Below are 70,344 nucleotides of genomic sequence, written 5' to 3'. Positions count from 1 at the left end.
ACTATGGGGCAACAGGTCTGTCTCTGCTTTTCCACTCCAGCTTGGTGGCTGTTGGAATAATGCAAATATCCTGTGTTTCTGCTTATAGCCAGCAAAAACCAGGTCACAGGCTTCTGTCCATGTCTGAGTCTGGGGAGTGAATTCATCCCTCTCTTCTGCAGTTCCTTTTTGTCATCTAACTTGCCTGAGTTGGGCTGATGGGACATGTATTGTCAAACTCAGATAAAGGAAGGTCTTCAAAAGCACATTGAGGTTAAAAGCAGATCTCAAGTCTGAAAAGGTTGAATGCTATTTATTGTAAGTTCTTTACTGTGGGCAGTTCCACCTGTACAAATTGGGTGTGCAGGTGTTTTTGTACTTTTAGAATGAAGATGCAGCCTCAAGCTGTCTAGTTAAGGGGAAAGAAAGTGAGTATTTGCCACAAATCACAGAAACTTGTAATTAAAAAGCCAATGTATGAAAAACTGGCTTGGAGTATTTTTTGACCATCCGATGGAAAAGTTTGCTTCTAGCCTGAGTGGAAAAAGCACTGTAAACTGGACTTGCTGATGCCAAAGAACTTGAGTTGTTTGAATTTGATTGCTTCACTTCAGGAGTCTATTGCAGTGCTCAAAAATTTAAAAATGGGTTCCAGCTTCATTAAGTAAACCTCTAAAAATGGCATCATTGTTATTTAAAAAAAAATATTTTCTCTGCAAATCTAACACTAAAACAACAATTATTCAAGACATTGGACATACTCACTTGACATCTTATTCTTTTTTACAATCAAACCATATTCAATTCTACACATAATCCTGTTTCTCTAACAATAGAAAGAGTTCCAAGTTTGATAGAAGCATGTATCTTCCTTCTCCTTCAAACACAAGGTCAACCTGTCCATCTCTGTGCAATCCAAAATCTTTTTTAAAATCAACTCTTTGGTAGGTGGCTCTTTGCTCTTCCAATATTGGGAAAATGCAATCCTCGCCACGGTAATTACATGTAAAATCAAATATATAGCCTGTTTATCAAAATCATCAGGAAAAACTTCAGGTTTAAATGTTAAAGATTTTTGTAGCATTTCCTCAAGCCATTTGTGTATTTTAACCCAATATTTTTTTCCTTAACACAAGTCCACCACAAATGATAAAAAGTACCAGGTTTGTGTTTACATTTCCAACATCTATTTGACATATTTGGAAACATTTTTGCTAATCTGTTTGGCGATAAATTTTGTGCCCATGTTATCATAGTTGCCTTAACTTGTTCATCTTCCACTTTCATGTCCAAAAGAAAATTATACAATCTTTTAATCATTTTTTCATCTGGTTTTAAAATCCTTTGATCAAATATGCTGTTAGTTCCTTATAAAAACCATATATTCTATAATCTTTAATATATCTCGACTGTATTTGAACCTTGTGCCACCAAGAAAGATCAATACTACAGGAGCATCATTGTTATTTATGGGATAAAAATAAAAAGCAAAGAGAGATTTGCTTTAGCATGATTATCTCTGAGCAGCTTTTCTCTTTTTGGAGGCATCTGCTTTTTTTCTCTTCTTACCTCTCCACTCCACTACTATGTCACTAATAATACATGCTCGCATATTACGATAGGCGACAGAGGCCCCTTATGACCCAAAGCCTTGTTTGACTGGGATCAGAGAGAAGGTTCTTTTTTTTTTTTTTTTTGCTGTCATGCCTAGCCTCTGGTACTCCCTGCCAAGGAAAATCTGCCTTGCTCCTCTCCTTGATGGTCTTCCGCTGCAGCACAAAGAAGACTTTCCTATTCAGGAAAGGGTTTTGGCCTCTCTCCCCTTCATTAAAACCTGCCTTGTCTTTCTCTGATTCCTGAGGCAGTCATTGCGTTCCATTCCTGGGTGAACCTCCCTAGTTTCTTCTGATGTTTTAAACTGCTCTTTCTAGTTATTTTAATCTGCTGGTTTTGTCTTTTGCTTTTTCCTAAATGATACTTTGTTTTAATGACTTTTAATTGTATTTTTAATATACTTTGACATTGGCTGTCTTGAAATTTTAAAGACAAAATTGACATGGATCAAAATTCCACTTCCTTAAACCCAGGGCTGACTTTAGAGTATTTCCCTCTTGTCTTGGCAGTTAGGCAGGCTTCTTTCACTATGCCATAATGTGTGACACTGTAGACTTTGTCACCATAGGGGCAAAACAATGCAAGATTCCCAAGAGCTATCCTTGCACAAGAAGGAAATACATACGTTAGACTTATTAGGCATTGGATAGGTTTGCACAACATGCTAAACCACCCTGGGAATAAGAATGGTGTGGCTTGTTCAGGAACAATCCAAAGTGCTCCCAACAGATGATTGAGTTTGCCTGGACTTGTTCTCCCACTACTTCCATATCTCCCAGGCAGTACCTCAGAGTGCTCCTTACTCTAAAAAAATTTCTACAGCAACATGTCTGAGTGAAATGCAGATTTATATGCCAATGGAATGACTGAACAGTAAATGGAAAGGAAATATGTACAGTTGTTCAGGTTCCACTGCGATTGCAGCAGTAAGTGCTCTGAAAAGGAATTGTGAAAAATATGTTGCAGGGAACCACTTTCCCCCCTTTCTTGGGTAGCTGGAAGTGTGGAAGAATTGGTACAGTGTAGGGCCACAAGAATGGCAGCTGGGTTGGGAACCAGACTTCAGGTTGGATGTCAGGAAGTACTTCCTGTTAGGATCCCTAGGATATGGAATGGCCTTCCAAGGCAGGTGGTTGAGGCCCCATTGAGGGTGTTCAAGGGAAGATTGGTCAACCATGTGTTGGGGATTACATAAGTGGAGTGGCTGGAGCTGGGGACTAGATGGCCCAAGAGGCCCCTTCTGACTCACTTTACTTCTATGTTTCTATAAAAAGGTGAAGGGCACTGAGAACTGTTCACTACTTAAGACAGGGGATTACACTGCTAAGTGGGTGATCTTGTCATCTCCTCTCCCCGTTTGATGCACCTACTTGTGCTGCATTCATCTCTTTCCACTGCATTGACAGCTCAGCAATATGACCCTGCCGACTGCGTGCAAATTAGACTCTATGAAGTACGGTCTTGTCAATACGCTACTCAACTTTGTAGCCCACTTTGAAATCTGAAACCAACAAGAAAATTGACTAGATGAGATTTAGAATTATTAGGCAGCCATAAAAGTACACTTGCAAAAGGCCAAGAAAATACTTTTCTTGGTTGCAGTTTTCTGATACTGAAGAAAAGGGTGATGGACCAGTGAGAGTTGCTCCAAGGTGCTACTTGGCCATTGGTGGTAGGGCAGTAACTGCTGGCAGCGCAGGCAAGATCATAAAGAGTAGCAGGGGGGTGAGCCAACCTTGCCAACAATCTTGCTAGCTGATCCAGTTACCCCACAATGAAACTCATCTCCTAAGATGATGCAACAGTCCATTAAAGTATGAACATCCCTTAGGAACAGGTCATAAGTTATCAGGATGGCTTGTTCCAGATAAATAAGCTATCCTTTGAGAAGCAGTCTAGATTTGGATGGCACAGTAACCCACCAAGGCGATTTATCATGATGGGTTGTTGTGCCATGTGAAACAGAACATTGCCAAGAAGTGTAGCTTCTCATACAAGCTAATAAAGAAGCTCCTTTTATGCACCTGGCACCATCTTACAATGTGATGGTTTCAGTACTTTTTCTATTAATATGCATGTTAAAATATAGTATTTTTCCTTTTCACTCTTTAATAGTGACCCCTTTCTGTACCTTCTTCAATGTGCTTCTTTTGTGTTTTGCCCCCTAAATGAAAGAGTCAGTGTTGCTAGTTCTTGATTCTGCTGCTGTTTAAGCCATTAACATTGCTACTCATGTTGTCTTCATTGCAGCAGTAAAAGTCATGATGGAGACAAATTTGTTCCTGCACCACCATCTTCTCCGCTGAGGAAGCAGGAATTAGAAAATTTAAGGTAGGTTCTGGGGCTGCAGAATTTGGCTATCAAATATAGTTGGTTCAGATGAATCATTGCGGTAGTCTCGGGACTTTCTTTCAGAATAAGCCAATTCACATATGGGAGAAATTTTAGCCTGTTCTAAAGACATGATACAACTGTATGTGAAAGATTATATTTTAATACAGACTGCGAGTTCAGTAGTTGATCCCTTAGTTACATGACTGCACAAAAAAGACATCAGTAAACTTGGCTCAGAAAGATACATGGAGCAGCAAGATAAGACAACTGCTGGAAATAGAAAAGCACTGTCTCAAACTTACTGTAATTAAATAGATATTTTGGCTTGTCTTGCTAATTGGCTCCAGAAGAAAGTGCCCTTTACCTAGTTTATTCATTCACTGCAATCCCTGTATTAAAGCAGCTGCAAATATTTGCCTTCGCATTTTGTAATACAGACTTGAGAAATACTCTTAAAAGACTTAAACCTGAAGCTTTTCCTAATGCTGGGGATGTTCTCTTGAGTTTTTTTTTTTCAAAATACTTTGATTATGCTGTATGATTGTGTTGATGGCATTCAGATAGGACCTAGTTCTGATGAATTCTGTTTAGTGATACTGAATCCAGAAGCAAAATGTGTGACTGCCTGTAACTTCCAAATTTGGAAGTTTATGGTCATCCAATCAAGCGCAGGAGGAATGAGGAAGCAAGGACAGCCTCCATGGTTTTTCCATCCTGCAAAAAATAGGTGTTTTGCCCTAGTCTCTGAAGAGGAGAAACTGAAGCATCACTGAGATTCTTTATATTGCAGTGAACCTCACACTTCCCCTCGTCATCCCTTGGAATGCTTCCTCAGTGCAAGCTCCAGTTTGGATCCTGAGGTGGCATGGAAAGAACCATGCCAGCTGTGCCGGTAAGGGAGGCTGCCCCGCAGTCAGAGTCCCGGCTGCAGCCTCAGAATACATTTTCAGAGTTAGAGCTGGGATTCTGACCTATCCTGTGGCTCTCTAGACAGCATCTAGTGGACACAGGATTGTGCTCCAAGTTGCATACATATAAAACCTAAAATAAAACATTAGGTTTTCATAGGGAGCCACAGTGCAGTTATATCTCTGGCTAGAGAATGTCATTACCTGAGTGGAAATAAAAACATCTGAATTGTGTAATATGCACTCATTTCCCACTGAGGTTCCCCATTGAGACCCACAGAGGTTCACCATCTGGCTCGCAGAGGCTTTTTCCAAGCCCTGCCTCCTGAAAGACTCCCTGCTGTTATCCCTGGCCACTGATTGGAAATAACAGTGGGGATTTGGCTTTGCATGCTGCTTGTTCCAATCGGGACAATGAGCGGTGCATGAAGCCAGCAACTTCGGATGCTAGCCAGGATCTTTTCTCCATGCAGAGAGGCATGGAGCTCCGTTTAAATTTAAACAGTCATCATAAAAATGGTAATTCACCAAATAAAGGGTTTTGATGAAATGTGGATATGTAATACTAAGTGAGAATAATCTCACATCTGACATGTCATGTGCTATAAAGAAAGGTACATAATCTTTCACAATCGGCTGTTGTTTTCTGTTGATGAAACATGACAACCTGTCAAAAAAATCTTGTCATTGCAACATAATAATTGTACACTTACTAGGGGGAAAAAAAACAGCATGACAGGAGGGAAGAAAAACATTGATTTTAGTTCTTCTAAGATTTGCTCAGAATGGTTAGAATTGTGGGAGCTGAACTTGATTGCATTCTGTCTTTAATACTCTGCACAAGATGACTAAAAATAGAAATTTGTTAATAACGTCATGGAAATGAATAATCTTGAATTGTCACCATTTGTTACTTTCAAGCATCTAATTAAATTGTATGTTGCCACTGCACTCACAAAGAAGTTACCTTTGCTGTCCAAAAGCAGTATGTTGTTCTTGTTGTATAAGCTATCTGTACATTTTTCTTCGGAGGGATATGAATTTTACAGGTGCCTTCCTGATGTGTTGGATTTATGAATGCATAGTATTTGTATGCTGTTCCATAGCTACACAGATTTCAGAGTGGTGAACAGTATAAAGCTAAAACAAAATGCTAAAAACAATGCATTAAAAACAGCTCCTTCCACCCTCAACAACCTGGCTAGCTGCCTTAAACTTGACACTGGTCCCATCAGCAATATGCTTTATATACAGAATGGTTCGAGCAACCTGTGATGGTGCATGGCTGTGGTTTCTCTTCCATCATATCTCTTTTCCTTCAGCTCAGCCAAACCCATATGTAATCTCTGCCTGGTTTCCATCCTCTGCAGGTGTGATGGCAAATAGCCTTCTGTGAGCCACCTGGTTTTTGACCTGTCTGAAATATATTTATTTCTTGTATTTATATCCCACTTTTTTCAAGGAACTCTAGGTGGCTTACATAATTCTCTTCCTCCTCTCAATCTTAGATTTAGATCATAAAGGGTCATCCTTTAGTTGTGCAAGTGCCCATCAAGAAATGAACAATGCATATGTCATATGTTTGGGAAGTATCATTTTCTTCTTTGTGGGTGGAGGTTATATGAGCCATGAGAACTGTTTTAGAACTATAATCCAACTTTTTGGTAAAAGGTTAAGGGCATGATCCTATCACGTTTAGACAGAAAAAAGACTGGGGCATGCTGGGAGGTATAGGCTTTCTGTCTAAACTTGCATAGGATTGCCTTTTAATTGTATTAGCATTTTGTCTTGACAGCTGTCTGGCATGTAATTGCTTAAATATTTTTAAATATGGTATGTAATAGCTAAAGCTATCACATTAATAGAAGTAGGAATATGGTAGCAGTTCAAGGTATAGTTTCTAGCTGTAAAAGTTGTTTCTAGCTGTAAAAGTTGTTAATCCCAATATATGGCATTTCCTTTTTTATGGTAGCTGTTCCTTCTGGTGAGCTGGTCTGCTTCCAAAGTTCCCCAGGTCTGAGGTGATTTGTCCAGCAAAACATGGGGCTGTTTCTAGATATGGGACGAGACTCAACCACTCCCATCCTCTAGTAGGAGTAAAAAAGAAAATGATATAGAATTGCAAACAAATTCTGAAAAGTCACTGCATAACCTAAATGATTTTAATAGAAAATGGGGAAGAAACATTAATATGTCAAAGAAAGAACCCTCTCATCACTTTGGTTTTGCTTCTGGTAAGAGGTGGAAAGAAATGCTCCTGAAGAAAATGATAGGCTGATTTCAAAGCCTCCCAATCAAACAGTGAATTTTTAGTTCATTCATATATACTATTAAACAGCTTAGTACTTAATACTTCTTTGCTCTCTTGGAAAACATGTTTAGCCACCTACAGATGCCATTTATTTGGTTTATGTATGTGAATTAAGGTGTCACATTAATGTTAATGATACACAATACTGAAGTCTAACCAGGATAATTTTGTAAGTTTAATTCACTGTCTAGTTGAATAAACTTTGTTCAGTTGTTTCTACAGACCCATTGATAAAGCATGGCAGTTTTAAAAAACTTTGTTTTCTGAGCAAAATCATCCTGAGGAGAAAAAAGAAACTCAAGAACATTCAGGATCTCAATATATATTAAAGCCATTTACCATTTCCATTGGCATACAGTTACTTTGGACTTGGCTGCCAGGCCTTTTGAGTCAATGGGCTAGGCAGATTTGACAAAGTTAGGAGCAGTATTGCCAGTTAGAGACAAGTTGTCTATCTCTTTAGCCATTACTCAGTTTTTCAGAAGCTGACATAAACAGCCATCAACTTTTAATAAACTTTAAAAAAGGAAAACTAACTTGCAAGTCACCCTACTACATAGCAAAGGACTTGCTGTCACAAATTCTGTAAAGATTCTTCCTATGCGAACAACTTTGAGCTTCATGAAGACTAGGTACCTAAGCAAAGGTTGTTGCTTATCTTTTTTGGAAAGGGGATGTTTCGGTTTTTGGGAACATGTTTGCATTCCTGTCATTCTCCATGTGCCCCTAGTTCCTGTTGTCTATTTAACACACTTTGTCCATGTGTATCCAGTGTCCACTTACAGTCAGGGAGGAAGGAGAATTGGGAAATCTGTTTTTTCCTGATATGCACTTTCTGTTCTTACAGAGTATGTGGTAGCAGCTGTAGTGGGAAGATTCCTCTCAATAGTGTTAAAGATTTGCAGAGTGTTTACTGATGTAATGCCTTGCATAATTGAGAGCCAGTGTGGTATAGTGCTTAAGAGTGCAAGCCTGGGACTCAGGAGATCTGGGTTCTAGTCCCCACTTGGTCAGGGAGCTTACTGGTGGACTTTGGGCCAGTCATGGACTCTCAGCTCAGCCTACCTCACAGATTGGTTGTTGTGAGGATAAGATTCAGAGGAGGAGGAGAATTAGGAAGGCTGCCTTGGGTTGCTTGAAAGCAACGAAGGCAGCAAACAAATACATGCCATTATATTTGCTCTCAAATATGGTTCAATATATGTGCACTCAGTGTGGGCATGCTTGCGTTTGCAAGCGTTAGTGGTCATTCCTTAGCAGCTAGTGTGTTAAACAGTGTTTGCTTGCTCCAGAGCCACAGCCTAACCCCTTGATACACAGTAAGACACTATTCTTCTTGGCAACTGCAGCCCGGACGCCTGCTTTCCTTGGCAAGCATTTGTATGTGTAGAAATTTGATGTGACATCTGGGCATGGTAGAGAGGAAATGGGGAGGGAGCAGTGGAGAGGTTTCTGATCCTGCTTGTGTATAATTAAAGGGTATGCCTCCTGGGACACAGGAATAAAGGAACTCCAGGCCCTGCCATGAATTAACATGGCTTACTGCTGAACCAAAAGTGAGCTTGACAGTTGCCAGAAGGCTGGAGCAGTAATAGCCCACCTACTGGTTAGAGAGTTTAATGTACTTCTCTCGCAGCTCCCCCAACACCAGATCTGTCCAAAAGGATCCACATACTCTCCTCTCCCTCGATGCAAAAGAACGGAATCTTTGGCTGTGGCAAGGCAGGCAAAGGCGTATGCCCCGAAGTCAAGGCAGCCTGCCTTGAACTCTGCCTTGTGAAGTGGAAAATATCCCAAAGTGCTGCTTTAAAAAAGGAGGGGAGGGCAGAATTACAAGCTGTAAAAGCCTGACCTAATACTGACATCCTGATGGGGGCCTTTTGTTTGAAGCTGTGGAATGTGTGGCTCAAATTTCAGGGCAAGCATTTCAGGACCAACTTGTGCTTTATTGAGAGGCTGAATGATAGTAATGTCCAAAAAAGTAGTTTTGCTGAGATGCCATAAGTGCAAGTTGAGCAGAATGTACCGAGGCGCACTCACCATTTTTCTTTAAATTAAGGAGCAGTGCTGGAAATGCTTAGTTTTAGTGTTAGTTGCCTTTGTGTTGCTCAGAATAAATACTGGGTTCATTGTCAGTTTAAATAAATAAACCACTTTTGATTCAAACAGTTGAAGAGAAATGTACATTGTTTGCACAGTGCATTAATGATGCACTGACCTTGCAATGTACCTTTTTCTTTTACCAGTTTTTAAAGTGGGTCAAAATACGTTTATGTGGCTTTTCTGTATGTTTCACTATAAGGTATCATTGTGTTTTCTAGGTGCTCCATACTTGCTTGCAGCGCTTATGTGGCCCTGGCACTAGGGGACAACCTTATGGCTTTGAACCATGCAGATAAACTCCTTCAGCAACCCAAACTGTCAGGTTCCCTTAAGTAAGTTTGACCCAGTCTTGTTTTTAGGACATTTCTGCGATATTTCACTTTTGTCTACTGCATGCCTTGTGACCTCCACTTAGCCATCAAGCAGTAGTGGATGCTTTTTCCATAAAATGAGAAATTGGTTCTGTTCTTCTCCCCTCCTTTCCTCTTATTGATAATTTATATGTTCCCCATGGTTTGAAATGCCACCTAAGGGCTTTTCAGTCCTTCTGTTTTAAACATCGTGCAGTGTGCTTTTCAGTCTTTGCACTGCTGCTGGCTTTTTCTTTGGTTCCTAGATTTATTCTATATGAAAGCTATGTTTTACTATGTTGTTCTTAGTTTGTAGTTTTAAGATTTGTTTGTGAACTACCAAGATAGCTTTGGCTAATCGGTAGTTACATATAAGCAGATAACAAGACACCTAGCATTCTGTTTAATGAACCAGCTGGAGCTCTTCAGCATGCGGTCTTGCTTTCCACTGCAGGAGCAGGTAGCGAAGTGGGTTAGCAGCCTCCACTTCTGCATCACCCAGGCAATAGCTGTTTTATGGCACTAGTTTCTTCTAGTGAATTTTTAATATAGGGGTTAACTGTAGCGAGGCAGTCTCTCAGATAAGGGCATCCCTATTCTCTGCTTTCCAGCAATAGCTTGCTTGATGTAACTTGTAGCGAGGATGACCTTTGTAACGGTGTGCTCTTGCTGTTGTAGATTCCTTGGCCATTTATACGCCGCAGAGGCGCTCATCTCTCTAGACAGAATCTCTGATGCCATTACTCACTTGAACCCGGAGAATGTCACTGATGTGTCCCTGGGGATTTCTTCAAACGAGCAGGATCAAGGTTAATGAGTGCATACTTGATTAGAACCGGTCATGCTTTCAACTGCCTTCCTGCTGTAACTTGCAACAGCTCTACCTTTTTAAAGCATTGTTATAAAAGGCAGGACTGAGGTTTGCATGTTTCCTAGAAACTACACATTTCATAACACTTAACTGTCCTAGAATCATTTTATGTAAAATATTGCCATCTTTTAGCTGTTTATTTCAATCATTGGAATCTACAACTGTGCCTTAATTGTGTTATTTCTTTAAATCTTTCTTGGTTTCACAGATGTTAACTTTCTGTTACTTTGCAATGGTTTAAATATGGTCCCGAACAAGAAAAAATATATACTTCTATAAAGAACAGATAAATTGATTTCCAAATGTCTGTTTGAAGTTCATATGATCAAAAGCACAATCATAGGTTTTGGTAGTATTTTATCCAGCTAGTCATCTTTATGCTACGAATTAATGCCACATTATACTTGGCATATATTATAACTAAAGACTTTGACAACAGGGGACATGCATATCTGAAATATTTGTGACATGGCATGTTTGCATACATTTAGCTTTATCCTTGTTGATTTGTCAGTGAAAATACAATGAGTTTTAATTGTTGCTTGTTAAAATGGTTAAAATTTTGTGATTTGTTCATGAAATGTTCTGACTTGTTTTTTTCCTGTAGGGTCTGATAAAGGAGAAAATGAAGCAATGGAATCTTGTAAGTATCTCTTTGCATACAAGCACATATGGGATTATTCTGTAGAATGATAGAATGAAGAAACTGAGAAGCAACTTCCTGCCCACTTCTGTTTCAGTTATTGCAAAATGAAATACTAAGGCTAAACTACAGCTTTGCTTAGAGAAGGCCATGCACCAACTCAATGATCAGGGAAGCAACCAAGAAGCTAGTGGTAACTGGTGAAGGAGCTGCAGATACCTGCAGCTGGGTTGGGAAAAGCATCCATATGAGAGCTGATGCTTCACAGAGCTGGGCTTTATGGAAGAATGGCAAGAAGAAAGCCATTGCTGAAGCAAATTCAGAACCGAGCCCATGTCCAAAAGACATATTGGAGACAGAGCAAATGTGGGAAAGAGGTCTTTGGTCTGATGAGTTCAAAGCTGAACTTTTTGGCCTTACTGTTAAATCCTATGTGCCGTGCAAAGCTAACAGTGCGCCTTTCCCTCAGAGCGCTGCCCCGATAGCGAAGCATGTTAGTCACAGCTTCATGTTGTGAGAATAGTGATGTGAAGCTCAGGCCAGAATTTGGCTCTCTGACACTCTCCAGATGTCTTTCCTGTGCATGATCCTGGCCAAGAAATGAGCCGAGCCAAGATCAGATCCATGGGCAATCAGGAACCCTACCAGCTGCTTTGCACAAGTACACTCAGCCCACAAGTCATGTCTGTGGGAGCAGAACGCTGCTTGCACAGCGGGTGCATGTGCAGAAGCCAGCCTTGCGGACATGCTGGGACTTGTTTCCTGCTTGATGCCCATGCAAACACTCGCCACATGGTGGACTTAGGGCAGAGGGAAAAATGGTCAGAGCCCAGAGAGATAAAGCTGAGGAATTCTGACAGTTTCCCACCCCCAAACCAGATTCCTCATACATCACTGTGTGGGAATGCTTTTCCTTAGCAGCAGCTGAGAAACTGTTGAGAATTCTGGGAGTGATAGTTGAAGCCAAATACAGGGCAATTCTAGAGGAAAATCTGTTTCAGTCTGCAAGGGATCTGGGATTGAAGATCTGCCTACCAGTGGGACATTGACCCTAAATGCACAGCCAGAGAATCACTAGAGAGGTTTGAAAACCCTAGCATCTTACAAGCCTAGTCAGAGCCCAGGATGCAAGACTAGTAGCTGGTCACCAACAGGCTCTGCTGAACCCAGCAGGACTAGAGCAGTTTTGCCTGGAAAAATGGGCAAACATTGCAGGATCCAGATGCACAAAGCTGATAGAGGCTTACTCAAGAAGATTTGCAACTTCAACCACCTATTGGCTTGGGGGTGGACACTATGCAACCAACAAGTGCCGGTTTGCTTTTATTTCCATGCCACGATTTTGCACCTTCCCATTGTTAAGCTTCTTGAATCTATCATGCGGCAACAATGCGAATTAATTGAGCTCAATTCCAGGTTGTAACAGTGAAAAAGGCAAAGGGGGTAAGGACTTCTGTAAAGCACTTCATGTTCTGTGCTTTAGCTGGGTTCGGCAGTGTTCATGAGAAAGATGCACTGGGAGGTTGCAGCTAGCTGAGGCAGGTAGCCCCAGGTAACCACAAATACTTGGGGATGTGTCTCTTCTTCACATTTTGTATCAACTGTGGTGAATGCTGGCTGCCATCTTACATATAAAACTGTTCTTGATGCTGGTGTGTACATTCCTGCAAAAACATTGGCTACATTGGCTGCTAGTAATCGCTGTGGCTGATATTTAGCTTTATAACTAACAAGTGTTCAAATAAATATGTCTCACTTTGGTATGTTCTTCCAGCGGGCAAGCAGACCCCCCAGTGTTACCCCAGTTCTGTCACATCTGCGAGAACCATGATGCTGTTCAACCTTGGAAGTGCCTACTGCTTGAGAAGCGAGTATGACAAAGCTCGGAAGTGTCTGCACCAGGTTGGAAAAAAAACCTTTGCATTTTTAGTAGGAGAAACAGAAACAGTACGTTGCAATACTAAACCCATGTCCTTGAGTGCAAGTGTTTTCACATCAGTTTTTTGCCCCAAGCTTGACATGATGTTGAGTTACGGAGTGGTTTCTTAAGCTGGGGAACCTGAGTACACTGTGGGGGTTGTTGGTCACTCCTTTCCCTCATCTAATTTTAATTGGAAAAGAGCATATTGCAGGATGAGGTTTTGGGGATCCATAGTCTTGGCCTCCCAATTAGGACACAAATTCCTAATTCAGGAGATGAGCCCTCACTGCTTCTGATCAAGTTATTGCTCTTGATCATGCAGCATAGCAGAGAAGCGTAGTACTTTCATTCAGCATTTTGTGAGATTTTTGCTGTTTTTTTGAGACAATGCTTGACATGGCACAATGCCTTCTGACTAGGCACAACTAATCACTTTGCCCCGCTAGGCTAACAAGTTTGAATAATGTTTGAATAATGTATCTGAGAATTCTCATTACAATGGTTGAATTACTTGCTTATATTTTGTATTCTTTTCTGTATTAGAGCATACATATTACAAGCATTCAACTTGAGTTTCCTCTTTTTATTTTGGTGTAAGGCTGCCTCATTGATTCACCCAAAAGAGATCCCACCAGAGGCTATCTTACTGGCTGTATACCTTGAACTTCAGAATGGTAAATATTAGCATACTTGCAAATTCCGATCCTACTGAAATATGCATTGCAAATCTTTGATGCAGCTTCAGATGTCAAAGCAGCTACATTGAACACAGGGTTTAGGTGCCTTTCCATATACCTGTTTGGACATAGGCTCTGGTGCTGGAAGGCACTGCCCGTACTAAGTGAAGCAGTTACTCCATGAAGCTCATGCCTTCATAGCAGTCTCTCCCATGCTTCTCTGTTACTTCAGCAGCACAGCTGCCGAAAAGTGAGGAATTTTAGGAGAGAGAAAGTAGAATATATTAAACAGAAGTGTGTAGAAAGGATATCCTGTTACTATAGCTTGGAACTTTCCAGGACTGCTCCTCCCATCTTTCCTTACTATGGCCATACTGGGTGGGAACAATGAGACTTAAAAGTCCAAAACATCTGCAGGTGCCAGATTGGAGAATGCCATGCCATATAGGATGTGAGGAGACATGCATTGACTAAGTGTTGTTGGAACAGTTACTTGCTTGGTAACTGTAGTATAGTCATGGAGCTACTGAAATGGGCAAACTTACATAACTGAACTTTTCCTATCAGGAAATGAAGTTTTAAACATTTTATATGTTATTTGTGCTTAGTGAAGTAGTAATGGGAATCTGTTTAGTTCCAGCAGACAGCTTCTAAAGAGCCACTATGGGCATAGCTGATTTTTCATCAGGTATTTCATCTTTGCAAATTCTTTTGTAGGCAATACTCAGCTGGCACTGCAAATCATCAAAAGAAACCAGCTTCTTCCCTCAGTGAAAATGCTCTCTGAGATGCGGAAAAAACCTGTATTCCAAGCTGCACACTTGGTCCAGCCTATTCAGATGCCAGCATTCACCACTGTTCAGAGAAAGTGAAATTGTGCTGGCTTTGGTTCTCGGAGGAATCACTTAGGATTTTTTTTTGTAATTTTTAAAAATATTCTGGTATCTGCCTATATGATGCATTGGCTGTGTTGGCTTGAATTTTTCATTAAAAAGAAACTACAAAATGATTCAAGGTTCACTAATCTCTTGTACAGTATCCCCTATAAGGTAGTAAGGGTGCTGGGGTTATTGCTTGTGATAACATTACTTAACTGTTTTCCCTGTGGATCAAAGGAATGCATACCAAGTCTACTTGATTCTCCATGATTATTTGGCTGAATTGCATCTAAATATAAAGCACCTTCTAGGAGTTAGCAGACAGACCTGTACACATGTATTCCCTCTATTTTGCAAAAAGTTTCAGTCCTCCTTGCCTAGTGTTCCTCTGCATAGTTTTGCTGTAGTTCAGTCAGAAAATGCACCTTTTAGTTGTGGGACAAAAATGTTCCAGGAGTACCTATTTCTTGTCTCTGTACCAGAGCAGAAAATACTTTGGAACATTAGGGTCACTTTTGATAAAAACACACTCCAAGCACAAGAGTGTTTAAGTAATAGCCGCCTGTCATTTCATTGTACAGAATTAAAAATTCTCAGTTCCAGAGAAGTGATGATTTGAAATTCATATAAATTTGTTGTTTATTTAAGCAAGGAGCCCTTTTGCAAGCAGGACATGAGTCGTACATGACATTTAAAGTGTGCGTGCTTGCATGTTTGCTCTATTTGCTCCCCCAGCTTTGGGTAAGTTGTCTTCCACTTTTTGAAGCCATACTTCAGACAGCAACCCACTGTGGCTAGTTACCTACAATGCTTTTTTGTTGTGTAAACCAGCTCAGCATATATCTTGGGCTGTTACAGACCATGGGAAGAGTTATAGAGCAATATTCCTAGATTAGTGAAAATGATGTACAGAAGCTGCTGGGGGGGAAAGGGTAACGGTGGACTAAATCAATTTATTTTACATTAAGGTTTAAGTGACAGATTTATTTAAACCTTTGCTAACTTCCAAGGTACCCCAATAGGTATGTTTGCATTAACATACTTTCCCCTAAGGGATGTATGACCTGGTTTCTTCAAGGCAGCTATACTAATTTGAAGATGATGGTTAATTTGTCCCCACAAGTGTGTTGACAAAAATATGACACTGTTAAACCTGTAAGGCTTAAAGGTGCTAAGCCACCTTCTACCTGGTTTCCCTTTCTTCCCACCCCACCTTCATTCGCAACTGGAAAGGAAAAAGAGTGAATGTTGGAAACTGCACAGGAGGGAAAGGTTTAACCTTGTCCTCACCTCATGCTACTTTCCTGATCATGTTACCAGCTTCCCAAGGGGTGAAGAAAATCAAAACACCCCTACTCTAGACCTCCTTTTACAGTCAGCCCCACAGGGTTACATGGCGCTCACAGCAAAGTTGATAATGCAGTGCTGTATATAGTATTTAGTACAACCCAAAATTAAGGAACAGTAGTAGCCTTAAATAAAATGTCACTGTGCCAAGAAGTCAAGTCAGCTCAATTAGAATGTTAACATTTCACTTGAAAAGTAAAGTGCTCTCCATAACCTCCTTGCATGTAGCCTGCAGAGTCACACAATACACATAAATCCTTCAAATTAGAGAAGCCCATAAATGTGTCAAGCAGTATCAGTATAAAGATTACACATAAAACTGATAAGATCTTTAAAAGGAAAAGCAGTTTCTCCTGCGGGGATGGGGAGAGCCTGCAATATAGTGTCTCCACCCACAATGTACTTGTTGGCAGGGTTACCTTTCATTAACATTTCTCATTCAGAGGTTTCTACCTCTCCCTCCTAGCTTGGAGATGTCCTTCCTCACAGTCTTAATCTCTATCTAAATCTTTATCTACTTTATAAAGCACCTGGAGGTGCTTGTTCTATAATATGCAGGGTGACAGAATTCCTTTTCCAAATCCATTCAGAGACGGAACTCCAACATCTTGTGCTTGCTACAAGAACATAAGAAAAGGCATGCTGGATCAGAGCAAAGGTCCATCCAGCTTGGCACATCATGCACAATGGCAAACCAGCTGCCCAGAGGATCCCTAAAGCAGCATGAGTGCTACACTGCCTGACAAAGTTCCTCAGCATCTGGCGTATGCAGACATGCCACCTCTGCTAAAGGAGACAGCAGACAGCACATAGAGCACAGCTAGTAGTCACTAATAGCCGCCTTCCTCACAAATCTTTCCAATTCCTTTTTAAAACCGGCCAGATAAACAGTTATAATTTCCCATGGCAGCAAATTTCATAATTTAACTATACATTGTGTGACAATGTACTTTTAATCCACCTAAAGCTTTCTCAAATCAGCTTCATGGATGACCCCGGATTCAAGTGTTATGGGAGAGGGAGAAAAATGTCTCCCTCTCCACACCATGCATTATTCTAACACCGCCCCCCCCGCCCAATCATGTTTAGCCTTACTTACCTTTTTTCTAAGCTAAACGATCCTGGTTGTTGTAGCCATTCTTCACAGGGGAGTTGCTCCAGCCAACCCCCACCCCTGTGCACCTGCTCATTTTTATTGCCTTTCGCTGAACTCCAGCGGAATCTCTCCAAGGTGGGAGAACAGACGTCAAATTGGCAAATGCAGTTCAGTGTAAGCAAATGACATGTAACACAAGTTGGAGCAAAAAAAAATCGCAACTTCAAGTATGTACTGATGGGATCTGAGCTAGCAGTGATTGGACAAGAAAGGGATCTTGGGGAAGGGGGTGGACAAGCTGGATGAAAAAGTTGGCCCAGTGCACAGCAGCTGTGTAAAAGAGTCTCATTGTTATGCACCCATTAGGAATGGAACAGAAAATAGAACAGCCAAGATCATACTGCCCTTATACAAATCTTTGGTGTGACCACACTTGTGTTCAGTTCTGGCCACTGTACCTGGAAAAAAAGACATTACTGAGTTGGACAAAGAACATTTGCTTGGTTTGATCCACATTTGGGCACTGCAACAAGGCTGGTGGAAGCAGACCTCCCTGCCCCAGTTCCCTGAAAGTGTTATTGGGAAGCTGTAACATGGCAGGGGATGTGGATCCCCAAAAACTGGATCCCTGTTTACAGCAAGCTGATCCTGGATCCAGGTCATTATGTTCTTATCTCAGCTTCCCCTAACCTGGCGCTCTCTGGCTGTTTGGGAGTATAACTCCAGCACTGGCAGTGGTGAGGAAGGATGGCAGTTGTAGGCCAAACAGGCAAAAGGCACAAGCTGCCCTCTGTTTTTCAGAATATGGAAGACCATTTGAAGAGACGCACCACAGATGAAGTGAAACTCACATTTATTTGATTAAACAAAAATAAAATAAACTGCATAGAAACATTTTAAAGTCCAGAGAGACCATGACTTTGTTTTAAGGCTGCCAGTAGCTGATACATCGTCTCCTTGCTACATCCTTCAGCCTTCTCCATGGACCACAAAGATACATTCAGAAGCCTCCATTAAAAACACACGTTCTAACATTTTTAGCCCGTTTAAACAAAACTTGTGCCTCACCTGTCTTACTTAATTCTGCAAAGTTTGGAGTTCAGAACACCAGCAGACCCAATTTTACATGTTCAAATCATCTGTTGAAGAGGAAAAACAATACACCTGGCTGAACCCAACAGCGGTATGCAAATACCTGTTCTGTGAAAGTTTTACTATGCTTGTTCTGATAAACAAGACAACAAATTTTGTACAACAACAAAAATTTACTAAAAAGCAAGCAGCTCAGGAGAAGTCTGGTTTTTCACAGCACAGGCAGAATCTCCCTCAGGGAGGTGTAGAATTATTTAAAGGAGTTAAATCTTGGTTTAAAAAAAACACTGAATTTTTCAGGATGTCATGGAGGAAAAGAGTCTGCAGTTTCCTCAAGCTGTTTGGTTTTATTTATTAATTTATTGTCCCAGATCAAATGCTGTGTGTTTAGGCACAGAAAAATACTGGAAACCAAGACATGTTGCATGGGTATTTTGTTGCTATGAAGAGTACCACCAACTAAACAGATGCATAACAGGTGAGGCACAGCGCAAGCATTATCACATACAGTAAGAAAAGTCACCACCAATCTGGGTGTCTGAGCACACATTACATTAACTACTTAAAAATTTTTATAAGGAGGAAGGGCTAAAAACAAGGTCTCTCCCTGGGAAAGAAGCTACAAAGATTGAGAAGTATTCAATAATGCTACAAAAGAACTTATTGGTTTGGTGGCTTAAAGGACACCATCTACTCTACTTCAAACACTTAACATTCAGTCACCAAAGCTCTGATAAAGGAGCTTCAAACAAAATAAAAGGCAACCTGAGTTTGTAAGTTGATACAATCATTGAAGAGGTCTAAGACCAGGCAGGTAACACAAAGTTTTTTTTTTAATTATTTCCTGAAGAAGCATTACAGTTTAAACAATGGTGGGGAAGAAACCAATGCCATCCAATCTTGGCTTGTTAACCCGTAAGACACAAAAGGTACATCTTCCGCTGTAACATTTACCAAAACATAAAATAGCGTGATCAACAGTGGTTTTCTGAACCTGTTTCTCCAATCTCACTTATAAGCAAGATGGAGGAAGAGGCAGTAATTCCTAGTGTGCTTCTAGCTTGGCTGCAATATGGGAAACAGGTGAATGGTTGGGGGTCTATGCTGCCTTTGGTACAAACATCTTAGCACTACCTAAACATCCCATTGTGTCAAAACTTGCAAAATTATCAGAATAAGTCACAATCTCATTCCTGCCACTCTATGCAATGGTTTCTTTTAAACATGAAAGAACATTATTCCATCCTTTCATGGAATCTCAACTCCAGGCATATCAGGTCTCCACACATTCCTTTCTCAGAATCTGCCTGTAGATAGGAGCAAACTTGCTATTTCTCTCCACAAAGAAAAGGCCTGTAGTTGCACAAATTCAGTAAATAAGCATTAGTTCACTATGCCAGCCAGTTGTGTCATAATATTGAAAGACGGAGATGGGAGGAAACGTGTAATCCCTAGAGAAAATCCATTCGTGAAGGTTTATGTGTTGGATATCTTAGGTTTGTCTGAGATATCCAAAATCTCTTTTATTTACACTTTAAGTAAAGCCAGCCAAACATTTCTAGGGAAAGACAGCCACATACAAGTTCTCAATCCGGTTTGTATAATCAAAATAGCTCACTGCATCTTATTTAAATAAGCCATGGTGCTTGTTTGATCATGCAAAGCGGCCCATCGTGTTTGAATATTATTAAAATGTATATCTAAGGGGGTGGGAAGCAACCTTTATGCTACTTATAGTCAGCCTCCTTTCCCCTCAAGTTGAAAAGCCCTCTTTTGATGACCTTTTGATCCTAAATCTGAGGTAGATGAACTTTTTTTCCAAATGGAGGTAGGATTTTAAATATATATATTTATTCAGGCATCCTGTAGCACAGCAAACTGGATTTTTCTGGTTTCCTGAGGACTCATAGACCAGAAACAGTGTTTGTCTAACGCAAGTACCAGTGTTTACTTTTTACACAGCTCAAAACTGTGCGTGTGTGTGCGTGTGTGTGTATCTAAAAAAAAAAAAAATTCAAAATACCCTATTACCTTTTGGCACCATTTGGATATACTCAAGTTAAAACACCACACAAAATGCTTTGGCACTTCTTAATTTAAGCCAGAATTGAACATAGGAATCTCCCAATCTTCAAAAGAAATCAGAGATATGGCTAAAATCAAGTAGAAAACTGTGTTCAATAAATTATGTTTGGCTTAACCCAATGAAACAGCACCAGTCTCACAGAATCCCAATGTAATGCCATAAGGAAGTACCTTACTTGTTCCAAGATCTCATTAGGTTTGGCAGAGTGATAGTTATAGGTTATCTCAGAATCCTACTAGATCCTACATTTGATGGGCTTTTGAAGGTTCCCCCAAATAAGTTACATGTAACATTACAGAGCTTACCATCTGAAGTACTGCTATTTAGCACTATGAACTTTCAGCAAAAGGAGTCATACCAGGTTGATGATAGTGGTGATCACATGACAGAGCATATTTGGGGGAAGACCCCCCCCCAATCTACAGTTTATAACACAACTCAAATCCAAGCATTTAGTGCATGACTGTGTTCCCAAATTTATAAAGTTTTAAATTACTCCAGCTTTTTCTTTAAAACCGTATTTCCTAGCTTAAAAGACTAAATTGAACAGTTTAAGATCCGACACACATTTGTAGACTATTTTTAAACTATGCCTGAACACTTTTTGTTAGTACTGTTTCGTAGTCAATCTCTGTGTATCTGCATTGTCGAGTAAAGCCCACAATAGGCAAACAGGTGGACTTGAAATTCTGTCAGTTATATAACCAATACAACTCAGCCCTAAGGATCATTTTCTGTCAGCATTAAAGGTTCCTTGTACTATTACATTACTTAGCTTCATAGCATTATAAACACTCCTATGTCAGAAGCTGCACTAATACTTTAAATGGGATAATGTGCTTTGCACTACCTACTGTGGTAACTGTATAGAAGTCACTCTAGGTGGCCAAACACCAACTTAAAAATAACAAAGTTTTTTACATGCAAACTGAAAACACTGATGGAGATGCCTTTTTGCTTTCAGCTTTGTGCCAAAACAGCTGGTATGTGGATCCACCAGCCAAAGTAAACAGCATAATTACGGGAAGAGGGAAAACAAGGAAAAATGATTTCTGGCTTCTCCAAGCTTGTGTATCAAATACAAAAGTCATGATGTACAAAACAGAACTCCACTAGCCAGAAGCTTTCCATAGCAGGAAGATATGGAATGGAACAAAGATAATTTTTATTTGACAAAACATACTAGAAGTAGCTTATTTTAAGAAAAGCCCATCAGACAACAAGGGTGACATCAACAGATTAAAGAAACACTTGCCACACACACACACACACACACACACGGGATTCTCTCAACTCTAAAATTAAAGCTTTTTAACCAATTATCTTTGGTAGCTATATAGGAAAAGCTAACCTTATTTCTCAACTTGAGTCTCACAGTAAAATTGCTCTAACTTCATCTGTCGTGCGGACCACACATCAAGCATGGGATCGAGATGGAAACACACACTTCTCTCCAATGATGTGTGGGCACTGCATGCTGCTCAAGCCGTAACCCCTTTGCCAATTCCAATGCCAACTTCAGACCAGCAAGATTAGATGGCAAGTCTTTTTGCTAAAAGCAGACCAACTTCCTTTATTGGAAGGGGGAAGGCTATTTGGTGTTCAGAAATGAGCAGGGGAAAGCGACGCCTTCCAAATACATTATAATACACTCTAAAAAGAATTACACTGTTGGTCTCACAAAGCGTTTGGGTTTATAGCTAATGTTATAGAGAAAATACTCAGCTCAGGCCAACTAGCTTTTCCCTGTCCTCTCACCAGGGAAGCTTCTTTGCAATTTATCAACTACAGAGAGCCTGAACTTCCGCTAACAGAACTACATCTGATTTACTACCAAAAGTAGCCGTCTGGCTGTACAGAAATATTGCCCAATTTATTTATTTTTCTTTAAAAATGGCTTGTGTTCGATAAGTCCTACAATGACCCTCTTAGAATATGTCTGCTCGGATATGTTGGTACTGGCCAAAATGGCTCTGAACAACCTAATCAAAGGCAAGTTAGAAAGGGAAGAGTTCACCAATTCTGCATTTTTCCTGTACCCCAAGGGTTAAAAGTTCTCTGCTTTCTATATGCTGTAGTCCAACTGAGGCAAAGACCTTGGTCTCCTTTCAGCTAAATGTTAGTTCTCAGGAAAGTATCTTTATTAGTAACACAGATCCCTTCACTATTCCTGGCCAGTAATGAGTACATAAGTGGGAAACGAGTACTTCTTTACATTCAGGAGATCTTGCCAGCATTTTGGATCTCCAGTCAGGAACCTAGAGGACACCTGTGTCTCCTGAGATCACCTTGGCAACGGGGCCAACCACCATAGCCACAGTTCTCCACACACTTGCTCAGGAGCAAGTCCCTGTATGAGATCAATGGGACACTCCCAACTATCTGTAGAGAAATGTCATTAAAGGTGGTAGGATGCATACTGGAGAGTTTAATGACACAACATGAAAGGAATCACATTCCTATGATTTGGTACAAAACTTGAAATCTGAAGCTTCTTGGAGAAGTATAACAATCTTCAACCTTTTCATTGCTAAATTTTGTGGCTGATTACATGCAATAAACTCAATAGTTTTGGTTTCAAAAACTGCACCCCCATTTTACATGGCATTCTTTGGCGCTGGAGCAAATGAGGTAGGATTTAGGGTGGTTTTCTTTCCACAATCTCTGCCCCAAAACAGGCAGCTACACGGGTATCCTGGCAGGAGGAATTCCCATATAGATGTTCCACTCAAATGGGATGAGGGTGGCGAAAACAGCCTGAAAGAGGCAGGAAACAGTCACTTCAGAAGATTAGCTACTATAATCTGTTTTCCTTCATCTGGGAAAAACACCAGGAATTTCCAAATTTCGCTTCCTCTTATTTCTAGCTGAAAAAAAAAAACACAAACTGCTCTTGACAGAGTTACACCTTTAAAAAGTCAATTCTTCAGCACAAGTCTTTCCAAACAGAAGAAATGGAACATTAAACCTCTCGCTGGAAAGACCACCGCTGGCCACGACGGCCCCACATGGACAAGAAGGGAAATGAAAACTAAAAAGAAAAAAAACTGGAACAAAGGGTTTGGAAAAGATGTAAGCTCACATGGAAGTCCTCGTTTACCCCTGACAACTAAGGACTCCAACGCTACAATCCAAAGTTTTCCTTTAGACACCAGGAAGAGCTTCCATTTGTGCATCAGAGTTTCTTCAGGCTTCCTACCCAGACACACTTATCCGGGCAGCACCCCCACGCTGCATCAGAGGTCACTTCTGAAGTTCCCAAACTTGGAAAGCGGCTTTGCCCAGCAGTGACGAGGGCTGCAACTTGAGGTGGGGCAGGTTCTCAAGCGCCCTCATGTATGGGTGACATTTACCATGCAAAGCTTCAGAACAGGGTCCAAAGCCACCCATTATTAAATTAATCACATAACATTTTGTGCATTCTTCAACAGTTGCCTTTGCATTATGGAGCTACTGCATTTTTTCAAAATATACATGCAAACAACCAAAATTAGAAAGAATTTTCTCCCTGGTGAATCCCATCCCACTTCAAAAAGACAAAAGCCTTCTGAAAACAAGACACTATGTTGAACAGTATGTCAAATGCACTGAGGTATAAAAAAAGGAGAACAAGGAAAGAGTTCTCTGCTGCAGCAGCATCTAAAACACAACCCCCTTCACCACCCTCCAAGCCTCCCCCCGCAGTATGATCAGAACACAACATTTTTTAAAAGTATCTAAAACTACTGATTTTTTTTTTCTTCTTTTTAAAGATGAGAGTGTGCCTTTTTGGCAGAGTCTACAGAATTTACCACACAAATCAGCTAATGTGCACAGAAACATATTTTGTGCATGAATGTCCCATCCAGGGAAAAAGAGGTCTCATTTTTTACTGCACTGTGTATACTGTGGAGGTAAAGGAACACAAAGATAATGAGGTAGATAACTGTTTACAACATCACAGGCTTCCTCCCTGCAGATAAAAAGGGAAAGTACATTCGTCTATAAAAATTAAAGATGAGGTAGGTTTGAACTAACATTGTAGTATTTTTGTGTGTGTGTTCATTCTCTTAAAAGGATTTTCCCTGAGACAGTTTCTTCCTAGAACAGATCAACACAGATTAGAAGACGAGGATTCGATTGTTTCCAAAGTCAACCACAACAATCATGCCATCTGGGGTGACAGTAATACCTGAAGGACGGTCCATCTGACCAAAGCCACTTCCCTGAGTGCCAAATTTGCATAAAAAACTACCATTTGGCTCAAATATCTGCACCCGGTGGTTCCTGGAATCTGCCACAATGATACGACCTTCCTGGTCTACCGCCACACCTTGTGGGCGCAGAAACTGGCCATTGCTTGTGCCTTCGGACCCAAGGAAGCGTGCCGACTGGCAGTCGGGATGTATGACCAGGAGACGGTGATTGTTGAAATCGGTCACGACGAGATGGCCCTCGTGATTGAACGTCACGCCTCTTGGGGAATCAAAGTGCTTCCAGAGCGCCCCTTCAAAGCCATACTTGTTCAGAAACACTCCATCTGGTCCAAACAGCTGAACCCGATGATTCCTTGTGTCGGACACCAGGATTTTTCCCTCGGAGTTTACTGCTACATCCCATGGGTAATTGAACTGCCCGTTCTTGGTTCCTTTCTCCCCAAATTTCAGAATGAACTGGCCATCAAACGTGAAGATCTGGATACGATGATTGTCCTTGTCAGCCACAATGATTCTCCGGGAGGAGTCAGAGGCAACACCAGCAGGCCTATCGAATTGGCCGGGCCTGGAGCCCAAAGTGCCAAACTTGTGGTGGAAAGCTCCACAGGGCTTAAAGACCTGGATACGGTTGTTGCTGCGGTCAGCAACAATGATGTAGCCTTCCTTGTCTACGCTTACACCCCAGGGACGGCACAGCTTTCCATCACTATCCCCCTCACTAGCAAAGCAGAGCCCTGGTAACCCAATGCCAACGTAACTGCGCCCTGACTTAACCATGACTTTGAACGGGCTGTTTTCTATATGCTGGTTGCACATCATGACTGATATCAGATGCTCCCCTTCCATCTGTGGCCTGTAATTGACCAGGTATGTTCCATTCTGCTGATCACCGATATCTGCCCCAAAGAGATTCCCGTCAGGCCCCATGACCACAGCAGAAATCATGTCTCCCCCAGAAAGGCGAGGCTCTCCATCATGGTCATAGCCTATCACTGTGAAGGAAGCCACTTTGCCTTGCAGTGCACGTTTGAGACCTTCCCCAGTGGCTTTGGTCAGAGGAGCAAATGCCCCACTGCTGACAAACCCCATGGACTTGATGGCCATATACAATGCCTGGTCAGGAGGAGTGAACATGACCCTGTCGTCCTCTTGAGGCTGCAGGAAGCCTCTGACATTCTTCAGCTCCTGCACCTGAGCGAGCATCCGGTCCCGAGCCAAGAGGATATCCATGTTGCGACCCTCCTCTAGGACCTGCTGGACTGCGCTGATGGTGTTGTCTAGCTTGTTTAGGTTTTGACGCAGCTTCTCGACCTGCAGGTAGAGGGACTTGGCTTTCACTTGGCGGATTTTTTCCACCTAGAATGAAGATGAGCACACACATTTGAACTACCAACTGAACTGATCAGGGAGAAGGGGTCTGGAAAGTACATGGAGATGTTAAAGGTGAAAAAAGAATGTTGATAGTTTGGCAAATTCATCTCAGTATTCAGAAACCATCTGTCTTACTAAGTGCCTGCATGAGGGGGGCTTTGTTTGGGATTTGTTATTGGACATTTGTTGTGCTCCCCTTTTCTGTAAACAATGTAGTTAAAATTTTCATCTAATCCAACTTGCACTACCCCCTTATATATACACAAAGGTGCACATGCTGTGAAAAGGCAGTAGGGACCAGATTACATAATGGCCAATTTTGCAATGTTATGGATTGACAAATTTTGGGTTGCTATGATACGTGAATACAGCTACACCAAAACTTGATTTGTGAACTAGAAACAACCTAGAATGCCAGTTCCTACACCATGCTAAGCTTCAGTGGGTTAATTAACCCCTGGAATTTAGCATTTGTGGGTATATTCAAGTTGAGAAGGTGGGTTGTTGGTCTGGTCATCAATCCACCCATAACCCATGGGCTGTTCTGGGTTTTTTGAGTTTATTAACCATATCAGTAATATATCTTTGCTTGGTTTGTACAACACAACAAACCATAGTGGCTTAAATATGTGAAAAAACTGTTTTCAAAGAAGTCAGCATGGGTTTCAGTGATTATGCAAATAGGATCAGAAAAAGAACCCTTGTCTTTATCGTTAGGTTGTGATCTCTGGGGTGTTTAGACCTTGGATTGCTACTACATCTAAACACAGAACAGTGGATTGTTTGCCTAGCAACAGAGGTGGCAGAAAAGAGTGCTAAAAACAATGGAAGCCATTCTACGTTTTGCTATAGCAATTGGGATACTGGGAGTAGGTAGGCAAAACAAGAAGGAACACAACTCTGGTACTAGGGAGATAAACCAGTTAGTTTAACTGTCTGCCAGACAAACCCTGTCCAGGAAAGCAAATCCTGGTTCAACCATGGATCTACTCTCCCCTACCCATCTGTTTTTTGGCCTTTGTAAGATCATCCAGGATCATCACTGGGACCTTGGAACACTGCTTCTTGGGTTGCTTTCCATGCCAGACATGAGAGGGCAAGAAAGGAGGAAAGGAACCACTGTGTGATTCTTCCTCCCGAGGTGGTAGGGGAGATAATCAAAAATATCCTAGGGATTATAGGATATATGCTCTTCAGGGACTATACAATTGCTTTGCAAATTAATTACACATTGTTCATAGACTAAGAGAGCAAAGGGGTGATTAGTCTGTCCACTGCAAGAATAACCTTTTATTTACTGCTCAGAATGCATATTAAGTATATTTCATATTTGGAAACAAACAGCTCACATATCTAAATACTTCTAATTAATTCAATCTATTTTGAACAACTGAATCAAAAGGCTGGCAGATGGTCACGGCTATCAAATAAAGAACAGACTGGGTTAAACATAATGCTAAACCCTAGTTACGAATGACAAGAGCAAACTTTATTTCCCCTGGAACAGCTGTAAGGGTGAGTTTACAAGCTCCCCTGTTAGATAACCAAAGATTGCTGTGCTACCCAAACCTGAACAATCTGCCGTTAATCTTAACACTGGTTAGTGGAAACAAGCCAACTTCAAACAACAATTTATGAATCTAGCTTCTTTCAACTAACCAAATTAAAATTAGGGTCTGGGCAACATGCTAAACTACAGTTAACCTATAACAAAAGTTTCTCATCTCCTCATAGCAATGCTGGGAAAAAGGGGAGGATGGAGGATGGAAAGGGAGGTTAGGGCCATTCTCAGCATGCTATGTCATGATCTAGCGTTGCATTTGTACATTGGAGACTTTATAAATAGAAACACAGAAACAGAGAGTCAGAAGGTGCCTCCTGGGCCATCTAGTCTGACTCCCAGCTCCAGCCTACCTAAATGGGCAACTGTACCACATGTTTATTGTGAAGACTAACAAACCGACAGTCATTTGAACAAGTATGACAACGGAGCATCTGGTCACCAATTAGTCCTTTTCTTACCTTCCATAGCAGCTCACACTCCCTTTCTTCCAGGGCTTTCTTATGTCTAGATGTCACTGCTTTCACTTCAGACTGGACCATCTTTGCCTTCATCTCAACTTGTTCTGCAACAGCTTGGGCCTGCTCAATACTTAGCTAGAAGTGAGAGGAAGAAAATACTGCTTGTCAAAGTCAATAGAGGAAATGCTCATGCAGCCTAGTTTTCCAAGAACTGAAGCACAAAAAGTCAACTTCAAACACGGGGCTAAATTTCAAGAAAGCTTGTTTAAGCTTTGACAAAAATCATGGTTTGATGAGTATGCGATGTATGCAGCTTCAGTGGTGAGTCTGTGAGTGCATCCACATAGTATTTTTTTGCTATGCATTTGCTATTACTATAAATGCATCGTATTGCATTCACGATGCTTATTTCTTACACATAATTAAATGCATAGCCATGCTTTTAAGTGCTATACACTTTGAATACTTTATATGTTATCACCAATACTCATTTCAACAAAGATTCACAGAAATTTGAAACCACATCTAGGCATCCAAGAGGGCGTGAGGTCAAGTTTCTCAAACTACACCTCAGCCACCCCAATGCCACACTGCCTTTATTTGTTTTAGAAATAGAAGGGGTTCAAAAGCCATTTGGAATGTGCAAGGAGGTCTGCTATTCAAATTCAAAATCACAAGGCACACCCAAGCTCCTGGGCATAAGGAACACAGTCACAATCTAGCTTCAAGAACTAGCAGCTCTTAACTTGCTAGTGGAAAGATCTTTCTTCCCCTCCCCCACTGCCCAGTCTCTCTGATAGAAAGGAACTCCTGAATATTTATTTATTCCATTTATATGCATTTCTTTAGGCCACTTTTAAGAGTAGAATCCTTTCAGCTTAGAAGAGACAATATCCTCAGAAAGCAATCAGGCTGGCCAGGACAGACTTTTTAAAAGGCAAACTTTTAAACCATTTCCAAACTCCTGCAAATTATTTAATACATGTCACTGTACTTTGCTGACAGCAAGCCTCGGACTGTGTTTTCTATTTTGTACAGGTCTGATGCCATAGACAAAATGCTGCCACAATTGAGAGTTAACGTGGTGAGGTGGTCAGTATGCCAAACTGCAACTGGAGAGACTCAAGATTCCCTTGGACCATTTACTACTGCTCAGCTTGATCAACCTCACGGGGCTTCTGTGAAAGTAACAGTGCAAGGAGGTATGATACTTGAGGTCTTTGGAAGAGAAGTGAGGACTAAATTATTTTAAATAATCTATTGAATAAGCCGATCCACTTCAAGTGTCCTTCATACTTAACAACTCAGAAGTGAGCAGAAGCTCGTAAGTCTAACTTAATTTTACTGGGCCTACTCATTGAGTAGGGTTGTTATTGGATACAACCCATCACTTCACACCTCTACCCACATAGAGCCCAAATGAACCCTGTTCACATATACTGCACTATAGGACAGGCAACAAACTATTTTTAAAAGTCTGTAATAATTAAACACTAACATGAACTTAAAAAATTACATTCCTGGCAATCCTCATCAAACAGTTCTTAATTTCAGAAAGCCAAATAAATACTTTTTACCAAATATTGGTTAGTTCAGGATTGGAAAATAGCACTAGGAGCTTCACCTCTACCACTTGTGAGAAAGAAAGAAGAGCACCAACATGTGCCTTAAGCATAAGGTCTAGATTTACGAGCAAAACATGGATAACACACTTAGATAAGCAGAATTCACTTGAGGGAAAGTAAGACCAAAAACCTACAAGTTCATGCCTTTGGGACTTCTATTGTTGAAGGAAGTTTTGTAAAAGAATTATGTATTGGGGCAGCAACGTATCTGTTTACATTGTGATAGCTGCAGTTTTGCAAACTAAAAGACAGATAAGATCTACAAAAGCGAAGGGGGAAGCTTAGCAGCTGCAGAAAAAAAGCTGGTGCAAAACCCTCTGTTTGCTCCTCTCCTTGCAGATGTTCCTTTACAAAGTTGGAAATTCCACATGTTCATTTAATATCTCTTATCCACAGGGCCCATTGAGCAACTTGCACTGGCCTTTGTCACAAAAGTCAAGGGGGGAGAGAGCGGGGAGAGAGAGAGCACCTTCCCCCTCCCCTCCCCTCCCCATTCAAAGGATCGAGGCTTTCTTTAAAAAGGCTGCATCATGAGGAGAGTTACAAGGCATTCTAAGCAGCCTTTCTCAGAGTTTCCCCTGAAGCTTCCGCAATGGTACACTTCACTAGCACCAATACTCCATGCATAAAAGCCAGAACGCTGCGGCTAAAAGGAGCACTGTTTTTTTTCTGCTCTCTTGCTCAGGGTGGACACCGCTTTATACATGTAGCAAAATGAAGTGTCAAAGCTTGTCCTGGACTGTGCTATTTCAAGCTGAATGGAAAAGAGGGGCTACTTGCCCCAGCAGCAACCAAGCAGCAGCCTTCCCTGCATGTAGAAAGCTAACATGCCAGGGCAATTCTTTTGCGCACGGAAGCTTTTTATTAGGTGGCATTCAAATGTGCAAGTCTTTACCTGCAGCCTAAAATGCTGAGGACTGTGGTTACTGATGATAAATGACACCCTGAAAGCAGTTAGGCTCAGGCTGCATATTCCCTAAGAAATCTTAGGCAGAAAGAGGGGTGGGGGGAAGACAGTAGAAAGTGAGGCAAATAAGAACAAAAGCCACCTAATCCGGGGCATTGGATGTGACATAATCCAGGCCCCTGTACCTTGATTTCAGTAAGTGTCCATAGAGAGCAGGCTAATGTTGACAGGAGCTGTAGGTCAAAAGATCTAGATGGCCACAAATTGTCCAGTCCTGACTTAGAGTGAAACAGGATTTAAAAATCCATTAAATAAAAAAGTGGGGTTCAATGAGTTTGTGAAGCAGAGGTAGAAACAAGAACTGTACTACAATTAGTTATTCTGAATTACCATTTTCATCCTGGTCACACCTTCATTTCATTCTCGTTACAACCTTTGTTCGACATGTTAAACTGAGAGGTAGTGACTGGTCCCAGGTCAGTTAACAGGTTTCATGGCTAGGCATTGATTTGGACCCTCAATCCACTACTTCCTACTGGCTCTCTGTGGGAAGAGGCTAAGAGGCAAGGCTGTGCATCAGACAAGCCTACATTTAAATCTCACCTCTGCTACGCAGTCACTGGCTGGCTCTTTGACAAGCCCCCTCTCAGCTTCAGTCCTGCCCCCTTGCAAGCTCTAATATGGAATCATGATGATCTCTGTTACACGGTTCTTCTCCAGCACAAGTGGGATGCTCATAGCCCTTGGCCTGATTGCATGTCATTTTTTGGGGAGGGCCCAGAGGGAGAAAAGAAGAAGGGATGCAGAAGGGGAAAACCCCAGAAGAGATAGCAAGCGGTCAAACCTGCAAGTTGTTATGTTCAGTGTTCTAGCAAGAGCAAACTTGTCTCTGCCAGAGCGAGCTCCTGGGCAAGGAAGAGGGAAAGCAGCGGGGAGAGAGAGGAAAGGGACTGACCGAAAAACAGACAGTCAGGGGGTGGCCCTAGTCACTGCTCCTTATGATAGATACCTCCTGAAAATGGCCTTCAGTGACGGTGGGCTGGGGGAGAGTTCCCAGCTTGCTAATTGCAGCAAGATAATGTCAGGTTAAGCACCTGGAAGAGTAAAACACTACATAAATACAAGCAATGTTGGGAGCTAGCCCTCCAGATGTATTTATTTGATTTCTATCCTGCTTTTTTTTCTTATGAACTCAAAGGAGCGTACATCATTTTAATCCTGCAACTCTCCATCTTATCCCCATGACAACCACCTTGTGAGGTGACAGGCCCCAAGTAACCAGTTGGCTCCATGGATGAGCGGGGACTAGAACCCAGTCCTGTGCTCTTAATCACTACAACCACAATGACTCCGATAATTACCAACAAGCATAACCATTTGGAGGGCATCAGGTTGGTGAAAGCCTAAGGGAAAACTCCTCAGTGAGTATCCACTCAAAATTTTTATTTGTGCAAATCCTGACCAGATGTTTCAGGCAGGAAGGTTGGAGTCTTAAGGTCAGAAGTCATACTGAGAGTGCTTGAGTGACCCAATTGTAATTTAGAAACATGAACTTTGCTACAGATATTAAGTTCTTCTCTAATAAGTCCAGCTCTAATTTAGGCCACTGCTAGAAGAGGGATTGTTTAAGGTTAGATTAGATCGGAGGAAGGATGTACGCAGACATAATAAACAGTTTACCCTGGAGCCTGAACACAAAAGATTGTCATGCCGAGCTTTTGAGCTTTTCCTACCAGAAAGCCGTTGTCACACTGTCACCGGCAATAGTCATTCAATAGCCTGAGCCAAGGAGAACAAGAGGGACACATGGGGCCATTCCACCAGGCCTGCTGGATGGGTGTTTTCCTCTGTTTTCCCCCTCATTTCATTTTAACTCTGCACTGAGTCTTTTTAAACTGTAAGCCTGCAGGCAGAAACTGTCTTGTTTTGTTGATTACAGATAAGCTATTCTGGGAAATATTTTAAAATACTCAGTTGAACTATTGAAATATGCAAGATCAGTCAATCCATCAACAATGTGAAAAGAAGACTGGAGTCCCATCACGAAATGATGACTTTGTCAATGACGACTTTGTCATTTCGCATTCAGCAAGCCTACTTTTATCTACATAGTTTCCTTAAAACAGCAGTCCCTATTGACCATGCTTGCTGGGGGTGATGGGAATCCAGATAATATATCTGGAAGGCACCAGGCTGCCCTACAACAAAGGCCTCCTCTAAGTTTCCTGAATATTAACTGAACTACTCTCCCCTGGCATGGGGATAGCTCTTATTTACATGCCATTCTCTACACACTGTCCCAATTTAGCATTATGCCAAATCTTGGATAAGCCTTGGGTTTGTGTACCCCACCCCACCCCCTCTGCACATGAGGAGAAGGAGGCTGGAAACCTCTACTTTTAAGTTTTAACTAAACCATAGTTTCCTTTTATATCCACTCTTGGAACACTGTTTAATCTGAACTGTGATCAGTTCGTGCAAACCAAGACTAAACCTTGGCTTAATGTTACATTCAAACTGAACCAGTGAATAATGATAAGCCTATTTCATAACCATTTGAGCTTAACTTTTTCCAAAGTAACTTGGAAATAATACCTAACTAGGTTGCTTTGGGTTATTGTCATCAATAGTTTTTGTTATTTCTTCTCTGGAAATACAGTTCTATAATTATATGGGAAGTTCTCCTCCCCTACCATACATCATGGAGGGGCATGATGTAAGCTGCCTTGAGCCCTTTGTAGGAAAAAGGCAGGATATAAATAAAAAAAAAAAATAAAATAATAAAAATAAATTTTCTTCTTCATGTATTAAGGCACTCAGTATTCAGGGACAATTGCCTCATGCTCTCCGAGATCTTCTAAATCCTTTTTTTTTTTTTTAATCCTTGATTTTAAAGTATGAACTAAAGTGCCAGCAGATGGGGCTATTCAGTGAAGAACTAAACTGTGTTTTTTCCACTTCAAAATCATCTGAGGCATATACAATTTCAAAAGTTCTGGACAGGGTGGTCATGAGCTCAACTGAATACTAATAACCCAGGAGGTAATTCCCTTTTACATTCCTGGCCCAGAATCACAGTGGCAAGAAGACCCATCTGAGGTTAGAAACTGCTTCTGGCTGTAAGCTTTGCATTTCAAGATGAGTTAGACCTGTTTAACTGGTTTACTGGCATCTGTCTAAGGCACAGCAATGAGTGCCCACAGACACGCATAAATACTTTTTAAAAGTCTGATTTTTCAGATTTTAAAATTCTGAATTTTAAAATGGTCCAGAGACTTCTATTCGTACAAAATAGGGCAGCCCACCTGCTGACATGTGAACACATAGGCCCTGTTCTTTATCAGTTACACGGATTACCTACTGAAATCCAGACCTGCTTCAGGGTGCCTGAATTAATGTAGAAAGCCCTAAGCAGCTTAGGGCCTAGATATCTAAAGGAATATCTCCTGCCATACACACCTGCACAACCCTAAAGTCTAAAGTCATCTATGGAGGTCCTTCTCCAGGAGCCACCTTTAAAATAGGTAAGGAAGGTGGCCATAAGGGGAAGGGCCTTCTCCGCTGTGGCGGCCCAATTATGAGACCAGATCCCCAGGGAAGTGTGCCTGGCATTGACTATTTTGGCGCCAGAGCAAAACCATTTCATTTTCCTAGCATTTTAATTGTTAAACACAGTTATCTGATTTTCTATTGGCTTTTATCTATATGGTCATTGGCATTCTGTGAATCAGTTTTACTTTTGTATTATGCAGTATTACTATTATTTAGTGTTATTGTGGGTTTGATGTTATGCTCCAATGAACATTAATCACCCTGTTGATATGAATGTGTGTATACTATGCTTTGAGATGTTTTTAACTTTTATGTATACCATTCTGAGAGCTTTTTGCTAATTGAATGATTTATAAAACCCATAAATAAATAACCAACCAACTAACCAACCATTCATCAAATCTTTGAAGTTGTAACATCAAGACCTAAAAGAAATCACACTGGGCCTGTTCTCATGATTAAAAATAAGCCACTGTGGCTTCTTTAAATTAACAGTGTGCTTGTACACACTTACATCAAATATCTACTCGCATAAGGCATTTAGAACTCATCGTTTTTCTTCTTGCAAGAAAGCCAAAGTGGCTTACAGAGCTCCATTTTATCTTCACAACAACAAGCTGTGAGGTAGGTTAAGTTCAGAGTCTGTGACTAGCCCAGAGTCACCTGGTGAACTTCATGGCTGAGTGAGAACTAGAACCTGAATCTCCCAGGTTCCCAATCCAGTACTAACCAACACATGATACTGTTTAGTGTTATCTGAACCTGGGCAGCTTGCTGGGAGCTGGGCTTCCCCTTATTCATTTCAAGCAACAAGCAGATGCAAAACAGCTGTGAACTGGAAATGAAGAGCTACAGGAAGCTATAACTATGTAGCTACAAACTATAGCCACAGGGAGACAAATCTCTGTGCATGAACAAAGTGATCTGTTGAACCCAGACTAGAAACTACTTCCCAAAATCCTCCTTTTCGATAACCCTGGATTCCACCATCAATGGGTGGGTCCTTCTGACGAACAGGTAGCCAACTTTATGCAGCCCCTCTACTTGAGAAGCCCTTCTAACCTGACAGTACATCATGGGGTCAGAACTGGCCTAGGCACGTGTGTCCCTTCCCTTCACTTCCAAACCCTGCCTGCTCCCATGGTCTACCTGAGCACCTGGAGATGGAGGCTTGAGATAACCTCACCCTCATCTGCTATCTTGATCCCCATACTCCCGATTTCTGAGTCCTCATTCAAAGGGTCGGTCCACCCTGACCCTAGAAAGCTTGCCAAGAATTACTGCCTCTTCCATTCCCAACATCACCTATATGTCATTTGAGCGGGTGTTTCACCTGCAAACAAGCCATGTGACCTGGGGTTGGGTAACATGGTGGCTTGTTTTGATCATCACTGTGAAAACACATTTGTACTATTTGTTTAGCCAGAAGTAATTGTCAACTGGTTGACCCAGCAATGGGAGCAGTTTACAGTTACATTTCAGGGCAACTTGCAGGAGGAGTAGAAGGAAAAGCTGCCCCTCGGCTTGTATGTACTGAAGACTCCAATACACAGGTCCAAAACTTTAATTATTTTCTTCACTGGAATCAGTAAGAAATTTTCCAAAGAGCAAAAGATTGGCTTATACGCACACAAGAACATTCAGACAGTTGTAAACAGAACATCAGAGGAAGAATTTTGAAATGGCCTAGAGAAAAACACAGTTCTGGCAATCTCATTGCATAAGGCTGAAACCTTTTTATTTTCCCAATGCTTTAAGACTTGATTGTTTTAATGGGGGTTCTATTGTTGATTGGAAAAATTTTATTAGGATGCTGTGCTTTATTTTATTTTGTCTTATTGTTAAACCGTCCTGAAACCACAATAAGGGACAGTCTAAAAAGGTTTTAAATAAATAAACAAATCAATAAAATAAGTCCAGCAAGATTGAAAGCAACACACAGATCAGAGATCAACGTATCTTCTCATGCTTTTTGCTGAGTTTTATTTTTTCACCTTGTGTTTTGGTACCATATTGGAATCTAGATGAATGAGACATCCATGCATATATTACATAATGCTATTTAAATCAGGAATCATCTCTCTTTGCAGCAAACTTATGTCACATCAAACCCTGTCTCAGGGAATGAAGCCTTAGCCACAAGGCTAATCTACCTGTCTGGTAACTGTTGCCACTTCTTGGTAACCCAAGTGAAAATGTTGTCACGAGGCAGCGGGTGGGAATGGGTTTATAACACAGTATGACTGGCGCTGGGCTTATAAAATGTTCAGCTCAGTCTTTCCCAACCTGTGTTGGACTGCACCTCCCACAATTCCAAGGCTGCATGACCAATTGCCATGCTTGGTGGGAATCATGACCATGGCAGTCCAATCCTACTGGAGGGACCTAGGGCGGTAAATGCTGGGTTGGGTTACCAGTGGATGACAAGATGTTTGGCTGAATATATGCCAGTCACAGAGACTTTAAAAAGCAGCCATAATATCCAATGCTCCTCAGAGTTCTTGTATATTTACCTGAATGGCCTGGCGTCCCTGCTGTGCGTCAGCTAATAGCTGAATGGTAAGGGTTCTGGAGTCCTGCAGAGCATCTTGGAGGTAGATAAAGCTGTGACCCACATGTCGTCCCAAGGTGCATTCCCGGCAGATGGGGACGGAGCAAGTGTCACAGTAGAAATGCAGCACCTGCAAGAGAGATCATTTAATAGGCATACAAAAGGATCCAGGCCTTGAGAAGTTTTCAACAATGCATGGCTCCCCCAAAAGAATAGCAACAATTATCAACTTGCAAAATTCATTGTGAGCAATGCAGACAGGTTTGTCTTTGAAAACACATTAGTAATGCAAAGTTACTAATCTGGGTATTAAACCAATGTTAGAAGTAGAACTTTATGGTATCATTTCCTACAACAAATATTCTTTCAATTGCCTTTACATTTATTGAGGGCACTCCTATAGAGTCTACTGGCTGGTTTGTTCTTTTTAAAGTCAAAATATTGTTATTAACGAACCCGCAAGCAGTCTACAGTGTACTTTCCCGAAACAGTATCAAGGGATTAGCTGATCCATTTCTCTTGTACATCACAAAGCCATTTGCACATTCCAGCCAGCAGATGGAAGTAGCAGAGAGCCTGGCAATGGTGATAACCCATTTAGGCAATGGCAAAAACAGAACTGCCTCCTTAAGAACACCAAAACAGGCTACAACTGATTTACTCAGAAGGCCATCCTCTGACTATTCAACAGTTTTTACATTTGCCTCAGGAGAAGCACAAGCAGTTCAAAAGGTACTAAAGGGAATCAAACAGAATTCAAACTGGTGGGTAACAGGAAACTAGCAAAAAGGCTCAGCTAAAGCAGCAGCAACCCCTGTGTTGCCATCCAAACATTTTGAACCATAACTCTCAAAATCCCTTTCCACTGGTGATCTTGGCCAGGACTGATGGGTGCTGTAATCCAGAACTTGTAAAGGGCATGTGGTTGGGGAAGCCTGGGATAAGGAATAAGATCAGACAGTCTTGGATGCAGCTTACAAATGTAAATTCATTTCTCTTTCAAGCAAAACCAGGCAGTCAAGTATTTTCTTCAGCAGAATGCACTTGGCTATGCGTATGAGAAGCAAATGGAAGAATTTGGGGGAGATTAATTAATTTAGGGAGCCACCCATCTTGACAGGATAATCTTACCCCAAATGCCCCGAAATAGGCACATATAGAGCATAAGATTTAGAAACAACACACTAAGGATATGCTTGAGACTGAAATCTCACTGTTGTTATATCTGGGTTTATACATACTTCAGAAATACAGTTTTGGCAGAATGTGGCTGTGTGCTGCTCTACAACACATTTTACTTCATCATTAGTTTCAGTTTATCCCAGATCGCAAGTATTAAGAAAAATCCTCTTACTAATGTGAAAGTGCTACAGCAAAAAGAACCTTAAGGAAGGCCAAGATATTGAGTCACATGAATATCACAATTCTCCTGGTTGTTAAAAAGTAGCACCCCTCCCCTCTAGTCAAAAGGGGCCGTCTGAAGAGAAAATGGCGTCGATATGAGCAAGGGTTCAGCTTCAAGCTAAACCTACTATTAACCCTCTGAAACAGTTAATGCCAGAAGCAAAGCTAGGTCAAAGGGCAGAGAGCAGCCCTGTCATGCAGATCCAGATGCTACTTTTTGCAAGAATACAAGGCACAGTGTAGGAGTCATTCAGGCACACAAACCACAAAAGAGAGGGAAAAGTAATCAAAACAATTAACAGATTGTTAAAGATTCTAGGTCCACTGACATATCAAGGAATGCTAGCTTGGTTGCAGTGGTCCTTGGAGGTTTCATTCAATGCCAAAGAAGTTCTTTAAAAAAAAAAAGTCCAGATTTTTTAAAATGTTTTAAAGTGTGTGGTATAGAACTGGTTTTTCAAGTTAGGCTCCTGACTCCAAGAGACTCTTCCTGGGCTCACTAGGGGAAGTGTTTCCAACAATAATTGAGTTCTTTTCTTTCCTCCCATCACAGAAGGTAGTAAGATGACAAGAGATGTTGATCTTAAGGGAAGATCAACTACAGGGGAAACATCACCATTTGGCGTGCCTGCTTTCTCCATTTACCAAATTGGTTCAGATTGTTTTGTAGCAGCATTGCTCATTCTGAACACAGGGTAAAATACCACTAAAAAGTTTGCAGTGTTGTTTTAAACTGACCTTCCTTACAGAGGTTGCCTATGTGCCTGCCCTGTTAGAGAAAAAGTATTAGCAATAGCAGCAGCTTCTTTGAGAGTGCCTAAAAACTACTGGGATATTGTGATTAACTGTAATTTTCCGGAAAAAAAATCTTAGCAATATCTGATCTATCTATAACCCTAGCCTACTCACATGCTAATTATTGACAAACATCTCAAGCTCCTTCTGAAAACTGGAAGTAACTCTTCTTTGATCTCTTTGGAATTACCACTTTCTACAGAAAAGGAAGAGGCAACCAGATAAGAGAGATTGCTTACATTCATGTAATTTCCAAAATATGAAGATCTGCACTTGTGCATGCACAGCAGGTACTACCTTACACAATTTATCAATGTGTGACCTGCTTTACATGCAACAAGAAACCACTGTGGATGATTTCCCCCATGGGTTTCCTATGGCACTGGGGGCTGCTGTCGTGTATATTTTTGCACATTTGGGGCACACTGTAGCTTCTTATGTGTGAACCCAGTAAGGGTGGGTGACAAGGATGACAGGCCACCCAGAACCCAAGGGCTGTGAAAACCTATGGTTCACTACTGAATATTCAAAATGGTGGGCAATGCCTCAACAAGAATCCTAGGGAGAAATTTAATCATGTTGTCTTCTTGTTACTTATGCGTCTATGAGGAATACAGCTCATTGATCTATTCAATAGTAATCTTCAAATTTCCACAAGTGAGAGTTGTATATATTGTTAGACCTAGTTAGAGAAGTTGCACTGAAATTAAAGGTGTCTAAATTAGATTTTCTATCCAGTCCTTAAGCTGGTATTTTGGAGTAGGGGGACTCACAAATACATAGATGTTTCAATAAGCCAGTAAACAGTATAAAAGACAGGCGAAATCCCACTCAGTGCACAGAAATATGTTTGAAATTTGCAGAGTTTCTTAGTGTAATTTATTGATACATTTTTATAATCTGCCTTTCCTTCTGCACAGGCCAGCAATACAGACACAATATAAATTTATAAGATTAAGTAAATAACATGAAACATAATGTGGACAAATGTGTGTGAGCAATACTAAGGGGGCCTTTCTGTAGCATTCATTTCTGTTCCTATGTTAAACATTTCTAGGCTTATCACATAGCTGGCAGACAGAAACCGAACCAAGCAAAATTCATCCGTGCTCTACGGTGCTTCGCAAAAGTTACAGCCTTAAGTTTGTTCTTGAGAATCATGTTGGGCCATACTAACATGCATGTGGCCAGAGCAGTAAGCTCTTAAAAGACACCTAAGCAAGCCACGGCCATCTGAGACTTGAGCATGGCCTGTATGAGTGCCGAAACCACCATCTTTCCCTTCACTGCCAGATCGTGATCACTCATTACTGCCCCAAGGCCCTTCACATTGCAGGATGTGGCAAAGCAAGGACCTCTAGGCACCTTACAACCTCCTATCTTTACTAGCCCCCTTACTGGAATGAAACACTCCACCAAGCAGTTTTGTTGTGGATTACTGAGGCACAACAGCTTTCCTGCCAATCAGAGCAGCTATTTCCAGTACCATTCCGTAGTCAATCCCTTCAGTGTCTCCAGGGAGAAGCATCTCAAGAACGCTGACTGGGGCAGCAGAATTTATGGCTGATGTCTCCATGAACTGTCAACCAGGACCATAACATCTAACAATGAATCCATAGAAGCCTGACATTATAACTATGGGATATCTAAGAGGTCTTAGAACAGGGGTCCTCACACTTTTTGAACAGGGGACCAGTTGAAAGGTGCTGGTGGTGGGCGTGGGCCATCAAGGCAGTGCAGGTGGGGGGCGCGAGCTGGGGCAGGGGGGTGGGCATGCGCAGAGATCATTTTCTCTGAGCAAGTCCAAAATGATCCCCTTGCGAGCAAGCTGGCACCTCGCCGCACGCACGCGCGGCGAGTCCAACCCCTCTATGGTGGGCTGGATAAATGGGCATGGTGGGCTGCATCCGGCCCACGGACCATAGTTGGAGGACCCATGTCTTAGAACAACCTGCCCACTAAGATATTTTAGGAGAAGGGAGAACTATTAGAATAATTCTTTATACCAGTCTTAGCAGGAACCCAATAGATAAGAAGGTGGGTCTCACCACCTGAAGGTGGTAGGTCTCACCACCCTTACAATAACAGAATAGTAGAGTTAGAAGTGGCCATCACTTCAAACCCCCTCCTCAGTGCAGGGCTCCAAGTTAAACCATCCCTCTCAGATGGCTGTCCATCTGCATCCTGACAGTCTCTAATGTGGGAGTCCACAACCTCCTTCTCATAGGCTTTCGCAGAATACACACACAGCCCATTCCATCCTGGCTTGGGTTCTAATCAAGACATTTGTTGTTAAAGGAGTTGCTTGATTAGGAATACAGCAAGGATATGGAAGCTATGGAAACTATCAACTTTCAGATCATGGCAGAAGGCAACTCCCTTCAGCCCTAGCCAGGAAATCTGATGGTGAAGGATGATAGAAGGTGCAATCCAACACCATCTGAAGGGCCACACATTCCCCACCTCTGGTATACAGAATCCAAATTATAGTGTGAGTCAGCTACATCTAGTCTTCATATACTAACACCAGTTTCTAGCCAAGTGACCATAAGTTCCCAGTCTAATATGAACTTGCCCTGTAAACATTCATCAAGGTTTCACAGATGTTATAAACCAAGTTGGGTAAATGTGGAACATCCTACCTAAGAACTGGAGGGTTGGAAGGAGGAGGCTACTGAATCCTCATCTACTGAAACCCTTCTCAGTGAAGTAATTCTATATGATAGTCAGAGCCTGGTCACAGCCATAATGGATGTTCACTGGGGAGAATGTCATCTGATTCCAATCCAAGCTGTAGTACTTCTAAATAGTTCATTGCTTTTGTGATGTTCACACATCAGTTACATTCCAAGCATGTACCCTGCATGCCTACAGTCTTGCACCTTCAATTCCTTGACCAGGGAAGAGAAGATGCTATCTTATACACACTTGCCTTATTTTCTTTTCCAATACAGCCAATACTTAAAGCAGTGATATGGGGCAGATATTTTTCTTGTATAATACAGTATTCGACAAGCTTCGCCATTTCAAAGTTGTTATTATTGATTATCCCTAGCAAATACATCTGTTATTGAAAGACACATGTCTCAGAATGAAAGAGAACTAATACACTATAACTGGAGGTGACCCAACAACCTCAGTGGAAGATAAATGAACTCTGCTGAAATAGATGAGTGGTCATTAGCACATCATGAAGCTTTCTTTAGATAGCTAGAACTAGTATGTCCACGGTTTTCAGTACTATTCCCCCCACTCCGCAAATTTAGACAGTGTAAGGAAGGTATATGTCATTATCTTAATTTTTTTTTTTACAAATGTTCTAGTTAAAATCTATAAAACACTGAAATCACATTACATGTTCTTTAATTTTTTCCTTCAAATATCAAAGGTCAGATACTTGTCATGTACATTTATTTTTGACTTCGTTGTTTATGAAATATAAGTAAAATTAACATGCTAACTAGTTATTTCTAGAGGGTATCAGAACATTTTCCAATGTAAATGAAAACTGTCCTGTACAAAGGACCCTATGCAAATTAATTTAATTTGCACTAGAAAAACCTCCAATTTAAAATTTTCTAGAAAAACACAGCACCAATCTAAAGAATGGGCAGCTAATTCTGTACACCGCAGGAGGCTTTTAATGCATGCTTTTCAAAAACAGAGGGCAACCATGCCACATAAAAAACCAATACAACAAGGAGGTGGCAAACTGTTGTTCAAAAGGGGGAAAAGTCAAGGATTCTAGCTCTAAATTCCACCCCTGGGTGGGAATCCCATTACTTGACCTCACTGGGATGGTATAGGAGGTTTAAGCTTCCCCAGTGCTGTGTGCTGAGATATGGGCTGGGGGAAGATATGTTCACTGTGTCTATCTGCAGCACCCAAACTTACTAACCAGAACTGCATGCAGCTCTTGGAGACCAAAAAGATTGCTCACCCCTGTTCTAGCAGAAGAAAAAGAACCAGGGAGAAAAACCACAGGCACAAGGAGGATTCTAAGTGTGCCCACTGCTAAACAGAAAATAGAATATTTGGTTTGACATATTCAAAAAAAAAAAAAAAAAGACACTGCCACCTCTCATGTATAGCTACTTAAAATACCATACTAAAGTTAAATACATCTTCACATGGTTCCCTAAAAACATCAAGCTGCCAAATGAAGTAATTTCTAGGAACTGTGGGAGAAAGTTGGGAACAACAGACATGCACGCAGGCAAGAGAGAGCAACGTGTATGAGAAGCAGCAGCTGCAAACAATGCATCAGTCGCACCCATTTCAGTCATCGAGAGCTCACTTTCTACAATCCCACATATTGCAGACCATGCTTTATGTTGTGATGGCAAGTTAGCCCCAGTCATGAAACATTCTAGGTTCTGATCCCACATACGGCATTTCATGGTTTCCGGGGCTGCAAAAATCATTACTAATAATTATTGTTTAGCATTTACAACATTTTATCAGAGGCCTTCCACAGGAGAACGTAGCTACCACTGCAGTCATTAACCAAACTCTCCCGAGCCTCAGATGTGCCCCAATGGCAACACCAATACTTTCCTAGTCAGCATAGCCAAACCAGCTCTGACCATAAAGAGGTTTCATTTTGGAACAGCGTTTGAAGAAGCAACGTGGCCTTGTGACAAAGGCAGAGCTGGAGAAAGGTGGAGTTGAACTGAGAAGAGAAACTTACCAGCAATCGGCATTCAAGACAGGCATTACATATAAGTTAATGGCTCATTTCCTAAACACATGAAACGTTTCTTGAATTGGTCAAACCTTTTCTTGAAAAATGCAAAATCAAAACAAAACAAAAAACAAACAGGAACCTACTTCATTTTCAGAAGCTAGTGAGGCATACCGCAAAGCTATTCATCTTTTATGGCCACAGCAGGCCACGGGGTACCAGAGCAAGGCCATAAACCTGATTGCTTTAGGAAAGGGCTTTACAGTGCACTGTTAAAAACAAAAAACCAAACCAGAAAAAAAATTTATAGGACCAAGAATTCTTGGGTGTCATACCTCCCCTTTATTGTCCATCTGCTTTGAAAGAGCATTGTTTGCAGGGTGTGGGCACAGATTCAGTTAAATGTCTCCTAGGATTCCATAGCAATCAAGCAACATCTGATGAATGGCTGCTAGACTTAAACTCTGACCTGACCGGACAATTCCTGTACCAGCTCCCCTCCCCCTCACTGCTGGTCAGCTTTCCTGTATGCCCCACCCACCTGCCTCCTCTCTCCAAAAGTTTCAAGTGCCAAGCACAGTTAACAAAAGCAATGGAATGTGGATTTCTCTCTGTCACAGCTTCCAGCGAAAGCAAAAGAATCTAAGCAAAAGAGGCTTAGATTCTCTGTGAAGCCAGTGGGCACTTGGCTTACAGCTCACTTGTCATGCTTTGCCTAATTATTCATGTATGGATCCAAGACAGAAAGGGCTTTGACTTCCAACTTCTAGTACAAGGAGCACTGAGTATGTGAGCTGTAAATACCACCTGTAGGTAGATCCTGAAGGGGAGCATTTGATGGGAATGCATATGCCAACATAAGGTGTGTGTTTAGAGAACTACTTCAAGATTTTGTTCCCTGCTGTGCAACTTGACATATTCACAAGATTCACATATTCATATACACAAGGTTTACACACAGGAGTAACTTGTGACTAAAAATATCCAGTCTTCCTACCAAATGCTGCTACTGACATCATGAAAAAGCCTCTCCATCAATATAAGATGTTCCCCAACATGTATTCTACACTGAGATAGCTGCCAGCATACTAGCAAGTAATAGTACATTTTGACTGGAAAGTAAAATTATGTATGATTGGCTTTTATTAGCTTATAAAATTTACTAGACTGTTTTATAAACTATTTCCCTCCATAGAACTGTGGACCCAAGAAGAATACTTCTTTGATGTGGAATATACAAAAACTTATTAAAAAACAAGGGAGAAAAGGTAAGTTCTAGTATTAATAAGTAAATAAACAATATCCTAATGAGATATTGGTTTTCATATTCTTATTTAAAGTGTTATTTCATTCAAAAGCATGACCTGCCTGGTAGGTTGAGAAAACCTCCAACTTTATTTATTGGATATGCAAAACTGATGTTTTTTTAAAGGAGAACCAACTGATCCAATTGTTTATTGCATTATGTATTTCAAGTGTAAGTATTTCAATGAATATGCTAAAGAATAGCCAATAATGTGCACTCCACTTACTGTAGACCTGAACGAGCAAGTGAGGATGCAGTCTATGGGACTGCTGCCAGATGCATGGAAGTATTCTATTAAGCCATGTCCAGCAAGACAAGAGGAGTGGAACTGCTTTTCACACCCATGCCCTCCTGTATTAATTATTCCTCTATAAAGGGCTGAGATGCTCTACAAGAGTTGAACATCTGCCAAAGAGAGCAGAGGACAGAGCAGTATCTTCCCTTCCCTTCCCACCTACCAGAGCATCTCTTTTTTGACCTCCATGAAGTCATCTAAGCTAACCTTTGTGTCCAGGGAGAGCAAGCCACAGCAAGGGGCAAGGGGAGGGATCCCTGAGCTCCCCTCCTGAAGTCATAGGTGAGTTTGCAGCAGGTAGGCAACATTTAGGGCCCATTTGGAGATTTGCAAAATGGTATCAGGTAAAAAATGGCTGGAGGGGTGGACGTAAACAGCAAGAGGTCTAGTCAAAGATGGTATGAAGATGGCATCACTTCCCATTTCACTGTGAAGCTTCCACTTTTAGCCACCATTAAGAAAGACAGAAATCTTTCAAAACAGAAATCAAGAGGAATAAGTAGAATGTCTTGGTGGGCACTAATGGAGGGGCTGAGAATGCCATGCTGGCCACACTTATTGATGGCTTCATCAAGGGGAACCCAGAAAAGCCCTTAATTTATTCTTCAGTGGTAAGCCCCCTTTCCAACTGTTAAGACTCACATTCTCAGGGAAAACTACTCTAATAAGCTTTTTGCAACATTATATTCTAATATTCCCAGCTCTGTGGAGGTTCTCAGAGCATCAGTCTGGCCATGGTCGGTCTCTCGCTCTCTCTCTCACTCTCTCGCTCTCTCTATCTATCTATCGCTTGCATTTATATACTACCCTGAGAGGGCTCTCTGGGTGGTTTACAAACATTAAAACCCCACCAATCCTAAAATTAATAAATTGGCTACACCACAACTGAGTATAAAATAGCATGGTTAAAATGAATTAAATAAATGAATATACCATTAAAATGAATTAACTTTAAAATATTGGTTAAATAAAAAGGTCTCGACCAGGCACCAAAAAGCAAATAATGACAGCGCCAGGTGGACCTCTCTAGGGAGCGCATTCCACAGTCGGGGCGCCACTGCAGAGAAAGCTCTCCTCCGAGTACTCTGTCTCCTAACCTCTTTCAAAGAGTATTCCCGGAGGAGGGCCTCTGCTGTCGATCTTAGTGGTAGGGAGGGCATATAGGGGAAAAAGGTATTCCTTTAGGTATCCTGGATCCCAAGCTGTTTAGGGCTTTATATTTATTAGCACTACTTTGCTAATTGACAGATCCTATCCTCCAAATGTGTCAAGGGCTGGAGGGATACCAGCCTGGGCTCCAACCAGTGACTCATTCTTTCAAAAGCAAAGGATCAAGCTAAAAGTGTGTTTAGGCATACATACTGGCACTATTTTTAATTACTCTCCGACAGCCCAAAATTCGATCAGAACCATGGCACCGAGAGAGGGTTTAAGCTCTTGCCCCACCCATTTTCATCCTGAAATTTCATCCTACTCCACAAGGAAGTTAAAATGGGGAGAATCTCCTCAAACTCAATGAAAGCTTTATCCATTTTTTATCACCCTATGCACCCATGGTAGTGAGGGAAGAAACTAAACCATCTTCCTCGGAAGTGCTATGGTCCCAAACCCAGCTATGTCCTAAACCAAACTAGCAGTATGATAAATCAGAACAGTAAACAACTCCATTATGCATGCTTAGAGGAATATTTTGCAGGGTCTTAAGACATACAAAACCCTTTTAGTGTCTTTAGTGTCACATATCCCTAAGTGAGACTTGATGCACCAATTGCTGAGGAACATGACCAGGAGGATGCTATTGTGCTCATGCCTACGTGTGTTTCCTACAGGTAGCTGGTGGCCACTGCATAAGCAGAACGCTGCACTAGGTGGATCCAGGTCTGGTCCAACAGGCTCTTCTGTTCTTGTCTCTGTGTGAACCAGAATAAAAGACCTTGGCAGAGTCCTGCCCTTGGAAAATGCCAATATGCGCAGGCAAGATGTACAACATTAAGAGCACTACCCGAGGACCCTATTTTGTGGTCTGTCTCATTTACCATGCTACAGCTCACATGGGGTGAAATTCCCAACTGCACATTAAACCAGTTTCTGAATTATTTTCTTTACATTTTCTGTGGTGTGATCAGTGATTGTCCCTTCACTGCTTCTGTCTGGCTTTGGCATAGCCATTAGGTCTTAATGTTAATTTTGACTTGTGCTCAAAACATGACAATTATTAACAACACTAAGATTGCTTAGATTGGGAGATGATTTCTCCCTCCAGGGAGGGAAGTTATACACCTCCATGAGTGCATCTTCTAATAATGATCTTACTGTGGATTTAATTTGTTTTCATTCAGCAGAAGACTCATTTGATTGTTAGCTGGCAAGGTAGACACTACACTGCTTTCTTCTTTCTCCTCTTTTCTTCATGGAATAGCCATTACATGGAATATTCTATCATGCCTGGTTATAACAGCAGGGTAAGTGGAGGTAAAAAGGTTAACTTTGTGGAAAGGATTTGTATGTTCAAGAATGACACATTTTATGCATACTTATGTGCAAGATCAAGTAACCGTAGTTTGGATTTCATGCTGCAGCAGCAGACAAAACACTAGTTTAAGTGCCTTCTATTCCAGAGGTTCCAAAGAAGTTGCAGCCATTTCAGCTGGTTTTATAAACATTATTGTCACAATCTGCAACCCTTCAACATACAAGAGTATTTTGAAATACTTTAGCAGATGTATCAGGTAAAATAGTATTGTAACAGATGGTTTGCTCTTAAGGAACAAATGATGGACCAATTACTACCAAAGCAGGCAATTAAAAGATAGACAACATGTTCAATGAATGTTCTTATAGAAAAGAATGCCTGATTTCATTTTAAAAATACTGAAAGTTAGATGCTATAGAATAGGAGCTGATGCACCTGGAATGCTACCTCTGAATGCAGAAGCAAAAATATTAATGGAGGCTGAGGAAGCCTCCATCATATGTTCAAATAGCAACAATTTTCTGCCTTTGCTCTTCCAGTTCTCATCACATATTTATGAAGCAGTATATGGCTTTCTACCGTATAGTAGAAAATATGGCATGTCACTATTTTTCTGTGTATTCCTTTCTTATGGCTTAGAACAACAAAATAATCTTGTTGTGCCTTAAAGACTAACTCATTTTGTGCTGGTGGACACTCTACACTATCATACATTTAATGAAGGATGGCGCCCACCAAAGCTTATGACAAATAAACGTATTAGTTCTTAAGATTCCACAAGACCCGTTCTGGTTTTGCTGAAAGATACTAACACAGTTAGCCCTCTGGAATTTCCTATGGCTGTTTCCTGGCCCCTTCCTAGAATCTACCCATCCCTTCCCACTTTCCAGGCATTGCCAGAGAGTTCTAAGTCCTTTGAAGCATGAAAATTTGGCAGGCAAGAATAGAGTTATTCAAAACAAACATACAGATTTACTTATTTGTGCATTAATTTTCTGAGTTCACCATTTGTTTTAGCCTAGCAGCATACATGCCACTCCACCTTCATACGATCTTAAGATTACCATTATACCAGATTAAAAGTAAACTATGTGCAATATTTTATGAATAGGATTTGCAGAAAATAGTATTTCACTAGTTCAATAGCTGTAATTAAAATTCCCATTGGATTCAGAAGTCATTTTAAATATGCTTTTTTAAGATTTTGGGTAAAGTGTCTTCCTCGATTTTTTTCTCCTTGCATACATGAAAGAAGCATTCACATTTTTTAAATATAGCTGGATATGATAACAATCTAGTGTTCCTCAACTGGGTGGCAAGTTCTGTTATTTTTAAAACTGAGAGATACAATCCACTTCAAATGTTTTCCCTCTTTGTTTCATCATCCATTTGCAATGTTATGCTACTGGAACCCTAGCCACAACGAGCTAAGAGACTAGAGAGCAAGCCACAGTTCCCACCCCTTTCCCTCCTGGGCAAATCTTCCCATTCTCTCAGTTGTCAGTGTTAATCACAGTGCAGTCCTGGGTTAGTACCAAAGCTAGCTGTGCCTAATGCCAATGGAGGAAAACAGAGACAAATTAAAGGCTCAAGCAACTCTGCAACCTGCTCTTATCAGTGTTTTAACCAAGGGTAACAATAGTAATATAACACTGAGCCAAGCCAAAACTGTGTGGAATCTGGTTTGTGGGGTTTTTTGCTATTTAGGTCGCAACAACCTGTGGCATTTGCTTGATTGGCAAATTTTAGAATCCAATGATATAGAATTCTTCCATTTTAAAAACTGCATAATATTTCATAGTTATTTAGCAGCATAATAAATTTTAAATTTAACTGGTATTATAGAAATCATATAACTATATTTTTGAGAGCTATCCCTAAGAAGCACATAGTATTTATGTACATCTCTTCAACATTCATATTCAGAGCATTCAGCGCCATCATTTTTTCTTGAACTCTAAACAATTCAGAATAGACACAGGCTGAATTACTGCAACACATCTACAGGTATTTCAATAAAAATAATTTCCAAGTATACCCAAGTCCCCAGGTTAAGAACTAGTTTTGTTCTTGAGATCGTCTTTCAGTTGCCTTTGTATGCAAGTTGGATCACATACACATAAAACACTTCCATATACACTAAAACATCTTAAACACAACACAGTATTTTAATAATGATAATAATACAGGTACTGGAGAGAGGGAGGGAGGGAGGGGGAGAGAGAGAGAGAGAATGTCTATATGTATGTGTTCAGGTATACAGTACAGTTCTTAAAAACAGTTTAGATAGAAAGATTGAAAAAACAGTAAAAAGATTAAAGGTTAACACTTCTTGAGCTAACATTAAGCCTAACATTAACTGAATGATGGGAGACGGGACTGATGTTGGACAGGAAAGACCTGGTGCTGGAGAGTCAGAGCTTGACTGTGCAGCTGGGGTGAGGGGATTACCACTGGAATCACTTTCTAGTTCCAACTTTGCCACTTGCAGCTTTTTCCTTCCTCTTTCCTTCTCCCTTCATCCTTCCTATTCCTCCCTTCCTCTCCTTGCAGTCTGGTGCTCACTGCACAGGCACCCACTGGCTGCTCAAAAGACAAGGCAGGACTTGCAAGTTTGCTTCCTCCTCGGCCATTCATAACAGAGGGATTGGGTGTAAGACTTTCAATTTGTTTCAAACTAACTTTTACAGTATATTAAATGTATTTGATTAAATGTGTGTCTGGATCAATATTAGCACTTCTATCTACCAGAAATAAACATTTTGAGAGATAATTATTTAACCGGTATATAAAATTAACGTGGCACACAGGTTAAATCACACATACTGAATCTGATTTGCAACTGATTTAGGGCAGCAGAAAATTTTCTAGAAAACCCATATCACTGTTAAACCAAGAAGAAATCATGTTAACATTTGAGTATACATTGCACATGACAAGGTCAGTTTTCCAATACAAAATGTTTAGACAACAAATATTAACCTTACAACTACATCATTATTGAGAAGCTGCAGCCAGATTAGAAAGAAGACAGAGAGAACACTGGAGTATGCTAATATTTTCAGCTATAAGCAAGCAAAGTGCAACTATCAGAAAGAAAAAGAGAGATAAATCCTCAGAAACTGTTTTCTCACTCCAAGATATACTACCTCCTTCATTGCACTTGCTTCCTCAAGCAGCCAGCTTTACATACTTAGAAAGATTACCAACATTTCCAGTAATTTCCCTTTCAGATAACAAGTCAAAATCCTGATGCACCTTAGCAGCAAGATAACAGCTTTTAACACAGTATGGACATGCCATAAAAAGTCTGGCATGGAACCACGATAATCTTATATTTTAAAAAATGGCAGTGATAATGTCGCTCACTCTGGCCATTAACTAGTACTCTGAAGATTTACTTGGAGTAACTGCATTAGATGCAGTCTTCATTTAATAAAGTTACTGAAGGTCCAATTTGAGGCATGCTTAGACAAAAAAGGGTGTCTGGTTGGGAATGGCTGGGAGTAGTAGGACATTCTTCTGTTGAAAAAGGCATTCAATTGCATTCTAGGCAACATTCTAGAGGACTGGGGGGAAATTCCATACACCCAATGCAGTCGGTTTCTCCCTGACACCTGCCCCCCAGCTAAGCTCACTTTGAATCTCAGAGGAACTGGAGAAGCATTTTGCCATGCAGCACAGGGAGGTGTTGAAAGCTAGTGCAGGGCAGGGCAGGGATCACAGGAAAGCGGTTCTAGATCCACTAGTAGACCTCTGGGTGTTTTGTTCTAGATAAACAACTTTCTATCACACTCTCAACTGTTTAACAGCAGGAGGAACAAAAGAACCACAACACCCCTCCCTCCCTCTCTCTCACATCAAACTTTACTGCTGAAATTAAGAATCTTGGGGCAACCTCAAGTGAGTTTGTGTGTGCAAGGACTGTGAGTACCATTTTGTTCTAGCATTCAAAATAAATTCCAGGTCTCAGAATTTTATTTCTTACCAGGCTCCCATTGAATTTTGGGGTTCTAGTAAAAACATAATAGATCTTGTAATCCTAATGCCTGTTCACCCTACTATAGGGTTTTAAGATATGTGGTTATACAATATACCCAAATACTTTGCACATGTAATTATAATAAGCAATTTGTGCGGTAGTCAGATCGTACCAGAGCTTTCTTAAAACTTACATGTAAACACAATGAGGTCAAAACATACAGTGTTGTCAAGGCCAGGCTTTTCCAACATGGCGCCTCCCAGCTGTTGTTGGACTACAGCTCCATCAAGTTACCCCCAATTTTTCCAGCCAGCAGGGCCAATGGTCAGGAATGATGAAATATGAAACCCAATCATCTGGAGGCAACTAGTATTCCAACAATGAAGCAAAGCAGCTCTTAAGGCATTCAGCAAGGTGAGCAACATGTGGTCCTCCAATGTTTTAGCCTTGCAGCCTCCATGCTTGCTTGCCAGTAGCTGTGTTGCTGATACCAGTGGAAGTTACAGGTCAAAACGTCTGGGGAGCCCCAAGCTGGCCACTTCTGCTGCACAGCACAGTTGCCCTGTGAACATGCATACCATGAACATCCTTGCTGTATTCAGTTCAGAGACTTTAAACTCTGGTGTCCTGGATCACACCACCAACCTCCTAATTGGGTTACAATGACTCCCACAAAAGTTGTATCAGAGGAAGCATGTAGTGATTCAGTTGAGGGAGAGAAACTCCATTCTACTTTGGGCTGGTGTTACCAGTCAAGTACCTGAAAGTCCAACATATACCGAATGTTCCACTAACTGAATGTGGGAACTAGATACAATGGCTCCAGTCCACAGACTACAAGGTAAGTGCAATGCACTTAAATGCATGACATTGAATTTATTCAATTTAGAGGACAGTGGTCCCATTTTATAGATGTGGCACAAGAAGAATGGTGAACCTGGAGATATGTTAATAGCTCAATAGCAGAGAAAAAACAAAGTTTAGTCCAGGAGAAGAGAACTCCAAAATTCACAAATGGGCAATACTTTCGATGTTGTGACCTTACACCAGGTCTCAAGATGGAGACTAAAGACTGAATGAATTAATTGCTTCTGGGTGCTGCAAGTTATGCCCAGAATTGTGCAACAAGGCAGGGATGGCTGACTCCTATTCAAAAATATAAAGGCCAGCTGTTACCTAGAGTCATCTCTTGCTGTGGGTGAAATACAACACATGCTGGGTAGGAAGAGAGCAGGGGTAAAGAGAAACTTGCAGGGAAAGGCTGACCTGGACAAAAAATAAGTAGAATGCTTCTGTGAGTGCACAGAGTGTACTGCTGTACAACTGCAGCTTCCCCCTCCACACATGTTGTATTAAGCAGGAAGCCTTGCAGTTTGATGAAGCATCTCTAAGAAATTAAATCCCACTGCCTCTTCTTTCAAAATTAACCACTGAGCCCAACTCAACTAAAAGAAAACTGTGGTCACACACTGGTCCCTCTACATTTCTCTCCTTGCTTTCCTTCAGCATCTAAGGGGCAACAAGTTTCAACTCTCCCTGCCTTTGTTATGCAAAAGCTTCTCCCCAGAGTAATCTGAACATGTGTAGAATGTCATTCCCTGAAAACAACTGCAGTTTCCTGCCTTCTCACACACTTAGGATTCAAAAGTAGAGACTGTTTGAGCACACTTTTTTCAAAGTTACCTTGTCATATGGAGTATACACTCACTAAGTTCAGTATGCAAGGAAGTTAAAAGTCCAAAAACAACAGAATTCAAATTATATGCAAGAGCTCGTACTGAACATGTTCAAATCATACTGTCCAACTCTGCTGTTGAACAAATGGGATGATCAGTTGGGTCAGCAAAGACCCATTTGTTTCTAAAGATCTTGAGAACAATTCCAACAAGTCAACTCATACTTTAACACAGCCTTCCCCAAGCTGGTGGGCTTTAAGGGCATTTAGACTGCAACTCCCAGAATTCCCATCCAGCAGGGCTACTGACTGGGAATTCCATGTGTTGCATTCCAAAGGTGTCTGGAAGGCACAAGGTTAGGGAAGGCTGTTTTTGCATATTGTTCCACATCTCTTATTTTCAGCTGATCCTCTTTCCAATAAAATCCCACCTGTAATGAAAGAACTAAGAATTCCATATTCACATTCAACTCAAGGTTTCATATTGCCAAGAAAATCGATTATGGATTTCACATGCTTGAAGACCTGTCTAGTTCAAGTCTAGTTCCAATGAACCAAGTTTCTATATAGCCACAACCCACGAATTGCCAGCATCACCTGCAAGGCCCTGAAGTTGGTTGCTAAACTGGATACACAAACAGAAGTGACAAGCAGGTAAGACACAGCACAGCCCCAACCAATCATGAGTTAATGAACTCACGGATGACTGTTATGTATATACTGGATTGATGTTGGTGCTATTAGTCATGGTAACTGGTTTTTCCTTTTTTTTGCTTTAATTTCTCAAGAGTCCTACATCCTGGTACATGTTGCTGATGCCCTTGTGTTCTGCTTGCAAGATTCCTTAAAGCTTCTGGTTGGCCATGGTGGGAAACCGGATACTGGCCTAGAGAGGTCTTTGGTCTGACCATCGGAGCTTTCCTATTAGCTCTTAGACCTTCCTTTTCTTTCCCCTCCCAACTCAAGTCTCCCTTTCTCCAGCAGCCAAATTTCACAAAGTTCTCTCTCCCTCTTCAAAGTAACCTAACACAACGTAAGGCAGCACATTCTCATTCTTAATGTTCATCTCTCACCGACAGTCTTTTTTAAAAATTACAAGAGTAGATGTACAAGGGTAGATGGCAGATTGAACAAAGTGATTCCACTGCCCTAATTCTTCCCTTCCCACTTTTTCCCCATCTTTCTAAAAGAATCCAATTTGCACATACCACTGCGAATCTGGGGAAGAAAATTCAGAGCATAACAAAAAATAAAAAAGTAGGAAACAAGAGTTTTAAAAGAAGGCATTCTACCAGTTTAATACTTCGGTAAGAAGTTACATGATCCAGAAGAATCTTCCTCCTGACTGCCAGAAAGGGAATAACACCAATAAATATAAGTGAACATGCAAATTCAGAATGTCACTTCTATGCAATGCTTATAGGCAGAGCATCAGCTGTAACAGGACAGTATAATGCAAAAGGGATGGAGGAGTGCTGTCTCTTTACAATATTTCAAATACCTTTGAAATGGCTGATAATCCAAAGCCTGTGTCACTGAAATAGCTGATAATCCAAGACATGTGCCACTATGATTAATGTTCTGTACACAAGCTTCAAGTTTTTCCCTGAACTCTGGGCCTGGAAATGTTTGATTCAGAATGTTTCAGAAGATAACCAAATATGGAAACCTTTGAATGGTCCAAAGTCACCCAATGAGCTCCATGGCTGAGTAGGGACTAGAACCTGGATCCCCCAGGTCCCCAATCCAAGCATACCACACTGAATTTCTGGTGAAAATTCCAGGGAAGCAGAGGCTTGCTGCTGATACCACCACAGGTGAGTCTGTGAGGCCCTGAATTCACCAGGGCTGAAGAGCAAGAGAACCTGCATCCTGCAATCTGTTAAATAATACCATGATGCAATACAAAGGCAGGCGGACAATTACACAAGGGCATTCTTGATTTATTGGAAATATTTGACAGTGAACAAACTGGCCATGTTCAACTATTAACTGACCACAGTCGTGACTGTAGTTCTAAGAGTGGCACTGCTGTGACTTATCCAGAGCATCATGGAATATCACAATGGAAGCACTTCATCATAAGCACCTTCACCTTTACATAAGTGCATCAGAGTGACGTTCACCTTTGGGCTGTAGTGGTTGACATCACACACTAGATGTGAGAGGTGCAAGTTCAAGCTCCAACTCAGCCATTGTAATCTTTGATATTTTCTCACTCTTCTATAGTAGTCATTAGTACAGCTGACAAAATATACATAAAATGCAATCAAATAGAATCAATTCAAAACACAAGATATAATTAAGAATGGAGATTGCAGAGTGACCTTGGGCCAGTCGCCACTCATCAGTCTAGTGTCATTTCTACCTTACAGGGTTGTTGTGGGAGATACAGATACTTTGTGTGCCACTTTAAAGGACAAATGGGGATTTTTTATTTAAATTACACATTTTCTTTCATGGAAAAATCTCTAACCTTCTTTGTAGAGGTTCCATTTGAAAGTCAAACAATTGATCACATTACTTTGAATGGAAAACACTGATGTGAGGCTTGCAAAGTTTAATAAAATTTCATCTTAATCTCAATTAAAAATGAACTACCTGGAAGTATGCAGGTTAGTCAATCAGAAATTCAGTTCTATATACTGCATGTTATTAATACTTTATATGTATTATTCCTAGCAATCAAGGCTCATGCAACAAAAGAGTAGAACACCCCAAACAATGTGTTCTTTCTTCTTTTCAAGATTGGATTTTGGTGACATGGGGTGGGGCATCTTTAATTTAGTAACAAGCGGCAAGATACATCTGGAAGGAGACAAAAGCCCACAGCCTGGCAGTACTGGGAAATTAAAACATTGGGTCAGATTCAAACGGACTAGGAAGTCAAAGGTCAAGGCAGCATTAAATCATTAGTTTCCCAGCTGCCACTAAGGCGTGGTGTTGACCTTTGATTTTGCAAGAAGTGGCCCATGCAATTTTCTGGTGGCAATCTGGCAGAGCTGAAAATTCTACTTCGACCACACAATTTCCAACTACGGGTTATTGTTAGAACAGCTAGATCCCAAATTTCCAAGAGGGTTAAATTAAACTTGTTAACATTAAACTTGTGATAAGAAAATAGCAACACAGGAGGAACCATAACTAGACCACTGAATCACAGCATAAGAGTGTTATAGAATTATCAAACTCAATTCATAAACCAGAGAGTTTAAGAGCTAATGCTATGATGAACCATTTAGTTTGTGTTCTGCTTTGTGCAATAAGTGAACTACAAGCATGTGCCATATAGTCAGAATTGCTCTGAAACAGATCAAGGTGGAGCTCTGTGCTGAAAATGCCTTCAAGGTCATTTCACAGAATTGCCCCATGAAAATAAAACTTCATGTAGGAAAACAAATTGTCTAGTAGTCCTTAACCCAGAAAGACTGCAGAAACGTCCAATGAATAAGATTATCCAGCTCAGCATGTTGCTACATTTGTCTATTTTGCCTATATTGTGAGCAAAAGACAGCATCTACGTTGTCAACCAGAAAGAATTTAAGAAATCCTGAACTACTGAGATATTTAGGAAAGAATTCTCCTGAATACAGAACATTTCCTGTGTTGGAATTTAAAGGAAGCATTCTTTGTGTAGCAAAGAGAAATTTGCGATACAAAAGGATAATGGACCAAAAATTTGTTCCACCACAAAATATCTGAGACAGAAAATGCAGCTTCTTCAGGAATATGCTCTTACAAAATGCAACAAGCAGCTAGCAGGCGTTCTAAACAAGAGTAATCAATGTAATATGTGAGAAAGAGCCTGGAAGGTCAACGGAAATTATTAATTCTGTACGGATAACTAACAGGATGGATCTTGGAGTCACATAACCCCTCCCTACCTAAGTACATCTTTTGACCTTGAAGGAACACAGCATTTTGCCACACTGAGCCCTGTTTCTCTGCACCACCACCACCCTGATTCTCTACCTGCGTGCCCCCTGCCGGAGCTACCTCCAATTCTCATTTTGATCAGGGCCTTTGCCTATGTTTATAGGTTGGGGAGGAACTGAATTACTCTGCAACAGACTTTAGAATGCTAGCAGAGAGCAAGTTAAACCACAACTGGACATGAGAACATCTTTAACCCTCACACTTGATGAGTCTTGAATGTCAGTAGCAACCAAAACCCAAGATCTATGCTTAACAAATGCAAACCATATTTGCTAAAATACATTCTATTAGCACATGAAACATATACAGTCCTGGAAGCATAAGCTGACATGTGGCTTAAGCATTTAATAAGTTTCCCAAATAAAAGTAGGTCTACACAGGCCAGCTCAAGAAAAGTACAGCTTTATAAAATAAACAGTGTTGCCCACTGTGCTGACATTAAGCCACCCTAAATGCATATTAATATACTTTTATTGGGCAACTGAAAGATCACCAAGATGTGCAATCTTCAAGATCTTTTCATTAGGCCTCTTACTGAGCTCATGTTCTACTTGGGGGGTTTCCCATGGGCATGAACAGAATACTAGACTAGATATTTCCTTGGCCTGACCCAACAGTCCTGATGTTTTTACGCAAAATGTTTTTAAAAATTTATATAGATTTATATAGCTGCTTGTGTAACCATGGGATTTTACATATCCAAAACGGGAGATGCAAACCATCTCATGGCTTGCATGGCCTAATTTGAATGTCTACAGATTCAAATCTCCACCCCCCACTCTCCAAACTTGGAACTCTGAATATGCAAGCACTCTGGATTCCACCAAGTCAGACTGTTTTCTTCTCCCTCTCCATCATATAGCCTGATTAAAGATATGGAGATTCTGAAAAGTAGCACATGTTTTACAATCTTTGGTTAGTATTACGTTAATATGGATTTTAGAATAATCTGCAGGTATGCTAGATAAAAAATTATTGCATGTTCACAGACATAGTAAAGAAGCATGTTGCAGTTCAAATTAGGAAGGTTTTTTCCCAAAAATAAAAGATCGTGAATGCTTACATTTAACCAACCTGAGCTAGCAATCCTAACAGTACGTACGTACGTACGTACGTACGTACGTACGTGTGTGTGTGTGTGAGAGAGAGAGAGAGAGAGAGAGAGAGAGAGAGAGAATATCTCTTCCAGGCAGCTGAGTCACTACCCAAGCATGCCAACAGAACTTAAGTCTGCAAACTCTAAACAGTCAATAATTTTTGTTAAGGCTATCAATTTGTTCCTTTTTTTTTAAAGGGGTGGGTAGAGGGGAGAAAAACCCACCTATGCATTTATGAGAGCAGGATAATTATCTTCTAAATCTAATGTAAGCAACATCAGCATTTGCTTCAAAGGCACATCAGAAAAAGTGCAGGGTGTCCTTCACTGACTACTTGAAAGAAAAGGTGGTATCTCACAAAGCCCATTCAAGGGCTTTCCACTCCAGGTATTTACATTTTGATGATTTCCCTTGTGTACTATAGTTGTGTAAATGAAAAGGTATAGCTAAGGAAGGGAAGAAAAATGGCACTTCCTACTTTAATTTTTATAAAAGGCACAAGAACCATTGTGGGAAAGTACTAGAATTTCAAGCTGCCCCTTATTTAATATCAGTTCTCTTTGTCTTACCACATGAAAGTGGCATACAATGCAGTTTCCAATGCCCTGTCCAACTACCTAATAAAGGCCACATTGTGTACTGAGCAACCAGAGGAGCATTTGCCATTCCTAGTAGGTGCAGTCCTAACAAGAGCAGGAGTAAGGTGGAAGAAGCCAGTTCAAACATGAGGTCAGGAAGCCATTTAAGCAGCACACCAAAGCCCACCTTTATGATTCATCTCCATTCCCAAGATAAGGTTGGGAATGGAGATGAATGGAGCTCTTCAAGTTAATCTTCAATCCTGCTGTAGAGCAGAAAAGCCGAACAAGGGGATCTAACTCAGAAGGTGCTACCATTTATCCTTGCTCTCCCGTAAGCGTTTGCTGGCTGAGCTCAGCAGTAACACAATCTGTTGAAAAGACAGTCTCCTGCTGCAGCCAAAGGAGGAAATGCACACCCAACAATTAGGCTTGAGTTTTCATGTAGCTCAGAGTGGGAGAGACAATGAAGTTCCATTCCTCCCCTAGTACACTGTTTGAGACTAACTCACCAGTCAACACTTATTGTTAATATGGATATCATTTAGCCAGCCATTCCTGCTTAACAAAAGAGGCCTCCCCAAGACCGTAGTTCTGTTAAAGGCCTTGTGTCTTCTGCAATTCCTGCTTGTTTAAACCCAGCAAGCAAGTTGTTGACTGACTTCCAAGCTGCTCTCTCGGGTGTCAGGTATCATAAAAGAGACATGGAGCTGCTGCTACATGTCCCGTCTTCCTCGCATCATCCATGCACTGTCAATGTCTATCATTCTCCCCAAAGAGCAATGAGGCTGCATGGAGTCACTCAAAGATGGTGATTGCATTAGAGGTTACAGCAGAAACAAACACAACTCCAAATCTGGACCAAAGTATTTACATGTGAGTTACCTAGATTCAAGGAGGGAGATACTGGCAAAAGTCAGTGTGATCTGGCAGAGAATGTGATTAGCTGATTTTCTGACTGAATTGCTTGCACGTTGCTAGACAGCTGTGTTGCAGCGGCTGTCACACAACTGTTGATAGACTTCATTTTAACTCAATAGCTACAGACATGCCGCTTTTTAGAAACACAGTCTCCCAAAAAAGAGAAGCTTGAACCGAGTTACATTTTGCCACTCTCTTTGCATGTTATAATTTCAACAGTTATTATGAAGCAATGGGTTTTTTTATCATGCTTCTTGCAATAAACTTTGCAAGAGGTATCCTAACTGACTAGTCACCAAGGTCAAACGACAAACCAGTGGAAGAAATGGAAGAAGTTCTAAGCGACATGTACACCGCATTCAGAATTAGATTTGCAAGCACATGTGGTCTGTGTCCATTCCTCTTCTCTTCTCACTGCACGCATGCTGGTCCCTTCACTCCGCCCCCACTTCAGCATGCACAGGACAACATAATGGGTTGCATCTGACAACAGCTCAACCACGGCCACTACTTTGTTTCTAAGGAAATCCAACTTCCTGGTTTTCATTTAATACCCTTTTAAGATGGCAGCCTTATACATAAGTATGCAGAAGATACCAAGGTACACAGTTTTTTACAATTTCACTTTTCAGATTTGTTTAATAGCTCATCTCTAACAGGAAGATTTAGAAATACTAATAGTAAGTCTGATAATAAAGTTTTCCTTTACTGTGTTGAATTGCTGCATCAATGAAGGGCATGTGTATGGGGCAAGATTAAAAATTAAGCTGGGAGCCACACCACTTGTTTTAGCACAATCAGTCCACATTCAAGAGGTACAAGCTCACTTAAGATGATCAAGTCAGCCCATTCAAAAGTTTACTATTTGCATAAAAACACAAAACCCTCACCTTTGTTTCTCATTTTTAAGGAAAGAGCACAACACAAGTCCACAACAACTCAAGAATAAGTATAAAATGTACTTCATTTTAGTCTTCTAGAGCAGCAGTTTCCAAAAAGTCTTCCATGGAACCCTAGGGTTCCACAAAAGCCTCAGAGGGGTTCCATGAAAAACCTCAAATCAAATTTAAAACAGAATTTTAAATGAAACCACACAAGGCCAACTATTTGATTGTCAGTTGGTGTCCAAGCAGCAAACAAGGAAATGTATCACTTCATTTGGATCTCAGGACTCTACTGTGCAGTGTTGGGAATAATCAAAAGAATTCATTTCAGATATCATTTTATTCATTTGTTATATTTAAAACGTTTTCTCCTTATTTCCAAACCTACTACATTATGCAAAGCATTCAGCAAATGAAAGAAGAAAGAACATTGTGGATTCACAGTGCTTTGTAAAAATCAGGGAAGAGTTAGGGTTCTGCGGGGAAAAAATGTCTTCCATGAGGTTCCATGGCCAAAAAAGTTTGGGAACCAATGTTCTAGAGTATTTATTCAGCTTTTCAAGTTCATTATGCATATTCACACAACATTTTCACAGTGCTTTGAGCAGCCAATAAAATGAAATAGATTGAACACAGCTGAAAGAATGTCTCTGGTGAAATTAAATAGATTTCAAAGCAAAGCAATACCCACTCTTTTGCCCCAATCTCAACAGTCACTTGCAACTTCATATATTCTGTACTGACAGTTCCTTATAATACAGGAGATACTTCCTCTTCCTATAGATTGTAGTGTCCCCCTACGAGACACAGGAGTTGGAAATGAGTTGGCTGCTTGAAAATTACTGGCATTCACACCTCAGCACAGCTTGAAGGGTGGAAGGACAGAGAGGGGGAAAAGCTAAGTTTTTCACAATTGAAAGGTACCAACTCATTTCTGAGAGTTAACAAAACTGGTTGAAGTGAAAGGAAGCTTTTTTAAAACAAATTAAAAAAGCAAGATATGCTAATGCACAGCCCTGCAAACAGACCCCCTTCCCTCTTCAAATGCCCCAACTCCATTCTTCTCATAAGTCTGCTGCACCTTTATATTCCTGTCTTTTCCTAGCACTTTAAGACCAAGAAACAGTAGCAGTAATGGTAACCCCGTGCTTTCTGCCCCCAATAAACACCCCTGTGCAGCCTCCACCTCTTTCACACCAAAAACAAAATGTGCAAAATGTCCCAACTTGCAATAAAGATTTAGCATCTTCTCTTTTGCACTGCAGGCAACTTTTCCCTTAAGGAAGCTCAGTATAAAATGTTGCAAGAGAAGGGTTAAACTGGAGAAACATCAAAATGTCATAACCTGAGGTTCTTGAAGTGCATGTGCGGGCTCCAACCTCACACATTTGCTTGAGAACCATCAAAATAAGCTATATCAGAAAGTAAGTCAGACAGCAAATTGTTTTACAGCAGTCGGAGTAAAATATCACTCTTTCATGGTGGATGTTAATTTTACAAAAAAATCCTACTCTAGCAGATTGTGAAACATCTGTGAAATAGCACTCCAGCATGCAACTTCCTTGTACACTGCCCTGATAATTTATTTGAAGGGAGGATCTAAATCTAAATGTTAATAAAGTAATCACAACAGGATAAATTAGGAGGGACAATCATAATATAAAGAAACCTTGCTTCACATACATTTAAAAAAACTGGCCTCGTTCATTGAAGAATTCCCACTTCTGATTTGGCAAGGTTGGTATGAGCTTACTCTTTGGGGTATTGCTATAAATGGCAAACCCTGACTGCAAGTTTAAATTCCACTTTTATTTTATTTTATTTATTTATTAAAACATTTTTATGCCGCCCCATTCGCCGAAGCCTTGGGGCGGCTTACAACACTAGATAAAACTTCTTGGCATTGTGTTGAAGGAACCAACAGAGAATGTTCAACATTGACTATACAGACTGTAAAATGGGAAATAGGCACTTTTTCACTAGCTGTGCTTTGATATGGCTGCTGGGGTCACTTGGTATGATAATCTGAACAATAGATTACATGGTGCCCAGCTTTTTCTCAGATACAAGTAAACTCACTTAGGTAAACAATTCCTGTTATTTAAGAAGACAATATCATTGTTAGCTATCCTTAGAACAGATGAATTAGTTGTCTGAATTAACATTAAGACGGCAGCACCAACATCGAGAGCTGGTGTCGTGTCCAGAATGTGGGACTACAGACCTTGAAAATCCAGGTTCTAGTCCCTACTCAGTCATGAAGCTCACTGGGTGCCTTTGGACCAGTCACTGTCTCAGCTTGAACCACCTTCACAGGGCTGTTGTTGCGAGGATAAAATGGAGTGGAGGAAGACTACACCTTAGGTTCCTTGCAAGAAAATGGCAGATGAGAAATGCAATATTATTTGTTTGTTATGTTTATATTCTGCCTTTTTCTTTTCAAGGAATTCAAGGCAGCTTATAGGATCTTCCTCTCTTCTCAGTCTTATCGCCACAACAACCCTATCAGGTAGGTTAGGCTGAGAGTTTGTAACTGTCCCAAAGACATCCAGTTGTCTCCATGGCAGAGTGGGAATTAGAACCCAAATCTCCTGTCCCACACTCTTAACCAAACAGCTACTGCCTACACCATGATGGAAAAATTAAAAAGGAAGAATTCTACAAATACCTATGCCTATAAATCTGACTCTAGAAATTATACCCAGCAAAGACAGCATGTTGTGAGTCCAGAAACCTCTCTCAGTTAGCTCCTGCTGAATGAGAAAACAGTGATTCAGGAACTCAAATGCAAACTGCTCCATCATTCAACATTTCAATGAGAAAATAAGCTGGGCATGTCAAGAGAAAAACAGACACAGTAGGCTAGAAAAATTGTCTTCCTTTCTTCTGCTCTACTCACCCATTTCCACCTAGAAAAAAAGAATGCTTCTAGGTAAGATCTCAGTACTTTGTTTTAGACAAAAAGCACTGTTCTATGCTTATGCCACCAAATTGAGTTAAAAAGCTTTCGAAGACCATAACTAAAACACATCCACATTCTGGGAAACCTAAGTCACCATGCAAAAATAAGTAAACAACATTCACTTCTTTCCTAGGCTTCAACTTTTGAGGCACCTATCTGATTTCTCTATGGCAATCTTGGGATAAATTTGTTTGCCCCTTGCCTTAAAAGAATCCATTCAAGGATGTCTTAGTATCCACTCAAGATGCACAAAAATAGATCAAAAATAGACGCATTGTTCCATAGACAGAGAGAAGCTTTGCCCAATTAACCATATGAAACTCGTAAGAAAGTGAGGCTGAACTGGAAAATAGGACAGAAAATTGTGCAGAGATCGGCAAATGGGAGAAGCTAAAAAGGTACCATGCATTTGTTCAAACGAAGAAAAAAGAAAGACCAACCAATAGGATAAAACCACTATGGAAAATACATCTAATTCTTGGGTAAGGCACCTGGGGCTGTTCACAATAAGGCTTGTTTAAGACTAAGGCTGCAATCCTGAATACACTTACTAGGGAAATCCACCTCATCTAGCACAATGAAACTTCCTTCTCAGTAAACATGCATAGAATTGCAGTGTCAAGCAAGGAATGTTCTTAACTCAGGCATGATACTTGGAAGAACTGATCCAGCTTGTTTAAGTCTTTTTTTTTAATTACAAACTTGGTGGCAGATCACTGCAGCACAATTCCACAGTCCTCCTCAAATCAACATGTTTACCTGATCACATTTAATCATAATCAAAACTCTTTCAGTAACTTTTCATTTGGAACAATTAAACAAGTATGCATCTATTAAAACGATTCCATTCTTTCACCATTCTCTGGGTGCTTTGCTTTATTTTTAGCTTCACCCATTCGCCTTCTAGGAAATTGATGTTTCTGATAGTCCATGCCTCCCATGGCAGCCATTATGTAAATGAGCAATAAAGACCATGGCAGCCATTTTGTAAGACTGCCCATGACACACACTCAACATTTCAATTCTGCCCACTGGCAGGAGGGCAGCTTCCCTAGCTCCTCAAAAATAACCACCACCACTAAATGTACTTCTGGTGCATTTGTGCAACAAAGTGGTACATCTTTCCATGCAGCTGCTTTGATGAAGGATTTTTTAAGATTTTCAGGGATTAACTCATACTAGCTACCACTCCTAAAGTTATCCAGCAGAAGCAAATGGCCATTAAGACAAGTGAGGGCTGTTTGAAAAAGTTCTGCATAACAAATGCCTCTATGGGCTCACCACCCATCAGTATAGTTCTTTTCTTCTTTCTACTTCTCTGCAGGCAGTGACAAAGAGTTCTCCAAACCATGCTGGAAGTAGCTGCTAAGGGACGGACAGCCAGGAACTGGCCCCTCTGGCAGCAGTGGGTACAGTAGCCACAGACTGGAACACACTTCTGTGTGCATAAGGTGAGGCACCCATTTTTTTCCAGTCTTCTACCTACTGCAAGCCCTCTGTGCCATTCCCAACCCTCAAGAGCAGCCTTTCAGGAGAGACTGGGGAAGGGGGCTGCAGTAACTAGAGCAAAAAATTAGTATTCAGCCCTATGCAAACAAATGTTTTCCACTAAATGCAAAGCCATCACGGAGTAGAGCCCATGATAATCTTTAGCTAGAGAGCCAAAACTAATACACCAAATGTATGGTTCCCTAATATACAAAATAGGCTGCTTTCTTCAACCTGGTATCTTCCAGATGTCTTGGACTCCAACTCCCATCAGCTCCAGGCAGCACAGCCAATGGTCCAAAAGGAGCGCATCAGGTTGGGAAAGACTGCCATAGCACATTCAAGCATTTATTTTCAAACTCCCTTTAACGATGCAATTCTTTAAAAAAAATAATTCCCATTATATTCAGCATGGCTCACTCCTAAGTAACCATATATTTTACTCTCAAGTAACCACATCTAAGACAGCACCCTCAAAATTAAATCCAGTTGGAGTAACAGTCATTCATTTAATATCTACCCCAAAAGAATTAGAATATACTTGAACAAAAACACATTAACTGAAAATTCATGAATTTGCTTTTTTACAAGCAGTATGTTCAGTTGCAAAGTATAAGTTTTTTTTTACAAAAACAAGCAATGAAGGAACAGACCCAATACAAAACATAACACTGAACTTCACAGCATGGATAAGACCTCACTATTATATGAAATCTGTGTTTAGGATTTAACAAGTAATTAATGCAAGATAGATAATGCAGCCACAGGAAAAAGTGTTGTCAGTTTCTCTTCTCTCTCTAACAGAATTATTGCTACAACTAACCAATTTACTGTAAGCATAAAGGTCTGAAAACCATTTTGGGGTGGGGGAGCATGGCTGGGGAAAAAAGTGTTACTGACTTCAAGAGAAATATCCTAACACATGTGCCAACAGTAGTATGCATGATTCACCTTCCCATTCTTAATTTTGTATTTTAAGACCTAAATGTCCTTCAGTTGTTCACAAAAAAGCAGGAATATTTGTCAAACACTAGAAAGCTCAGTGGGAGAGCCAAGTGCTAATGAGGAGATTTTTGCATTTCCTCAAACCTTTCCTGAAAATCCTTTCTAAACATTTCTTTTATTTACCACATTCAGGCACTTTTTCCATATATTATTCTAAATAACCACACACAGGAACTGCAAAGGGTTAGCAGTTCTCTTGGTATGAACAGTACTTGATTACTCTAATGATCTACTAAGAACTAGATCTTTCTAAAATACATTCTGGGATTTCTTTAAAAGAAAATGCTAAATGGGGTACTTAGATAGCTATAATCAAGATATCCTTCACCCATTCTGTCCTCAGACATGGATCTCATCTCAAAAGTAGTCAGAACCAACTCCGAACTTTAGTAGGGAGTAAGGCATCCCCTAACAATGAAGCTAATGGAAAATTCCACTGTGGCACTGTGCAAACCGCCCAAGAGGAATGTCGGCTCATAAATTGTACTTCCAGTTCACACAGTTGCTACTAGATGTTATTCTTCAGGATAAGAATCCTTAGCAATTCTTCTTTATTTAGAGTAGCCTATATATACACACACATACATATAATGCAGACACCCCTCATCCACATGTATCTAAATACCAAGTATTCTTTTCCAAAGTGCTGGTGATTTCAGGAAATAGATGCCTTTAAAGATTACACTAAACCATGACTTTGAAAGCACTGCAGCCTTTTATTTATATATTAATAGAACATGATTGATGTTTGTCTCACACATCCAATATTAAAGCAGTACAAATACAATAGTCCTAATCAGCACAAATTCTCTCTCCATAAAACAACTTCTTTGCCTTCTGTTCCAACTGTTACCTACAGATCTGCTCTTTTTATATTAAAAAATCATGCCATAATTCAGATTTAATATTTGCATTTGACTCCTAATCCAATTCTCAAATTGCCTAGAAATACAGTTCCACCAGCTTCTTTTATCAACTGTTTGAAGCAAAACAAGGTTCCTGCCTTGATAAGGCTTTTTATACTGCCTTATCTCCATCAATCTAGAAACTTTCAGATCAGTTCTTAAGTTTAGGCATCATCTTTTCCAACATTTCTAGCAAGAATTCATTAATTCTACCCGCCATCCATCTTTTCAGAACAAGTACATGTAATGTTCGGAACCACCCAAAAGTCAAAGAGAAAGCAAGCATGAATAACTCTCCTCTTACAGAGTAGTGGTAGGATCAACAACTTACTCATTTTCATGTTTCCTTCCTTACACTGTATCAACATTGGTTACTAAATTATTTTTGGTTGGTTATTTTTCCTGCCCAAAGTAACCTCAAGGCAAATTGTGGCAAGAATATTTAGCATGGGCAGAAATGATTGCTGTTTGGTTTTTTAAAAATGCAATACACAATGCACACAAAAGAGAAACAATTTACATAAGCTGCATTTTATCCTGAACTGAACAGCAATGGTTAGTCCTTTTTTAAGGGAAAGAAAAAAGGCACCAAAGCCTCATTGAGGCCACATCCTCTGGAACAGGAAGCCTTTGTCAACAAATCCCACATGAGAGAGCGCTGAGGCTGTTACTAAGTGGTCAGAAATAGATACTTTGCATATGCTCAGAGGCTCTTAACATCACAAATTCCAGAGCTCAACCTAGTTCAAAATAAGTCCTGGGAAATTTCTAGAAGTTACATTTATAAATTACTTCTTTATCCCAGACTCTCACAAAAAGGAGTCCCACAACTGCCTCATGTGGCATACATTGAGAGGCAGGGACCACCTTATCCTCATGCTCCTTTCATAAGGGTTATGTAACATTTCAGTGTAAGGATTGTAAGTTGTATCAAGAGAAAATGTTAAATGTCAGCAATCTGCCCATTCTAACCCACGAAATTCAAAGGAGCGGGTGGGGGAGGACCCCCTTCCTAAGCAGGCTATCCATCTTGCTTCTGCAATGCTGGCAACCGTGAAGACATGGGACAGGAACTTGCAGCAAAGAGAAAAAGATGTCCCAACAGTGAGGCTTCCAGGGCTGAGATTACCATCCACACACTTAAGACTCTTATTTTAGCCTGCTACTTCCCCAGGGATCACAAAGGATGTTCCTGTATCCCACAGCATTGCCAGATGAAACATACATCACTATTCAATAGCATTTCCACCCCCCATGTGGTTTAACAGCTCTAACCATCCTCTCACCCCTATAAGCACATGCAAAGGCAGTGATGCTTTGTACAGCATTATGGAGATTTACTCCAGTTAAGCATGGACAGCTCCACGTGAACAAAGCATGCAACTAAGGAGGAAGTTAAGCACTGAAAGCAGCAAGCGCAGGCAAAAGAATGAAAGAGAGAAGTTGTTTAAAAGGGAATTAAGGTTACCAGAGATACTGGAAATTGAGAGAGGGAAGCGAGAACATGACAGTTCAGTAGAAGGCGACTGAAATGGGTTTTCTTAAAAGGGAACGCAACACTCCATGTGAGAATGGCCACAACTCCCAGGTAAGGAAATCTTTTGTTAGGAAAACAGAACGCTCAAGGCCATAGGTTGGAAGGATTGCCAGAAGCTGCACACGCGCTCACCCTTCACACAGGAGGGATTCCCAGCACACATTTGTTAACCTTTCTGGACAACGATTCTCAAAAGAATCTCTCCACACAGCCAAGGCGTCTTCGTACCTACGAGCGCAGAACAGAGGTCCTCTCCTAACTCTAGATTTAGCTTGAACGAACTGAGAGGCTAAAAGCTCACCAACACACGCATCAGAGCGCGTTATCGTCGGTGCCCCTTAATCCAGGTAATCGCCCCAAGACACAGAACACGGCCCAAGGAAGGCTTCCTAAGCAGGCGCGGCATATTTTAGGAAAAGCTGATCTAAGCAGGGCGTTTGTGCCTTTAGGAAGGAGCGGCACATTTCCCCTTAAGAAGAAAACCCATCCAAAACATCAACCACCCTTCCGACCGTTTCAGGATGATTTAGACCGGGGTCCCCGTGAAGTCTCAGATCCAGAACCTATCTGCGCGTTTTCAGGGCTTTACCACTTCACTTCTCCAATTGCAGGCCTCTCCAAAGCGAAGCACGCTCTTCACTGCGCACCTAGAACCACCCACCCCAATACCGGGGACTAGGAAGCGGACGCCGTCCAGGGCTCCTTGAGCCCCGACGCGTCTCCCAGTCTAACTTCAGGAGAGGCGCCCACTCGGAAAGGGCCGTTCGTGCAACTCGGATTCGGCGCGGGGACTCACCTCGTCGTCGTGATGCTGGCAGTAGTTGACCCTGTCCGGGAAGACGGAGAGGATGTTGTAAGGCGCAGCGGGGTAGGGCTGGCTGAGGGCGAGCTGGGCGGCCGCCGAGGCGGAAGCGGGCCCGGCCGAGGCAGGCGGGCCCGGCCCGAAGCGCTCGATGAAGTGGTCCTTGGTGAGGCGGACGCGCTGGTGGGCGCGCACGCAGTTGTCGCACAGGTGCTCCTGGCAGTCGAGGCAGCGGGAGCTGGCGGCGTTGCCCTCGTCGCACGAGCTGCAGCGGGGCTCGCCCTGCCGGCTGTGCGGCCGCCGCAGCAGCAGCGAGGAGCTTCCGCCGCCGCCGCCCCCTCCCGAAGGCGCCGAGCCGGCGGCGGAGCCCGGCGAGGAGCCGCCCGCGGGGGCGCGGTGCTGCTGTGGCGCCTGCTGCTGCCCCTGCTGCGGGCGGGCGTGGTGGTGCCTGTTGTTGGTGCTGCTGTTGCTCCCGCCGCCGCCGCCGCCGCTGCCTCCGCCCGGGCCGCCGCCGCCTCCCGGGCCGCCTGGCCGGCCGTTGTTCTTTTGGTCCTCGGCGGCGGCGGCCACGACGACCACGTCGAGCAGGTTGCTGAGGAGGAAGTTGGAGGAGGGCAGCGCGTCCATGCCCGACGGCTCCGAGATCACCACCTTCTGGTCGCAGATGGGGCAGCGCAGCTTGAGCGCCTCCCCCGCGGCTGGGTGGCGCTGCGCCTCCAGGCACTGGCGGCAGAAGGCGTGCAGGCAGGGCAGGACGTGTAGGCGCCTGGACGGGGCGCAGGACGAGGGCAGCGCCGACGACCCGCCGCCGCCGCCGCCCGACGAGTTGGACGTCTGCGAGGACGAGGACGACGTGGAGGAGTTGGACGAGACGGGAGCCGGCGAGCCGCACATCTCTTTGCACAGCGGGCAGATCTGGAAATCCGACTCGGGGAACGAAGCCATTGGGAAGCGGGAAGGGAGGGGGAGAGGGAGGGGGAGGGGCAGCCGAGCGCGCGCTGGGCTAGCAAGGAGGCAGCATGGACGGGGGCGAGCGACCGCGACCCGCTTTGCAAGCCCTGGTGGGTGGCATCAATTAGGCGCGGTGTGGGGGCGCCGCTCCGAGCCTCCTCTGCGTAGTTGGGGTGAGCCGGGAGCGGTTTCAGCCGGTTGCCCACCGGTTTCCCTTCGCTTCTGCTCCT

General features: G+C 41.4%; 2 protein-coding genes across 2 annotated transcripts in view; one reads left to right on the top strand and one right to left on the bottom strand.

Annotated features, from left to right (window-relative positions):
* CNOT10 (CCR4-NOT transcription complex subunit 10) overlaps positions 1–14,720 on the top strand; it is a 30,398-nt gene extending 15,678 nt beyond the window's left edge. The window contains exons 11-17 of the mRNA XM_044419146.1: positions 3,837–3,924; positions 9,468–9,581; positions 10,278–10,408; positions 11,078–11,113; positions 12,888–13,015; positions 13,633–13,708; positions 14,429–14,720. Of these exons, the coding sequence (XP_044275081.1) occupies positions 3,837–3,924; positions 9,468–9,581; positions 10,278–10,408; positions 11,078–11,113; positions 12,888–13,015; positions 13,633–13,708; positions 14,429–14,583 (728 nt within the window). The 3' untranslated portion in view covers positions 14,584–14,720. The remainder of the gene's footprint in view (positions 1–3,836; positions 3,925–9,467; positions 9,582–10,277; positions 10,409–11,077; positions 11,114–12,887; positions 13,016–13,632; positions 13,709–14,428) is intronic.
* Positions 14,721–24,221: 9,501 nt separating this feature from the next.
* Positions 24,222–70,108, bottom strand: TRIM71 (tripartite motif containing 71). The gene is made up of 4 exons (XM_044419179.1): positions 69,158–70,108; positions 36,397–36,564; positions 27,800–27,934; positions 24,222–25,762 (listed from the first exon to the last, which is right to left on the bottom strand). The coding sequence occupies exons 1-4, from the start codon at positions 70,106–70,108 to the stop codon at positions 24,311–24,313; spliced, it is 2,706 nt and encodes a 901-aa protein (XP_044275114.1). The 3' UTR covers positions 24,222–24,310.
* Between the last annotated feature and the right edge of the window lie 236 nt (positions 70,109–70,344).

The sequence above is a fragment of the Varanus komodoensis genome, unplaced genomic scaffold, assembly GCF_004798865.1.
Source record: "Varanus komodoensis strain SLA01 unplaced genomic scaffold, ASM479886v1 scaffold10, whole genome shotgun sequence".
In the NCBI taxonomy this organism is placed as follows: domain Eukaryota; kingdom Metazoa; phylum Chordata; class Lepidosauria; order Squamata; family Varanidae; genus Varanus; species Varanus komodoensis.
Note: the sequence above shows the minus strand (reverse complement) of the source record. Positions and strands in the feature narration are given on the sequence as shown.

Bases quoted from the DNA above. Each gene is read 5' to 3' on its own strand.
- TRIM71 (XM_044419179.1), bottom strand. From the start codon at position 70,108: ATGGCTTCGTTCCCCGAGTCGGATTTCCAGATCTGCCCGCTGTGCAAA. The intron at 27,935-36,396 runs GTAAATATACAA...TCTCACTTCTAG, and splicing joins AGGGACGCCAGGCCATTCAG to CTAAGTATTGAGCAGGCCCA. The intron at 25,763-27,799 runs GTAAGAAAAGGA...TCTTCATTCTAG, and splicing joins AGTGTGAGCTGCTATGGAAG to GTGGAAAAAATCCGCCAAGT.